This window comes from Callospermophilus lateralis, chromosome 11, assembly GCF_048772815.1.
Source record: "Callospermophilus lateralis isolate mCalLat2 chromosome 11, mCalLat2.hap1, whole genome shotgun sequence".
NCBI classification, from domain to species: domain Eukaryota; kingdom Metazoa; phylum Chordata; class Mammalia; order Rodentia; family Sciuridae; genus Callospermophilus; species Callospermophilus lateralis.
Window position 1 is genome coordinate 6827231 of NC_135315.1, and position 68177 is coordinate 6895407.

The 68177-nt window shown below is 57.9% G+C and overlaps 2 protein-coding genes and 1 long non-coding RNA gene across 6 annotated transcripts; all 3 read right to left on the bottom strand.

Annotated features, from left to right (window-relative positions):
- Positions 1-11704: 11704 nt before the first annotated feature.
- Positions 11705-48133, bottom strand: Ttyh2 (tweety family member 2). Of its 3 annotated transcripts, XM_076870186.2 has the most exons (14): positions 47961-48133; positions 41578-41750; positions 36536-36647; positions 30472-30692; positions 27537-27632; positions 27063-27135; positions 23213-23282; positions 22887-22942; positions 22137-22229; positions 21852-21944; positions 19859-20001; positions 19186-19371; positions 18709-18787; positions 11705-13427 (listed from the first exon to the last, which is right to left on the bottom strand). In XM_076870186.2, the coding sequence occupies exons 1-14, from the start codon at positions 48087-48089 to the stop codon at positions 13347-13349; spliced, it is 1605 nt and encodes a 534-aa protein (XP_076726301.2). In that variant the 5' UTR covers positions 48090-48133; the 3' UTR covers positions 11705-13346. The 3 variants fall into 3 exon arrangements, with proteins under 3 accessions (XP_076726301.2, XP_076726302.2, XP_076726303.1); XM_076870187.2 differs by lacking the exons at positions 36536-36647; positions 41578-41750; positions 47961-48133 and adding an exon at positions 34559-35496; XM_076870188.2 differs by lacking the exons at positions 22887-22942; positions 23213-23282; positions 27063-27135; ... (3 more) ...; positions 41578-41750; positions 47961-48133 and adding an exon at positions 22351-22370.
- A 4011-nt stretch (positions 48134-52144) lies between these two features.
- On the bottom strand, positions 52145-56770 carry Rpl38 (ribosomal protein L38). 2 transcript variants are annotated; one of them, XM_076869721.2, is made up of 5 exons: positions 56699-56770; positions 56464-56500; positions 56240-56300; positions 52580-52702; positions 52145-52215 (listed from the first exon to the last, which is right to left on the bottom strand). In XM_076869721.2, exons 2-5 carry the CDS (start codon positions 56464-56466, stop codon positions 52190-52192), a joined length of 213 nt encoding a protein of 70 aa, XP_076725836.1. In that variant the 5' UTR covers positions 56467-56500; positions 56699-56770; the 3' UTR covers positions 52145-52189. The 2 variants fall into 2 exon arrangements, with proteins under 2 accessions (XP_076725836.1, XP_076725837.1); XM_076869722.2 differs by having other exon boundaries at positions 56669-56733.
- On the bottom strand, positions 53022-56233 carry LOC143642236 (uncharacterized). The gene is made up of 2 exons (XR_013155624.1): positions 55783-56233; positions 53022-55292 (listed from the first exon to the last, which is right to left on the bottom strand). It is a non-coding gene; the product is annotated as an uncharacterized LOC143642236 (long non-coding RNA).
- Positions 56771-68177: the final 11407 nt, after the last annotated feature.

The window sequence follows — 68177 nt, forward strand, 5'->3', positions numbered from 1 at the left end:
GGAGGAAACTCCAGGAAGACACAAATGGACTCTTGAGCCCAGATCAGGTTTTTAACGGCTTCGCTCTCCTTCTTGGTGCTTCCCAAGGCCAAGCCCTGAGCGAAAACAGAGGCATTGTCTTGTGTCTGGAAGGAGACAGAGGGGACATTTAGAGGCTGGCCCAGTGACAGTGACGGACAGCTCATTCAAGGACTCAGCAGCCCAGGCTCTTTTCTCCCCAGCAAGCAGGGCACAGAGATGAACAGCAGGGCCAGCCCAGGGGGTCTCCGCAGTCCCCCTCCCTTGGGAGACAAGTGCTACAGGGGGCTTCCCCAAGTAGGGCTGAGCAGGGCTGTCTCCAAGAGGGCCCAGAAGGGGCAGGAGAGTCGCTGCCGCCTGGACCTTGGGGGGAGATTGCCCTCCCCTCCCCCGTGGGAACTAAGAGACTCAGAAGCTTGCGGGACACCACTCCGGGGCCACCCAGACACAGGACGCACAGACCTGGATGCTTGGGTTGGACCAGAAGTGCAAGTTCCCATGTCCTGGAGGAAGGAGTCGGACTGGAACCTTCACAGACCATGCAAACAAAACTCCCCTGAGCAGGGAGAATGAGCAAAGCCATTCCTGAAGAGAACCTGCCTCCGCTGAAGAGAAAGCGCTACCCAAGCCGGCCGGGGACCAAGAAGTGGGAAGGAGGGGTGGCGGGTGCAACAAGGGCATGAAAACAGCTTCCTCTTCCTGTTCCCTGAGACTGCGGGTCCCTGCATGGCAGAGGGATGCAGGAGGGGGGCTTCTCACGTCCTTGTGCAACTTCTGTAGTTCTGGGATCCTAAGGGTTTTGCTGGACCTTCCGAAGGGCAGAGCTTGGCCAGGCACGGTGGCGCAGGCCTGTAATCCCAGTGGCTCAAAAGGCTGAGGCGGGAGGATTGCAAGTTCAAAGCCAGCCTCAGCAACTGAGAGAGTCCCTGAGCAACTCAGAGAGACCCTGTCTCTAAATAAGATTAAAAATAAAAAAGGCTGGGAATGGAGTTCAGTGGTTAAGTGCAACACCCACTCTGTCACCTGCTGAGTGTGTGACTGTGACACCAACCCTCCATCAGGGCCCTTTATAGAGCTCTGCCCCCAACTCCTCCTCTTCTAATCAACATAGGGAGACCCTGTCTCAAAATAAATAAATAAATAGGGCTGGGGATGTGGTTCAGTGGTTTAGTGTCCCAGGTTTACTGTCTCTGGGTTCAATCCTCAGTATAAAAACTAAATAAATACAAAAGAAATAAAGGATTTGCAAGGGGGAAATTCAGGGTCTGAAAGCCAGGAGAAGAGGGGCTTGGGATTAAAGTTCAGTGGCAGGGGGCTTGCCCAGTGTGTATGAGGTCCCGGGTTCCATCCCGGGTGTGTGTACAAGAGAACTTGAACTTGTTGCAAAGACAAACTGCCCAGCATTTGGAAAAAGTAACCAACAGTGTGACACTTATCGTGACACATAATGGGCATATAATGCCATCTCCTGGGCTGAGGGTCAGATGAAGGGATGCATTTAAAATTCCTCACACCTTGCTGGGTGCAGTGGCACATGCCTGTAATCCCAGTGGCTCAGGAGGCAGAGGCAGGAAGATTGCAAGTTCAAAACCAGTCTCAATAATTTAGCGAGACTCTGTCTCAAAACAAAAAAGATTTAAAAGGTCTTGAGGATGTGGCTCAGTGGCTAAGCACCCAGGGGTTCACTCCCAGCAACAGCAACAACAAAAATCCCGCCAACTAGAAGGTGTGCCATATGATTGACTTCCTTTCCTCTATTGTTACCAGAAAATACTCCTTTCTTTTCTTTTCTTTTTTTTTTTTTTTTTTAATTATACAGAGGATGGAACCCAGAGTGCTCTACCACTGAGCTACATCCCCAGATCTTTTTATTTAATTTTAGATTTTGAGACAGGGTCTCCCTACCTTGCCCAAGCTGGGCCTGAGTTGGGAAGCTCCTGCCTCAGCCTCCAGAGTAGCTGGGATTACAGGCGGCTCCACTGGCCAGGCCAGAAAGGTCCCCTCCTAACGTCCACCCTCCCAGGTTGTCTTTCCCACTGTCACCTGTAAACCCTTTAGTGGCCTCCCACCCCCTCCAGGGCAGACTGCCTTCAGGACCAGGTGGCGCAGGGGTGCAGGATGCAAGGTGTTCCTAAGTTACAGGATCCTGTGGCCTGGGGGCTACCCCGGGGGGAGGGCTATTGTGGCGGAGGACACTAGGGCACTGGTCCTGGGTCCACCGCGGGCAGGGCAGTCCCAGGAGCGCCCCGGAGGGACTCCTCGCATTCTGGGGGATCTTTACCCTCGGGGGCGCTTTCCTTCACCCTCCACGCTCCTCTCTGGCCACAGCCCTTATCCTGGGTGGGCTCCTCCTGCCGCCGGGTTCCGCCAACTGGGAAGCGCCGGGTCCAGCGGCTCAAACGGCCCCTCCGCCGCAGCCGAGTTTACCGGTTGCCTAGCAACCCCAGCCGGGCGGGGACGCGGGCGGCGCGGGAAGCGACTCGGAGCACGTGACTCCCGCCCGCCACGTCGGAAGCACAGCCTGACCCTCCTCTTCTGGAGGCTTGTGGCGGGTGACCCAAGGTGGCCAAGAGAGTGAGCCGTCGGTAGTGGTGATTCTCGCGTCCGCCCGGGCTTCGCGGTGGCGCTGGTCGACGTCCCTCTGCGAGGTCCCGAGAAAATCAAGAACAGTAGTGCCGGGGAAGCCCTGAGCCCTATGAGTGATGGTGGCCTGGTGATCTGCTCCTGATCCTGGCAGGCCCTGGTGCTACTCCTTCCTGTGATTCCCTCCTCCGGCCCCCACCATCTCCCCTGCACGCGGTGTGCTAAACACGCGGGACCACCCTGGCCCCGAGGAAGCTCCTTGCCAGTGGGGCCGAGGACTTCCACGACTTGGCTGCACGGTGGGCGCGTGGGAAACACCTAGTAAGTGCTCGTTGGGTGAATGAGCTAATGGATGGTTCTCAGAGGATGAAGGCAATAAAAGTGAGATAATGAACCTAGGAGGGGATTGGGGGATAGAAACCCCACCTAGATAGCTTCCCGCAGGAAGCCCCCAGTGCACTTTGGAGCCCTGAGTCCCAGCGTGGCCATCTGCTGCTTGTGTGTCCCTGGGGCAAGTTACTTTCCTTTTCTAAGCCTCAGCTTTCCTCATCGGCAAAGTGGGGGACAGCAGCCCCCTTTAGAGGATAATCAGGAGGATTAAATAAGGTGAGGAAGAGGCGTGTCCAGCCCTGTGCTGAAGGTAGAGCTGGTGGGGCCTGTTCACCCCCTCTTTATTTACCACCAGCGGGAATGAGGTTAACCTGGGTTCAGGGATGGATACTGGAGATCTGGACAGACAGGAAATGAGTCATCCAAGAAGTGGGATTTGGGGTTGGAACTGAGCCTTGGAAAACCGTTCAGAGTTGCAGGGGGAAGGGCTGGGGAGAGCATTCCAGCCTGGGAGTGGAGGGTGACGTGAGCGGGGGCGGGGTGGTCTTCTAGGAAGAAAGGCGTTGGGGAGGTGGGGGAGTTGTGGATCGCTCTGGCTGGAGTTGACCGTCCCAGCAGGGGAGAAATAAGGAACTGGCAAAGGTCACTTGCAGCCAGTTTGTGAGGGGCCCAGAGGCGGGGGATTCCCAGCTTTCATGTGGGAAGCCCTGAGTGGGGTTTGGAGCTGTTTAAGTGACAGAAGAAGCGCCCGTTCGCCCCTGCTTCCCGACCTCTCCACAAGCGTGCATTTGACACCACCCTCCAACCTTGAACCCAGAAGATACAAGGAAATCCCCAATCATGGCATTTGCAGGTAGATGGATGAAGTCAGAGAAGATAATGCTAAGTGAAGTTAGCCAATCCCAAAAAACCAAATGCCAAATGTTTTCTGTGATGTAAGGAGGGTGACTCGTAGTGGGATAGGGAGGGGGAGCATGGGAGGAATAGATGAAATCTAGATAGGGCAGAGGGGTGGGAGGGGAAGGGAGGGGATGGTGGAATGTGATGGACATCATTATCCAAAATACAGGTATGAAGACAGGAATTAGTGTGAACACACTCTGTTTACAACCAGAGATATGAAAAAATTGTGCTCTATTTGTGTAATAAGAATTGTAATGCGTCCCGCTGTCACATATAAATAAATTTAAAAAAAGAAATTCCCAAGGAGGGGTGGGCACCCTGCAGGGCCACCTACCCCTCCCACTTGGCTCCTGCTCCTACCAGCTTCTCTGGCAAAACTCCTGGGGTGGGGTGGTGAGGGGGTGTGAAACCCCACTGAAAGGGTTCCGTGGGAGCCAGACAACCGCCCAGGGGTAGGAAATGAACAGGCTGGCCCGACCAATAATGGCTGGCTGGGGCTGCAGTCCCCCACCCACCCCCAGCTGGGGAGGCTTGTGGGGGGGTGTCTGATGATGTGGGTGGAGAATGGGGGGTGGTAGATAAGAAAAGAGGAATAGGAAGAGTCCAAAGGACACTTTCTGTTGTTCAACGGTTTATTTTGGGCTTCCCACCCCCACCCAGGATCAGGAGGTCCCAGTGCTGCCAACTACCGCCGGAAACTGTTCTCTGGTAACCTCTTGGCAGGCCCATCTCAGCCACCCTGGGAAGGCAGCATGAGGTCATAGAATTGGGGACATTCATGAGGAGCTAGTTTTTTAAGATATTGCACTATCTCCCAGATCTCCGCCCCGTCACAGTGTCACTGGCAACAGAAATTCTTTCCTGAGAGCAGCCCCTGGCCCTGGACATCCCCCAGGCCAGCCCTCCATCCACTGACAGCCCCCACCCCTTTTCTTTTCCAATTTTTTTCTTGGGATAAAATTTACAGAACATAAAATTTGCCATCTTGAGTGTTTGTTAGTGTACAGTTCAAAGGCATCACGCACACTTGTATCATATGCAACCACGCCCACCGTCCATCTCTAGCCTCTTCAAGCTTCCAAATAGAAACTGTACCCATGAAACAACAGGTCCCCCTCCCCAATGCATGGGCTCATTCCGCAGGGCAGAGAAGGAGAATGTGTCTGGGCTGGGTGAACTGAGCAAATTTTTTTTTTTTTTTTTTTTTTATTAGTGACTGGACCCAGGGGTGCTTAACCACTGAGCCACATCCCCAGCCCATTTTATTTTTTATTTTGAGACAGGGTTTTGCTAAGTTGCTTAGGGCCTCACTAAATTGCTGAGGCTGGCCTTGAACTTGAAAATCTCCTGCCTAGCCTCACAGAGTTGCTGAGATTACAGGCATGTACCACAGGGCCCGGCTCTAATTTTCCTAAAGTCCAGTTTGTCTACTTTTTCTTTTTTCTTTTTTCTTTTTTTTTGCCTTTGTCTTTGATGTCATGTCTAAGAAATTGCTAAGTTCAATGTTGCAAAAAATTTCCCTGCTATGCTTTCTTTTAAGAGTTTTGTAGTTTTAGGTCTTACATTTAAGTGATCACCACTGTTTAAAAAAGACTGTCTTTCTGGGGCTGGGAGTATAGCCCAAGTGGTAGAGTACTTGCTTGGCATGTTCAAGGCCATGGGTTTATTTGGTTGTCTTTATGCCTGTGCCACGCTCTTCATTTCTATAGCTTTGTTCTGTTTGGAAATCAGGAAGTGTGTGAGTCTTCCAATTTTGTTCTTTTTTTTTTTTTCAAAATTATTTTGGCTCTTTGGAGTCCCGTGAGACCTCACGTAAGTTCAAGGATGGATTTTTCTTTTTCTTATTGTTTGGATGTACTGGGATCAAACACAGGGCCTGGCCCAGGCTAGGCAAGTGCTCTTCCACTGAGCTATACCGCCAGCCAGGGTGATTGATTGGTTGATTAGTGCTGGGTATTGAACCCAGGGCCTGTGCATGAGGAGCAAGCACTCTATCAACTGAGCTATATTCCCAGCCCAAGGATGATTTATTCTTATTTCTGCAAAGAGCATCATTGGGCCGGGCCCAGTGGCACATACCTGTAATCCCAGCAGCTTGGGAGGCTGAGGCAGGAGGATCACGGGTTCAAAGCCAGCCTCAGCAAAAGTGAGGCACTAAGCAACTTAGTGAGATCCTGTCTCTAAATAAAATTCAAAATAGGGCTGGGGATGTGGCTCTGGGCTCCAGTGCCCCTGAGTTCAATCCCTGGTAACCACCCCCCCCCAAAAAAAAAAAATCATTGGGATTCTGATAGAAATTTCATTGAATCTGTAGATCATTTGGGGTGGTGTAGATATCTTAATATTCAGTGTTTCAGTCTGTGAATATGGATGACTTTCCATTTATTCACATTTTTAATTTATTTCAGTGTTTGTTAGTTTTCATTGTACTAGGCTTTTGTCTCCTTGATTAAGTTGATTTTGAGGTGTTTTATTATTTTTGATGCTATTACAGATGAAAAATTTTGTAGTGCAAATTTGAAATAGATTTCTTTTCTCTGATAGTTCATTATTATTGTACAGAAATATAACTGATTTTTTGTGTTGATTTTGTATCTAATTACTTTGCTGAATTTATTAGTTATGACAACTATTCTGAATCCTTAGTCTTCCTCATGTAAGGTCACATCATCTGTGAACAGAGGAGTTTGACCTCTTCCCTTCCAAGTTGAATGCTTTTTGTTAGTTTTGCCTTGTTTAAGGTTTTGGACAGAACTTTCAGCACCATGTTGAATAGAAGTGACCAAAGTGGGCATCCTTGCTGTCCCTCCTCTTTAAAAATAACCCTTTTGTTTTAGAACAGTCTTGGATTTACAGAAAAGTTGCAAAGATGGTACGAGAATCCCCAAGGTGCCCCATCTCTGGTCCTCTATCATTACCATCTTACATTAGTTCTGGAAAATCTTTAAAAGGTGTGAGTGAATATGGGTAATGCTATCATCAACTAAATAAAGTCCATACTTTTGAAAAACATCATTAGTTTCTCACTGTTATGGTCTGACTCTGAAATGTCCCTAAGGTCCCGGGTGTTGAAGGCCTGGTCTCTGATGTGGCCGTGTTGCGGTGGGGGTCTTGGGAAGTGAGCAGAAGGCTCTGACCCCATCAGTGGGTTAATCTCTCGATGGGCTCATAGCAGATGGCATTGTTGAAAGGTGGGAGAGGGGCTGGGATTGTGGCTCAGAGGCAGAGCGCTCGCCTAGCACCGGCGGGACCCAGGTTCTATCCTCAGCACCACATAAAAATAAAGGCATTGTGTTGTGTCCATCTACACCTAAAAAATAAATACTTAAAAAAAAAAGAAAGGTGGGAGAGCCTTGTTGGAGAAGTGGGTCTCTGGGGGCAGGACCTGGAAGGGTATTTCCTGCTGCCCCATCCTGCAGACCCTTGCTCTTTCTGCTCTTGGTCATCAGGGGGTGTATAGCTTTGCTCTAGAACCCCCTCCCCACCGTGATGTTCTGCCTCGCCACAGGCCTAGAATCAGCAGAGTCAAGTGACTGTGGACTGAAGCTTCTGACACTGTGAGCCACAGTAAACCTTTCCTCCTCCTAGTTTATTTTCTCAAGTATTTTGTCATAGCAATGAGAAGCTGACTAACACACCCCCAGCATCTTTTTTTTTTCTGTTCTAGGATCTCATATTACGTTTCATTATCATGTCTTTTTAGATTCCTCCTGACTGACAAGGTTTCTCAGACTTTCCTGGTTTTTAATAACCTTGACCATTTTGAGGAGAACTAGTCAGATATTTGTAGAATGTCCCTCCATTGGTATATGCTTAATATTTTTTTTTTTTCATGATTAGACTGGCAGTCATAGGTTTTGGGAAGGAAGACCACAGAGGTAAAGTAACCATGTCATTTTATCTGTTGTACCCTGTGGATCCTATGGGGTCCATCTTTTTTTCTGGGGCGGGGGTGGTGGGGATTAAATCCAGGGGTGCTCTACCACTAAGTTACATCCACAGCCCTTTTATTTTTTAAGACAGGGTCTTGTTTAAGACAGGGTCTTGTTAAGTTACTGAGACTGGCCTCAAACTTGAGATCCTCCTGCCTCAGCCTCTTAAGTGGTTGACAGAGAAGGTTTAATTATGTTGTTTTCCTCTAGCTCCACCTGAGACCTGGGAGAGTGGAGTAGAGTGTGGGGCTTAGGTCACCCCAGAGCACCTGGAGTTTGGAGGAATAGGGTGTGCTGGGATGTCAGCTGTGCACTTCAAAGGGGGCTGAGGAGCTGGTTTGCCTCTGCACTTTCTTTTGTGACCTGTCTCCACCTGCTCCTTCAGCGCTGGGGTCTATTAGACCCCCCAGTCCTCCTGCTCGGCCCCACCCTTCTCCAGGACGTCAGTGCGTCAGTGACCACATGCATGTGCTGTCTCCCCTGTCCAGGTCTCCGGGCCTCTTTATCAGTTCTGCTCCAGACTTGGCCTTGGCTGCTCAAGGTGGCCCCTCGACCCCACCTGTCGGGACTGAGATCCTCATCCCCCCGTGTGCCCCCTCCCAGTACCCAGCCTACGGTTATCCACGGTTTTTTTTAGTATTTATTTTTCAGTTGGACACGATATCTTCATTTTACTTATTCATCTTTATGCGGTGCTGAGAATCGAACCCAGGGCCTCGCACGTGCTAGGTGAGCGCTCTACCACTGAGCCACAACCCCAGCCCTGATTATCCGCTGTTTTAATCAGCTTCGCGTAACTGTGACCTATGTACCCAACAAGGACAACTTAGAGGAGGAAGAATTTATTCTCGCTCAGAGTTGCAGAGGTTCAGTCCGCAGGAGGCCGGCTCCCTAACTCTGGGCCTTAGGTGAGGTAGGAGTGACAGGTGACCTACTTCCTCCATTAACACCTCCATGCCTACAGCGACCGCCCAGTGAGTCCACCCAGGTGTACTAATCTACTGACACGGCTGCAGCTCTCACGATCTGATCATTTCACCTCTGAACATGCTTTCATTGTCTCATACGTGAGCTTTCAGCGACGCCTCATATCCCAACCACAACATCCACCCATCAGCTGGAATGTAACGGATGACCCTTGACCCATCTCTGTGAAGCAGGGTGACAGGTGTGGAAGACTCGATGAACTCGGCCACGGCTGTCACTCACGTGCTCATATGTTGAGCGCTGCTTGCTCTGTGTGTGAACCTCAGGGTGGCTTTTGTGTTGTGCTTGCCAAAGGCCCTGTCAAATTGACAAATCACCTGCGAGGCAGGAGGACAGCGCTCCCTGGGGAATTCTCAGCGATGAGAAGATACAGCATTAGGTAGGAAAAGCAATTGCAGAACTCTGTGTGGAGTGTGGTTATATCTCTATAAATATCTTAGAATAAATCTTGGGAGAATTTCCACCAAACTGTTCATGTAATCATGCTCTGGACTGAGGATTAGGGAGGATTTTCACTTTTGCACACATTTTTGTGAAGTTTGGGATGTTTGCAGCACACATGTTTTTATAATCAGAAAAAAAAAATAGCGGTCAGATTAAGCAGAGAGTGGGCTGGGGATGCAGCTTGGAGGCAGAGCGCTTCCCAGCACACATGAGGCCCTGGGTCCAACCCCCAGCACTGCAAAATTAGATATCAAAAAAAGTCAGATAAGCCAAAGCTGGAAGCACAGGACTCCAGGGGTCTCGAACCCATGATCCTGAATTTGCATCTGGGCTCATGTGTCGGGTGGTGCTTGCTCATTTGTGATCACCTTGAAGTCCAGGCCCTGACTGCCTTAGGTACTTCTGAATTTTCAGAATTTAGAGAAAGTGAGGTGTCAGCAAACTGGAAACTGCTGTAAAAGATGGCAGATATTTTAGGCTTTGCAGGCCAAGAGAGAAAAAGGAAATCATGTAGGTCCTACTTATTTATTTCTGTGGCATTGGGTATTGAGCCCAGGTACTGTACTACTAGGTCCCATCCCTACCCCTTTTTGTTTTGAGACAGGGTCTCACTAAGTTGCTGAGGCTGGCCTTGAACTTGCAATCCTCCTACCTCAGCCTCCCCAATCATGTTAAGTACTTTGGACAAAAGAGAAAACTGATCTCCACCCACGGAACTGATGAAATTAAAGACATGATGATGATTGAGCGCACTTCTTTTGTAACATAGGTCCACACAACAATGAGAAGAATGGAATTCCTCGGGGGAGAGAAAACATTTTGTTTAATTGGAGTTTGAAGTTAGTGTTCTCTGCCACCCAAATCAGTTGCATATGTCTGAATTTTTCTTTTTTAAACCATTTAAAATGTAAAAGCCGACTGGGTGTGGGGCACGTGTCTGTTAGTCTCAGCATTGGGGAGGCTGAGGATTGGGGAGGCTGAGGCAGGGGATCCCTGAAGCCCAGCCAGGAGTCTGAAGCCTGGGCAACGTAGCAAGGCCCCTCTCTGAGTCAGTCAGTCAGGAAAAACCTCTGTAGGCAGGCCGTGCAGGCAGCAGGTGGGGCGGGCTCAGGGCTGCCCTTGTGATGAGCAATCAATACAATCTCGGTTTAATAAGTGACGGGAAGAAAGGAAGTGTCCACATTTGACTATATTGGCCTCTTGGTCTGCAGTGTTCGGAGTTGGAGGCGTTGATAACCTACCTGCAGGCCTACACAGAAGACCCCCAGGTTGGGGGTGTCCGTCGCATGCTGGGGGTGAAGGGCTTTGGAGGAACCGCACAGCCCACAGTGCGCCTGCGCCTGGCGGAGCTCTGCCTGAGGGGCCCGATGGTCCCTGCTCTTCCTCTGGGAGCAGGTTAAATGTCCCCCTTCCTGCAGTCAGTTTGTTGTCAGAGGATGGTAAGGGAGAGGCTGGGGGAGGACTGACCCAGTGACCACTCTCCCCACCCCTCTGTCCCCTGGCTGAGACACTGCTGCACACCATGGTACTGGTCAAGCCTCCCTTGGGCCTGAGCATTCCCATGCCTCCTCTCTGCTTCACGCTGGGCCTGTCTGCAACTCCCGTCTCCACTGATCTCAGTGCCCAGAGACCAGGGGGTGGGCTGGGGAAGTCTGCCATTCTAGTGAGGCGGTTCTGGTGCCCAGTTCTGAGCTGGCGAGGGGGGCTGCACTGGGCTTTCTGCACCTCATCCCAAGCAGCTCACTACAGGGGCTCCTGGGAACGCTGTGGGTTCTGGGAGTGCAGCTGCCACAGAGAAGCACAGTGTCTTAGGGCCGCGGGAGAGGTGGGGCCAGTGCTGGGGAGCCACCCGGCTGGCTAGGTGCGTCCCCAGAGACACCGTAAGGAGGCTGGAGGGCGCTGGGTCTCAGGTGTGCCTGCCCTAGAGGCTCCTGTGGAGGTGAGTGTTTAGGCACAGATACAGCAAGGCCCCCTGGTGACACCCATGAGGGAGAGCAGCCTCAGGAGGCTCACCTGGGAGGCCGCCCACTGTGTGGCCACCTCCCAATCCCAGTGAGTCCAGGGCACCCAGCACCATCGGGATCCAGGGCTTGGGCAGGTCTCCCAGCTCTGCACTCGCACCAACCAGATCCTCACCCTCAATGCACCTGTTGACCGATCTGCAAAGCTAAAGCCCTCCAGGAATTATTGTGAAGATCAATGAAAAACTAACATAAATGCCCGGGAGATTCCCTGGCACCTTGAGTCATCGATAAATACTGCTTACGGCTGATAGGAATGAGCTTTAGGGGAACTTTGGAGAAAGACTGGGGCAGAAAACAAGGGCTGTCCTTGGTCCTGTAGGAGCAGCTAGAGACCTTGAGGGGCCCATGACCTTCAGAGCCACCTTTCAAATCTCTGGAAGCCACCTGGAAGCCCCCGCCACGTGGGGGAGCCTGTGGGAGGGGCTGCTCCATGCTCCCCCCGTCCCACAGGGAGGAAATCAGAGGCAGCACAGGTTAGTACAGTGGTTTATTCCTCTCCAGGTGAGGGTCTGCCCACCTGGCTCCCATGGCAATCCCCAGGAATTTTAGTTTAGTTTTCATGCATTAAAAACAACCCTCAGGTTACCAAGAAGGAGTTAGAAGCAACACCTCGAGATCGGTGCGCCTAGCTGCACGCGATGTGGGCATCCGATGGCGTCCGAGGTATGCAGAGGTTAACGCAGGTGAGTCACAGTGGCCGGCTGCCCGGGGGCTGAGGAGCACTCGGTTGTCGGTTTGTGATGCCAAAGTGGCTCTTCCCAAATGGCAGCAGAGCCCTCGTCCTGAGCTGTTAGCTGTGGTCCCACTTTGGTGTGGAGGCCCTGGGACCCCAGTGCTGGGCACGCTGGGCTGGCAGGACGTTGGGAGCACCAAAGACCCCACCCTGGTCCCTGGGCGGGCAGGATGGGGGTCATCCTTCCCTCCTGGCCAACGCCATTTCCTTCCTTCACAACGGGCAGGTCAGGGGTCTCAGACACTGGGGTGGGGACAGGGAGGTGGGAACAGCCTGCGGTCACATGAAGCCAGGACAGTAGCACTTTGCCTGATGACAAACCTGCTCCAGGACCAAAAGGAAGTGACAGCTGTCTTGGGTGCCAGGTGTTCCCCAGAACAGGGGACCCCACTGCTTTTCCTGTTGGCTCTCCCCTCTCCAGATGCCCTCCGACAGCAGCTCAGGACAGGAAGTCTCACTGACCTTTCTTTTATTGAAAAGCCCGCCCTCTCCTGCCCTCCAGATCTTAAAGCACCGGCCAGTGCCAGGGATACCTGCACATGTCTGGCACAGAATCTGTAAGGAGCGCGCCCTGAACCTAGCCTAGGAACTGGAAGTGCTCTGTGTCGCGATTCTTTGGATCATCAACATGTTTAAAACACTGGACAAGAGAGTGAAGATGCTTTCAAAGTGTCTGCGCACCCTGGTCCTTGTCTGCAGCATCCACTCCTGGACAGAGGTGGGCAACGGAGGCCAGACACCGCAGCGCACGACAGCTTTCTCTCCTGTGTGCACCCACGGCCGCCAGGCCCTGCTGCCACCAGCCTCCCCCTCCACTCTAACACAGTGCCTCCGGGCTCAGGAAGTCTGTGGCCCTGGGAACGTGGACAGTGTTCTGGTCTCAGGGACACCACTGCCCCTAAGCACATCTCTTGATCCGGCCCTCCCACTGGCCCCTGCTGGGAAACAAGAACAAAGGACAAGAGTGTAGCTGCCTGGGCTTCTGGCCTTGCCAACAAGAGACTGAGTCTGGTGGGGGGGGGGCAGGGGGACAAGAGGACACAGTTCAGGGGCCAGCGTAGACGGAGGTGACCCCCTTCTTACCGCAGCTCCCCCAGCCTGGCTAGAGGGACGTCAGGATGGGCTGAACCAGGCTTGGGGCTCAGGAATGATGGCCAGGCCCTGGGGTGTTCTGGGGTGCACAGCAAGGCAGGAGAGAGGCTGGCCCAGTCGGGGGCCTTCTGTCCACCCAGGGCTTTGGTCAGGAGTCTCAGCCTCGCCTCTGCTGCCACAGGAGGCTGCCGAGCCTCCAGGTGCCTTTGGTTTCCATAGAAGGAACTCGCTGGTATTCGCGCTTGTTAAAACCCAGCTGGGAGGAGGAGGCAGCTGCCGGAGGGAAGTCCACGTCCACCGCTAGGCTGGAAACTCACTTGCGTAGTGCCTCAGCTGCTCATCCGCCACGGACATGTAGGTGGCTCTCATGCTGGGAGAGTACTGGGAGAGAGAGAGGGGCGGGCAGGGCTCAGCTTGCCACCAGTGAACGGGGCACAGTAGAGCCCACCGCCACCCACCCCGTCCCCGTATCCTGTGGCCCCACAGATTCCACCCACCTCAGACAAGGTATTTTTTTAAAAAACGTCTGCACTGAACTCGGTCAGACCTTTACTTGTTATTTCCTAAACCATACAGGACACCAGCTATTTACGCAGCATTTGCATTGTATGGGGAATTAAGAGTGATCAGGAGATGGGTTGACTGATCCAGGAGGATTGTGTGGGCTGCGGGCAAATGCCACATCATTTTACATCAGGGACTTGAGCATCCTCATATTTGGGTGTCCTCAGGGTCCTAGAACCAACCCCCATGGAGACCCAGGGGCCAGGTGCTTGCAGAGGGGGAAAGCCAGGCCAGCCAGGCAGGGAGTTTCAATCACAAGGCATCGAAGGGCTGGGGGAGCTGACAGTGGCTAGGGCAGGCTTTGTGCCTGGTGAGGCCTTCTGTCCCTTGTTCCTCAGGGTGTATTGCTCCAGCCTCAAACACACCGTGCACACACAGGGCACCCATGCTCTGACAGAGAGAGGATGAAATGGCACCAGGCAAGACCCTGCACACGGTTGCTTTTAAAGTGACATCAGTTGGCTGGGGGTGTAGCTTAGCGGTGGAGCGCTTGCCTAGCACGCGTGACGACCTGGGTTAGATCCCCAGCACTGCAAAAAAACAAACAGACGAAAGCACACCACCCGCGACGCGCAAAGTGCTCTTCTGGCAATTCCAACACGGAGAAGTAGTGACCCTGGTACAGGGTGAGCTCGGCAGCACCTAGTCGCTCCTCAGGCAGCAGAGACAGGGCTTCTTACACCACGCCCTGAGCCCAGAGCACCTGGGGACCTTGTCCACGAGACTTGAGGTCCCACATTTCTAAGGAGCTTATGGATGCTGCTGCTCTGCTGCCCTGAGCAAGGGCCGCGTGCTCTGTCTCCTGGCCTAGGGAAGCTTTGGAGGTGCGGGTCATTCACCCCAGAGGGGACTGAATACTTCTACCACTTGGGCTGGTGTCCGGGAGGAGAGTCTCCATGACAGGTGGCTTTGCCTCCCAGGGCTTCTGACAATGTCTGGGGAGGTTCTGATTGTCACAGCTGGGGGCTGGGGTGCTAGTGGCACCCAGCGGATAGAGGCCAGGGATGCTGCTACACAGCCTGCAATGCACAGGACAGCCCACCACAAAGGATGACCCTGCCCCTCCACAGTGCCGAGGCAGCAAGGCCCAGAGCCCGGGTCCTCCACCGCGGTCTCCAGGCCAGCCCATCAGCTCTGCCTGGGAGCCTGGGCCCGCCCCAGATTTCCTGGATCAGAGGCAGTGTGGGCCCACGGTCTGTTTCAACCAGTCCCCTTGGGTGACTCTGATGCTCCTTTGTAGGACGATCCCCTTAAAGCAGTATTTTGCTTTGGACGGAACTTCTACGAGGGTCCCCCTGAGACGCAGCTACAAATCCAAACTGAGTCACTTGACCTAGAGTCTCAATCCACCAAACCAAAGCTAAGCTGTTTATCTGATCTCCAGAGATATCGGGAGAATAAGAAAGACCGAGTGTCCTCCTAAGCAGGTCAGTTTCCACCAGCATGATCATTAAGTTCCCTCCCCTTTAATCTTTAGAAAAAGTGACCTGGGGGCTGGGCCTGTGGTTGCCTAGCCTGCACAAGGCCAGCACTGTGACCTGGCATTAACCAATCAGTGATCTCTACTGTTCTCACTCCATTCTGGTCTTAAGGGAAGATAACTTTGAAATGGCCAATCCACTTTTTTTTTTGGGGGGAGGTGGTGGTACGGGAGCTTGAACTCAGGGACATTCAACCACTTAGCCACACCCCCAGTCCTATTTTGTATTTTATTTAGACACAGGGTCTCACTGAGTTGCTTAGCACCTTGCTGAGTTGCTGAGCTGGCTTTGAACCCACAATCCTCCTGTCTCAGCCTCCTGAGCTGCTGGGTTTACAGGAGTGCACCACTGTGCCCGGTGACCAATCCACTTTTTGCTCCTTGTTCTGCTTTCTTTAGTCTTTCATTGTCTATGAAATCAGCCTCCTGGGGCTGGGGAGCAGCTCAGAGGTAAAGCATGTGGTTTAGCTTGGGCGAGGCCCTGGGTTTATCCCCAGCATCACCAAAACAATAAACAAACAAACAAGAAGCCCCTCCTCCGCTGGGCTCAGTGGAACACTCCTTCTATTTACGGAATGCAGTGTTGTCCAATTCTAGAACCACAAACAGAGCCACGGATCTTTAACTCAGTTTGTTGTAGCACTGTTCTTTGGATGGACTGTCCGGGGCCATTTTTGTCCATGAGGTCCAGGAAGCAGTCTGGGAGGAGGGGTTCCCTGAAGGCAGAGCTGGGGGAAGACATGTTTCCAGTGGAGGAACAGGCTGTACCTTCCAGATGGCCTTGCTGGGTGTCGGCCAGCCAGGGAAACCCTCTGGCTGTCTCAGATAGGGAGCTCAGCCCTGGGGGTGGGGGTGTGTCCGATTCTACCACTGAGCCACACCCCCCACCCAGTTGTGCCACGTTGGGTAAACCCTCCATGCTGGGGCCAGCGGGGTCCTTAGCAATGTCCTCTGCCCCTTGCAGGGCTGAGCTTGGTGGTGCCGCACAGCCAACTATGCCAAAGCACTGAGGGTCCAGGCTTGGTCCAGGGGGAGGCTTATTCTGTCCTTGAGTCTCGAATTAAGGCCAGTTCTTATCTGCCTCTGCTGGGGGCAGGGGGAGGGGCCTGGTCTTTAACCTGAGAAACTTTTCAATTCCTTTTCCCTGGCAGCAGATTTCCCCGAATTATGTTTTGCTTAGATTAATATTAAAGTCAATCTGAATCCCTGGGGCCCAGCCGCTGGTGGGAGAAGGGATCCCGCAGGCTTCTGATTAGGAGAGAAGCCAGGTGCTGACTCTGGGCGGTCGGAGGTGGAGCGCAATGGTAGAGGGCTTGCCTGGCATGCGCGAGGCCCTGGGTTCCACCCCAGCACAGGAAGTAATAAATAAAAATTCTAAAAAATTAAAAATTTTAAATTAAAAAAAAAAAGGTGCTTACTCTAAATACAGGCTTCAACTAGTTCACTCCCCTGAGCCCCGGGGAGAAAACAAAGTGAGGCAGGGTCTGGTGCCGTTGGAAAGCTGCTTAAAAAGGACAGCAGATGAGCCAGGGACCATGGTGCCCGCCTGTAATCCCAGTGATTCAGGAGGCTGAGGCAGGAGGGCCGTAAGTTCAAGGCCAGCTTCCTCAACTCAGTGGGGCCCTAAGCAACTTAAGGAGACCTCCGTCTCAAAAAACAAACAACAACAACAACAAAAAAAAAACAGTAAAGTGACCCTGGGCTCAATCCCCAGTTAAAAAAAAAAAAAAAAAGCAAAAACAAGAACAAAAACCAAGCAGACAGCTGGTGGTGCTCTGGGCAGACAGCAGGGTGGGGGAGGCTGTGTGGAGGGCAGAGGCAGGGCACCCACACCTCGCCGACCTGCTTCCTGGCTCTCCCTCCCTGGCCCAGGTACCTGGTCCCCAGTGCCTACTGCACCAGTTTCTGATCCCCTTCCAGACTCCCTGGGTGGGGCAGGCAGGACGCCTCCCTGGTCAAGTGAAGGCAGACCCTGCCCCAAGACTCTCTGCCCCCCCCCCATCCGACCTGGGCCTTTCTCATAAGGCCACACCTCTGTGGAGAGGAGGGCGGGGAGGAAGTGCTGTTGATGGAAGGAGCAAGCGGGGGCCGGCCAGTCTTAGGGGTCACTGGAGAACGCTAAGACGGGGTCCTCCCAGGTTCAGAGCACCCTCGCAGGGGTCTGTGACCACCGTCTCCTACACACGGAGAAACTGAGGCACCGGAAGGCACTGTCCTGGCCCAAGGTCACAGAGGCCACAAGCAAAAGCTAGGATTCCAAGGCAGGCCCTTGGCCCGGGAGCCTATGCTGTGCCTGCAGCTCCCTGTGCCCAGGGCAGTGGCCCTGTGACCTGCAGATGCTCCGTGAGAAGTGGCAGAGCGCTCCCTTCTCAGCTGCCCACCCTGCACACCTGGGGCTCCTGCCTGGCACTGCTCCTGCTGGCTGCACGGGTGGGCACAGTGCTGACGGAGTGAAGAGGCTGCCTGGCATCGGCCTCCCACACATGGCACCACCACAGACCCACCCTCCCGCCCAGGGCCAGCCAGAGGCCAGGGCCGAGGAGAAACTGATGTAAAAAAGGAAACCTCCTGTATCTTTCCCTGCTACAAAAGGAAGAGAAGGTCCTCTCAGACTCATTTCCTCCTCCTCCTTCTTTTCTTCTTGTGTGTGTGATACTGGGGAGGATGTTACTACTGAGCTACGTCCCCAGCCCTTTATTTATTTTTGGGTACCAGGGATTGAACTCAGGGGCACTCAACCACTGAGCCACTTTGCTTAGGGCCTCGATTTTGCTGAGGCTGGTTTGAACTCATGATCCTCCTGCCTCAGCCTCCTGAGCTGCTGGGATCACAGATATGTGCCACAGCGCCCGACCAACCCTTTCTTTTTGAGACAGGGTCTCACTAAGCTGCTTATGCTGGCCTTGGACCAGGATCCTCCTGCCTCAGCCTCACGAGTGGCTCCGTTTCCAGACGTCTGCCACCGCACGTGGCTCTTCTTGGAGTATTTTCTTTGGAAAACTTACTGTAAATCATTTCTCTGCTGGAGATGGAACCCAGGGCCTCAGGCATGCTAGGCCAGCCCTCTGATTTCAAAAGGACAACAAGACTCTGGCCAGTCTTACTGTGCAGGAGTGGAGGGACGGCTCCTTGAGGGCCTGAGAGCCACCCGTGGGGAAGGTCACACAGCGAAGGCGGTGTCTCTGCTCCTCAGAGCTTGACCGAGGCACCTACCTCCCAGCTGGTATTCCGTGACTGTCATGAAGGTATGAGGAATGTAATTCTTCCTGTGATGAAGGCCATCATCTAACATCCACCCAACCACCAGAGGGATTTGGGAGGGGCCAGAGGGACGGGTGGTGCTGTGTGACCTCTTGCTCAAGGACAGGTACCATTTATCCAGAGGACAGGGGTGCAACAGGCTGCGCCAGGCCAGCCACAGGAAAGGGTCCGACTTCCCTTGCTGCAGTCTCTGGGGCAGCCTGTCTGCGCACCGGGGGCTGGTCCAATGGTCATTCCACAACAAGATGGTTTCCTCCTTCTCTGCCTCTGTGGGGAGCACTCGCTGGGTCTCCAGGGCATTTTGTCATTATGTCCCCAACAAGGGCAGACAGTGACTGTGCCGCTGAGGGCACTTACCGTGGGCGGAGGGGAGCCTCTCCCGATCAGCGGCACGTTCTCGTAGCGTGGGTTCCCACCAAAGAGCATGGCCTGGTTCCTGGGGGATAAGAAGGGGCTGAGCAGGGTCTGCGTGGGTGGAGGGCGTGCGGGTTTCTAGGAGGGTCCCCTGGGTGTGCAGAAATGGACACAGTGGCGGGAGCGTGGGTGGGCAAATAAGGAGCCAGCCCTCCGGGGCACGAGGCCATGCGCAGACAGGACAGGGCCAGGAGCAGTGGGGTCCAGAGCGGGCAGCATCCCGCCTGGGACCTGCCAAGGGGCCGCAGCTGGACATTTGTCAGGGCTCCCCCAGGACACACAGGCAGCTAGATGCTTGTCACGGGGTGTTCCGTGGCTGCAGCCGGGGGACCACAGCTGGCCTTTGATGACCACCCCCCACACCCCCCGTAGACCCAGCTGCCCTCCAGGGATGGGAAGGGCTGGGCCCGAGCTGCCTACATGTACTCGGAGACGGGCGCGTTGGACACGGCCTGGGCGGGGGGCTGCAGGCTGCTCTGGCTGCCCAGGCCGCTGCTGTAGCTGCAGAAGCTGTGCAGCTGCCCCCTCGGCGGGTTGTGGGCCGCGATACGCCGTGCTTGGGGGTTAAAGGGGTCGTCGTCATCGATGTCGTTGTAGTCTCTGTCCCTAGAACAACACGTGGAATTCAGCCAGCGGGGCTGAGGGAGGCCGGAGGCCTGTTGTGCTCTTCCTACCCAGGATGTTCCCCCACTCCTATCCCGGGGCAGACGTCTCCTCCAGATTCCTCAAAAGCGTGATCCTCAGCCCCGCCTCACGCAGATCACTCCGCGCTCCCAACTCCAGGTCCTCCTCCCCCAGGCAGCCCCCCATGCTGCCTGCAGGTCCTCCCCGGCAGTGACATAATGCCTCTCTGCACACCCACTTTGCAGAGTCCTGCTGAAGAAGAGGGGAAGCAAGGGGTGCCAGGCTGCCCTGGGCCCGTGAGCCTTCTTTTGGGGATTGTCTGGACTCTTGGGAAGGGCCCTACAGGAATCCAGTCAGTGTGCTGGGGCTCGTGCTGGCCCTCGCAGCCTTGCTGGTCAGGTGATCAGCTCTCCTCTGCGCCCCCAGGGGCCCCCGGTCAGCAGGAAGCCCCCCTTTCCTGGCAGCCCACCTGGAGGAGAGGTGCTTCCAGGCCCGGGGTCCCGCACAGATGAGGGTGGAGAAGGTCAGGGTGCCCAGGAGGGAGAAGAGGCCGAGGTACAGCAAGCCCTCGATGCCGTCATAGCAGATGCCGGTGAGGGCGTCCAGGTAGTCCTGGGGAGGGGCAGGTGGGCAAGAGGTTGGAGAGGGAACGAGCCAGCAGGACCTGCGGCCCACGCCCTTCTTTGGAAGCCCTTTCTCAGCCTGGACTCTAGGGTTCTGGCCGAAGGCATCTCTTACTGTCATTAAAGGCTCCCTGGTTTGGAGCCAGCACAAGGCAGCTTCCTGGATTCACCCTGCAAGTGTCTCCTGGGCACCTACCGCCTGCCGGGCACCAGAGAGCTGGCTCTGAACCACACCGGGGGTTGTGGGGTGTGGGGAGCAGAGTGGGAGGCATAACTGGGGCCAGGAGGGCAGGAGGAGCGCGTCTTAGGAGACAAGGCCGAGGCACAGGCTGGCCAGCGGGAGAGGAGGCTGGGTCTTACCCTGAGGCAAGTGGAGGTCACTGCAGGGTTTGGGGGTGGATGGGGGTGGATGGAGCGAATGGACTCATTTTCTAGAGGACCTCTGGCTGCTAGTGTGGAAGGTCTGGGTGGTAAGAGGCCAGAGGAAGCTGAGGGGTGCTCTGCCTTCCTGGGGAACAGGTCGGACATGACCGTCACCCTGGGGACCAGGACCGCCTGCACCGTGGGGAAGCTGTGAAGACAGAAGTGGGCAGATCCAGGGTTCGCCTGAGCGTGTCCTCGCTGGGCCTTGCTGAGGTGCTGGATGTCAGGGGAGGGAGAGCGGGCACAGGGTGACTCCCATGCTCTTAGCTCCAAAGTCACATGGCCAGGGTCCCAAAGCCAAATCCCTGACGTGCCAGCTAGGTATCTTCAAGAAGCTACTTCAGCATGTGTCATCCCTCTGTCACCCGAGGCCAGGATGGCAAGCTCCTCTCCGGACCCACCCTCCTCCTCCCTTCCACCCCCAGGCAGAGTCTAGACTCCGAATCTAGAACGTGTCCTGGGGAGGTAACTGTGGAAGACTGCCGTGACGATAAATGACATATGGCTACACAGTGCACGGGACAGGGCTGAGTACTTAATCAATGGCAGCTGTGACAGTTATTCTGATTACCGCCTCTAAATCCACAGAAGAGGATCACACGCATTGGCTCAATGCTTGCGGGTGGGGGGTGGGGGGCACTGGCATGTTTCCAGTGTGTTCCCTGCAATTATTAGTTTTGTTTTTATTTTCGATTTGGGGTTGAACCCAGGAGTGCTTTACCACTGTGCTGATCCCCGACCTTTTTATTGTTAGATGGGGCCTCGCTAAGTTGCTGAGGCTGGCCTTGAACATGCTATCCTCTTGCCCCAGTCTCTGGAGTGGCTGGGATGACAGGGGGGTGCCACAGTGCCCGGCTACCCGCTCCACCGACATTCCAACTTCTTAGAAAGAGGACGCTGGCCGTGAGATTAGGACATGCACTTGCAACCCAGGAAGATGGGTTCCCAGACGGCCGGGAGTCAGGATAAGGGAGAACGGTCTTCTTCAGTGGCCAGGGCCCCAGAGTTCTAAGCTGGGCGACCCTCCTACTCCTGTCCCCACCACCTTTCTTTTGAGTACAGACAGGAGTTCGTTGGAAAAGCGAGAAATGAGGGTAAGGTACGGGCCGGCCCTGTGTGTTCTGTCTCCAGGGGAGCAGCGTGGCTCCTACAGAGTCTGGGGTTTTAAGGATCTGAGGTCCCTTTGTTCTTGTCCCAGTACCCCCCACCCCTGACACCCCGCCCCCAGTACCCCCCACTGAGCCACCCTGACTCAGCCACTGGACAGAACAAAGGAGGTGGCACCTCTTCCCCTCCCACTGCCTAGCTGAGGGCGTCCAGTGAATCTCTCTCCTGGGCCTCCACTGGCTTCTCTGGGAGGCCAGGTTGGCGGGAGCGGCCCCTACCCTCCATGTACCCCCGAGGTCACCCGAGCACCTTGTGCAACCCTCGGCAATCCAACATGGCGGTCAGCTGGTGAAGGCTGGTCTCCGACATGTTCAGCAGGAGCTGGATCCCGAGGAGATCTTTCTGAAGCAGGCGGGGGAAAGAGGCAGGGAAGGGCGTGGGCTCTCAGACCCAGACACAAGGCCCCCGAGCTGCTGGGGGGAGGCAGAACGGGGCACACTCAGAGCCGGCCTGGGGCTCGGGGGGAGTGTGGCGGGGAAGGGGCCACCCGGCTCCCCTCTTCCAGCACGGATGCTGTGGGTGGCGCAGCCTTACCTCCGCCGTGGGGAAGAGGGGCACGGCAAACTGCAGCAGCCCCACCACCTGGATCTGCATGGTGGTCAGCGAGCGCTGGAAGGTGGTCAACGCCTGGGTGGACAGAGCACAGCCCCCATGAGGCGCCATTTCCCAGAAGCCTCCACAGCCCCTGTAGCCCCCCACCGCCCACTAGACCCTCCTGCCAATGCACAGGTTTCCAGGTGGGCCGTGTCTGCTGGAAGGGGCTGCTTACACTCAAAATGCAGGGGCTAGGGATAAGAGGTGGGACCGGGAAGGCTGTAGAATGTTGGGGACCCTGGTCCATTTGGGGGTGGCAGTTCCCCAGGGTTCCCACTCCCAGCCATCTGGTCAACTGTTCCCTGTGGTCATCACTACAGGCCCTCCGGCTTGCAGGAATCCCCCCCACCCCATTCCTCTGGCCTCTTGAGACCTACACAGACCTACTTCCTGCTTCTCAGATGCGGTCCTCAGACCAGCACATGGGCCTAGCCTGGGAGCGTATGAGGAATTCTAACCCTGACCAGCACTGCGGGGTAGCAGCACCCCAGAGGAGGTGAACGTATGAGCCACACAGATCTGAACACAGAGACCAAGAGCCCCCTCGGGCAGCTACACAAGGACCAGAGTGAGGCCCGGCCCAGCCTCCCAGCCTCCCAGCCTCCTAGCCAGTGGTGGGGCTTGGGTTCTAGAGGGAGGGAGGGGACGGAGGGGCTGTGGTAGGGTGAGGGTGTGTCTGGATGGCCGCACCTGCTGGAAGGGGCTGCTTACACTCTGACCGCAGTACAGGTAGTAGCGGGTCACCTCTGCAAGGCAATGACACTGGTGTCAGGCAGCTCGCAAAAGACCAACCCCTCGACCGTCCTCAGTGGGTGAGCTGGGCCTCCCTCCCCACCCGTGCTCCCAGTTTCTAGAAAAAGGCCCTGAGGTCCAAGTGGACCTGAAGTCTGGGGCAGGAGAGGTTGGGTGGTGACAGGGCTGAAAGAAGTTCAGCAGACACACGGCGTGGCTGGCCACATGGACCTGGCCTGAGTGTCCAGAGAGGCCCCGACAGCAGAGGTCCAGGCGCGCGTTACCTGTGCTGATGTGGCCCTGCGTGTTGTTCAGGATGAAGGTGTCAGGAGCCACACAGAAGTCACTGGTGCCCTGGGTCAGGGAGAGATGGGAGGGAGTGGAGGAAGGCCAGTCACTGACCCTCCGGCCATACCCAGGGAGAGCAGAACAGTGGAAGCAGGTTCCGGGGTTCCAGTCCCGGCTCCACCCTTCCCTGGCCGTTTCCTGGACGGGTTACTTATTCCTCCCGTGCCGTGGCTGTATCATCTGTCACCTGGGGACGGTAACTGCACCTTACGAGTGTGTACAGGAGGTTCTGGAAAGTGACCTGGCACAGGACTGCTCATGCCTCTTTTGACGCTCAGGGGGTCATGTTCCCCTGGGCCGGGGGGCAGCTGCAGGGCGTGGGGGAGTTCCCTGTACCCCGGCCTTATTTGCTCATCTCAGTTTATCTTTATTACTATCGTAAGCCCTGCAAGCTCTGTGAAGGTTCCCTAAGGAGTGAGGTAACAGATCAATCCATCCTAGAGCCTTCAGGAACAGGTCCTCACTGATGAGACAGGGCACAGGAAGGACTAGGGGCTGGGATCAGGACAAGCTGGGGAACCTGGTCCTGCAGCACGGCCCAGCTAGGTGGCCACAGACCTGTGTGGCTGTGTGGCGCAGGCACAGGCCCTAGGAGAGGTGGTGGCATGGATGCCATCCTCTGAGCCAAGCCCCTCAGATCCAGCCGGGGTGCCGCGGACTTTGGGGGAAGGGAGCCCCCACTTTCAGAGCAGCCAGGGTAAGTTCCAGTCCTGTAGCCCCCTCTGAGGCGCCAAGCCCTGGCCTGGTGCATGCTCCTGAGCAGGGACCCCTGCGGACGGCCCGTAGTGCCAGGCACTCTGTTGTTCTTTGGGGGCCACTGCCTTGAGGTGCCACACGGCAGCATCCTCACTCGCTGAGTCAGAGATGGCGAGTACCTACTAGGAACCAGCAGAACCGGCACCGGAAGCTGTACCGGGAGGCCTACAGGTCAGGGGATCCGGGGATCCCAGGGGAGGGAGGGAGGGACAGGAGGACCCCAACGGAGGCTCCAGCAGGGACGTGGCTCCGTCCCTCTGGGCCAGGGCTGCTGTTGTGTTGGGTAGGAGATGTCCCCCCAAGCCCCTGTGCTAACTCAGGACTATTCAGGGGTGAGATGAGTAGATTCGGAGTCGTGACCTAATTGGTCAACTGAGCCATTTGATGATCTGAAAGGACTTCTGTCCTGGGGGGCAGGCAGCTGGGCGTGGCTGGAGGTGGGTGGCTGGGGCGTGCCTTTGGGGGTTATAAGCTGTCCCCAGGTTCCTCCCCCTCTTTCCCTGCTTTCTAGCCACCTCCAAGGAAGCAGCTTTCCTCTGCTCCGATGCTCAGCCTCACCCTGAGCCAGAGATGGGGCTGGTCAGCCTCAGACGGAGACCTCCGAAGCCACCAGCCCAGATCACCTTGCTCTCGCGAGGTGCTCCCGCCAGGCATTTTGGTCACAGTGATGAAAAGCTGACACACCTGGGCTTTAGACCCTTGGCTACTCCAGTCCTGCTCCAGTGGGCCAGCTTAGCCAGGGTGGTGTGCCGAGTGTGGCTGTGAGGAGCCTCATCTCCTATCACGGAAGTGCCTACGCGTGTGTGCGCACGTGTGAGTGTGTATGTGTGCACAGGTGGGTGTGCTCTTGTGTGAGTGTGCACAGCACTCCCACAGTGGGGAAGGAGGAGGAGGAAGGGCAGGGGAGAGGGAGGGGCGCCTGGCACAGATGGGGTGGCAGGACCTGGGAACACTAAGAACCCCCTGGATTTACCCCTCATCTTTGCCTCCCCCGCCCTCTCAGGTGGGTTCTGGAACCCTCTCCATGTTATTCCTGGGGAAACTGAGGCATGCAGAGACTTTCCTGAGGTTCCACTGCTGGAAGGGGTGAAGGGGGACATGGCACAGGCTGGGGGGCTCCAGCAGCCACATGCCTCTGACTACAGAGCCCCGTCCACACTGCTCTGTGGACCCCACCCCTTCCTTCTTCCGGGGGTTTCCTCTCTGTCTGGACGGCCCTGCACCTCCTAACGCCCTCTGGCCAGGGGGGTCGGGGGTGAGGCTGGGTCACAGGCCTGGAGGCTCAGCTCAGCCCCAGCTCCCACTACCCTCCTCTCTCGGCATCTGAGGGCATCTGTTTTTTGTCTTCTCCTTTTTCCTCTTTGGTACCAGGGACTGAACCCAGGGGTGCTTAACCACTGGGCCACATTCCAGCCCTTGTATCTTTCATCTTCAAACAGGGTCCTGCTAAGTTGCCGAGGCTGGCTTTGAGCTTGGGATCCTCCTGCCTCAGCCTCCCGAGCTGCTGGGAGTACAGGCCTGCGCCACTGTGCCCAGCCGAGAGCGTCATTCTGGCCCAGCTTCTCGGGGCCTGTGGAGGGCCTGTCCTATGAGGGTCTTTCTGGGGAAGGTGGGGGGAAGGGTGGCAGTATTAGTCCTCTGGCCCAGAGACTCTCAAAAACGGGCCTCAGAGAGCAGGGTGGCAGCAGAGGCCACACCAAGCTCAGCACAATGACCCCTTGACAGCCGGCGGCCCCCTGCTCCTCCTTGCTCCTCTTCCTATTAAAATGCGGCAGCATCCCAGGCCATCAAAGGCCCTTTCAGCAGGGCCTCAGCCCCCCTCCCCCTCCCCCCTGGCACAAGGGCCTGACTAATGGAATTAGGGACATGGCAGTGCTCCCAGTCCCTGGCATTCCAGGGCACCCGGCTGTGAGCTGAAATCAATCCCTGTGGGTCCCCTGCCCAGGGAGCTGGGTGAGAGAAGCCCCTTGGGAGGGGGCCGGCTCCTAAGGGGCAGCTGGTGGTGGCAAGCTGGAAGTCCCCGGTGCTTCCAGAGGCAGACGCAGCCCCGGATGGGGGGCCGGACCCAGGAGGCCTGCCCGGGAGGCCTCCCTGTGCTTGCTCTCAGACGCTGCCAGGCAGCTGTGCCGGTCACTCTGGCCCGGGGGCTCCCTCGGCTCTGTTTACAGCCCTCTCAGCTCCAGAGGCCACAGGGGAGCTTTGAGACAACACTGGCCTTTTCTGCCCCAGTCCTGGGGATGTGGCCATGGCACAGAGGAGGGGGAGACAGGAGGTGCCCACTTCCTTTCAACAAGACGCAGAGTCAAGTGGCACCAGGGGCCATTGATTGGGTGGGCCTCACGGAGGCCAAGTGCCCACGGCCAGAGCTACTGGGCAGTCCCTGAGACTCTGAACCTGGTGACGGGTGCTGAGCGTGGGCTGGGAGGTGTCCATCACAACCCAGGGCAGGATGCCAAGGTCTCAGGGCCTTCATCTGAGGGCCTCGACTCAGGGAGGGGTCCCGTGAAATCCTGTGGTACATGGCACCCCTCCAGCACCTGTGTGTTCACACAGGCACCCATGCACGCACGCACACACGCACACACAGGAGCGTGCACACAGCTGTCAGGTCCATTAGAGTCCAGACGTACCTTCATAGGAGCCCCTGCTTTTAATGACATCTTGAGGGACCAGGAAATATTCACGTTTTCGAGCCACAGCCCCACATTCCCGAGGCCCAGGGAAGCGGGCCCCCTCCAGCCTGAGCTAAGATCCCCGACCCGGTCAGCTCCTCACACCCACACAGAAGCGACCGGCCAGCACGAGCCTCACAAGCACTGGCGTCCGTCCTGTCCTGGCTCTGTCCCTCAGTACCCACCCTTCCCTCCTGTTTCCCCCACCTGGAAGGAGAGGGGCTGGTTAAAGACACCAAGTCCTCTAGTCCTGAGATTCTGGGATGCTAGGTGAGGGGCCAGGGCAGGAAGCTGGCCTGGCCTGGGGGTTCTCAACAGGACCCCAGCACCAGACAGACCCCCCCACTGCCCCACTCACCACTGCGGCGGCCGAGTCAGCGGCCAGGGAGGCCCAACTGAGGAGCAGCGCCAGCACCCCGCAGCACAGCGTCCTAGAGAGAGGCAGGGGCATGGGTCCTGCAGGGTGGCAGGTGGGGTCCCCTGTGACAGCGTGCACCCTATTTCCAGCACCCTTCTTTCTAGCTGCTACCCCACGCAGTCACAGCCCTGCGAGTGCTGGACAGCGTTATGGGGCCCAAGGCCTAGAGCAGAGGTCCTGGGCTAAGGGACCCAGCAGAGAAGGCAGTTAGGAGGGGACACCGGACAGAGAGGACAGGTGCTGGGCTTGGACCTGCGCTCTTCCAGCTGCCCCACAAGGGAGGGGACCCACGGGAGCCCCTGCGGACTATCCCCACCCCCTGCCCCCGGCTGGGCCCAGCCAGGCCCTGGCCTCTCTCTGCTAGCGGCACCTGGCCCCGTTATTTGTCCCAGGCCCATGGACAGGGCTACTCACGAAGCCAGGAGACACTTGGAGTGCTTGGCCAGTCCCAGGCAGGCGATGAAGCAGATGACCAGGTCCAGGATGAAGAGCAGGAGGTAGGAGAGCCACCTGGGAGGACAAAGAGGGACGGTCAGGCCAGCAAGGCAGAACCCACCCTGGAGTCCCTGTTGCTGGACCTTTCCTTGAGACAAGCTTCCTGGAGCCTGTAGGGGCTGGAGGCTCTTGAGGGGCCCTGGCTGCACCCCGATCCCGCCTCCCTGCCCTGGCCTCACTCCCCGGCCAAGTCTCATCCAGCATGTGCCCTAGAATTGAGCACCATGCGGACGCTCTACAGCGGTTCTGCCCAGTCCACCTGCCACTCCCACAGGTGGCCACCAAGAACCCGAGACGTGGCCTGTGCAGGCGAGGAAATGAATTTTTACCTTTACCTAACTTCAGTTAACTTAAACTGTCCACGTGGCTCCTGGTCACCACACAGGACAGCACAGCTCTGAAGAGTCTCTGGAGCCCATCTGCAGGCCTCTCCCGAGATCCTGTTTCCCTTTGCTTCTTGGACTCTCTGACAGCAGCAGGCCAAGCCTGACATCACAGCCTCTGACCTGGAGGCCCCTGAGTGCCCACTACTTCTTCTTTTTCCTTTATTTGCTTAAATGTTGGTGACTGACCCCAGGACCCTGGGCATACTGGGCAAACACTGCACCACACACTTTATTTTTGACACAAGGTCTCACTAAGTTGTCGAGGCTGGCCTTGAATTGCTATTCTCCTGCCTCAGCCTCCCAAGCTGCTGGAATTACAGAAATGTGCCTCACCTAGCAATACCCACTTCTTCAAAGAATGCTCAGTCTAGCCCCCCACCCCGACCCCCAGGCCTCCATCTTGCCCCGATCTGTGTGGGATCCACGATGTAGGCTGTTTAGGTTCATTTCAACCCACGTTTGTGCCAGGCACTGAGCTTGGCACCAGGGATGTCCACACAAGAGGAGGGCTTGTTCTTGACCACTGGGGAACAAGGCACCCACAGACCTCCAGGCCGCCCAGCCCTGGGTTCCTCGGGCCTTTCTACCCCTCAGGCTGAGCTAACGAGGAAAGACTGTCACATACCCCTGGGAGACAGTGACAAGTCACTCTGCCCTTTGAACCTGCTTCTATATCTGTAAGGGAGTCAGAACTCTTGTCTCACAGGGCGAGGGCGGAGGCTCGCTAGATGCAGAGGGGCACAAGGAAGGCAGCAGGGACAGAGGTAGGGGATGGGAGAGGGAAGCCCTTGGTCATTACTTGTTTTGATGCAAAGGCCGACTGAATTCATTGACCCCTCCCTCCAGCACTGGATTCCTGCTCTCCAACAGCATAAGAGAGGGGGAGGGTTGCGTGGGGACCCAGGTAGGGCTGGCAGGGAGGGACAGAGGTTCCACCCGGAACCTCTGTCCAGGGCTGCAGGCCCTGGGAGCCAAGAGAAGGGAGGCTAAGTGCCCAGAGCTGGGGCCCAGTCCCAGTCCGTGATTCCCACACAGGGCAGGGGGCAGCACACAGCAGGTCTCGGGTTCCCAGAATTGGAGACGCGGCTTGGGGGGAGGGCAGAGTGCACCCCCCACTTGCTGGGGGGGACGAAGGAACCGGCTTCCTTAGCCTCAGAGCTGGGAGGAACCTTGGAACCCCTGGCCCTAGGACCCCATCCTTGATTGAGGACTCCAAGGCGCCAGCCAGTTCCAGATGCTGCACAGGACGCCACACTCCCCTTTTCCAAGGGGCACAGCCGGCCACGGGCCCCTTGCAAACTGTGGGTTCCACGCTCCCAAACCAGGCTCTTGCCTGGAAGCTGCTCGGGTGACCCCGACCCCCAGCCACCCTTTATCTCCGTCAGACCCTTGCCAGGCCTCCTGTTGTCTCGGAAGCATGTATTTTGCTGGGTGGCCACACGGAGAAGCCACCAGGAAGGCAAATGTGAGAGGCCCCTGCTGCCAAGCTCCCTGAACAGGCCTGTGAGCCACAGCGGCTCTGCGGGGGCCGTGACAAGAGGCCACAGTCCATTTCAAGTCACAGCCTCATCATGAAGTTGGAAATGGGGCACAGAGGGGACCTGCACTTCGGTTGTCACTTTGCCCCTATTTAAAACAAATTCATAAACAGTAAGCTCCTTTCAATATGTGAATTGTCGGGCTCGGGGGTCCCCAAGTCCTCAGGGCTCAGGTGCTCCTTAGGGCCAGGGGAGGTCTCAGACCACCTTCAGAGCTGGCAGTTTCTCTCTGTCCTGGGGGGCAGGGGGAGTCACTTTGCCCATCAGCATCTGTCTGGTGGGGAGCTGGACCAAGGTCCCTCTCAATCTAGAACGTCCATCACATGGTGGAAATGCAGGAGCTGGACAGGCTGGGGGCCGAGGGCCGGGAGCACCGTCTGCGGCAGGGACTTCACAGCTCCCTTCCTCCTCCTCATGGGAAGGGGAGCCCCAGGGGGAGTCTCTGGAGCATCCTCTCTGGATTCAGCCCAGCAGTGACCTCCTGGGGTGGGGCTTTAGGGCAAATCCTGAAAACCAGAGTGCACTGTGCAAGTCGGTGAAAAGGCTTGACCTTCATCAACGGCCTCACAGGAGCCAGCACACGGCGGGGGGGGGCGGGGGGGGGACTCAAAGGCTGACATTCGCTCTCCACAGCTCATAGCCACTCCACCCCCTCTGTGCGGACACCAGGCCCCGGGAGCATCAGAGACACACACTCTGCGAGTCATTTGGCCGGGGGTCACCCTCCGACCCAGACTGCTGCTTCCTTCCTGGACTCTTGCTAGAGAAACGCTCCCTAGATCCTGCCCCCAGCCAGCCACAGTCTCTGACCTGTGCCCAGGGACTTCCCCTGGGATGGGGAGTCAGGAGAGATGTAAACGGACCCCCAAAGCTGGAGGATGGAGGGCGGGTCTGCGTGCCTCACGGGGCGGGGGCCTCCCAGCGCCTCACCTGTAGTACTCCACGTAGCCGGTCTGGTCGGACAGCTCGGTCAGCTGTGTGGTGACCTCCCTCCACACGGGCAGTCCTGAGAGCTGGACGACGATGCTGCCTGCCATCTGCTGCATGAACTTCAGGGTCTGGATGTAGTCACCGCGGGCCGCAAAGAGCTCGTTGAGCCGGGCCAGGTGCTGCTCCAGGTCCACCTGCAGCTTCTGGGCATTTTCGGACACCTAGGGAGGGGCGGGGCTCAGGGCTGGCCTTGGGTGGTGGGCAGGAGGAGGTCTCTGCCAGCACAGCAGACGGCCACCAGGGCTTAAAAAGGGACACATTCTGCGGAGCCAGCCCTGAGGAATCCATGAGGCTGCTCCCCCGGAGGAGGGACCGGACACAGAGGCCCCGTGACCACGGATATGGTGGGAGCCTACAATGTCCCCCAGTGGCCCAGGTGCAAGGCTTGGTTCCCAGTTTGGTGATCCTGCGGGGTGGGGGTGGGAGGTCTTGGGGTCACTGGATGCATGCCCTTAAAGAGGACAGCAGGACCACGGTCTCTTTCTCCTTTTTGCTTCCCAGCCAGGAGGGGAGCGGCTGGGTCCCACCATGTGCTTCCCAACACACTACCTCGCCACGGGCACAAAATCCAAGTGGGCCAGGCAGGACCGAAGCCTCCCACACCGAGCCCCCAGCCCCTGTCTCTTTATGAGCTGACCATCTCAGGTGTCTCATGTATGCAAAGGTGCTTTCAAGCAGCCAGGCCCGGGGCCACAGCCTGGTGGCTTGAGCTCCTGACAGTAAGCTGGCAATACACCACCCAGCTCCTCGGACCAGGCGGCAGGCCCTGCTCTGACCCTACCAGGGCTGGACTCCAAGATCCAGTGCCTTCATTCAGGTGGACCGTCCCTAATCTGAAAGTCCTAAATTTCTTAAAGCTCGAGCAGCCGAGTCTATGCACATATCTCAAAATATGGGGAGAAAAAAAACAACCCAAATCCCAAACACTTCTGGTCCTAAACCTTGTGGATGAGGGATACTCCATCTGTGTCAAGAAGACTCCAAAGGAGAGTCAATGATCCATTTTTCTTCCTTGAAGACTCTCTTAGAACACTTGGGATTAGGAATTCTCTTTTACAGAAACAGAAAGTTTAAACTGGAGCACTTTATGTTGCCACCTTGACCTTCTCCCCACAGGAGGATTCTAACTGCCCTGCAAGAGGGGGGCTCTGTTGTGGAGCAGGCCCCGCAGGCTCAGCTCCCGGCAAAGGCAGAACAATGGGACTTTGAAAGGACAAAGACATGCCGTCCTCCTCTGAAGAGCTGGACAGGAGGCGGCAGGAGGAAATCGGCGCCTTCTCTGGGTGCTTATTCCTTCCTGGACAGACGTCCTGCCAGGTGTGTGGACAGGCTCCAGCCCTAGGCAGGGGTGGGGGGTGCTGGAACTGTGGTTCTCAAAGTGTGGTCCCTGGCCAGTAAGGCCCTAAGGGCTTGCAGATGAGTGAACCCCAAGGAAGCATCTGTTTATGCAGAGGTAGTCATGGGAGGAGATGGCGGTGACTGTCCTCGCTGTGACTGTCCTTCAAATAAGGGGCACAGGGCTGGGGATGTGGCTCAAGCGGTAGCGCGCTTGCCTGGCATGCGTGCGGCCCGGGTTCGATCCTCTACAAACAAAGATGTTGTGTCCGCCAAATACTAAAAGATAAATATTAAAGTTCTCTCTAAAAAAACAAAAACAAATAAGGGGCACAGCTGGGCTGTATGCAAAGGTGCTTTCAAGCAGCCCAGGCCCAGGGCCACAGTCTGGTGGCTTTGAGTGCGTGCCTGTGGCGCCTGCTCTGGGCCATGTGTCAGTCAGCAGCTGGGCTGGAAGGGCTTTGTTGTTCTGAAGAGCCCCAGATGCACAGTCTCGGGCAGCAGTGGGCAGCTGTGCTAATCCTCAACCTGCAGCCCGCGGCTCCCAGAGGCCTGGGAGATAAAAATGAGGCCGAGGAGGGGCGGAAGCTTCCCCAGGGAAAGTGTGGCCACGAGCGTCCACGTTACTGGCCTTGTGGCTTTTTGCATCTGCCCCGAACTGTGACTTCCGGGTTCCAGAAGAGAATGGCCCTCTTTGTTTCATTTTGTTCTATTTTCTCAATGTCAGTGGCCTGTTCGTTAGTTTTCTGGCTTGTGCCTGATTCTAGGAGCTGGTGAAAGGACTAGGGGACACCAAGACAGAACTGGGCACTGGAGAGACCCTGCAGCTTGCAGCTTCACACAGGAGGAAGCCCCAAACCCTATCAAAGCAAGTTCAGTAACCCAGCACCAACCTGCTGAGCTCCCGTCCAATTTCACAAGACAAAGGGACAGAGGCTTTGGACCACGATACGAATGACACTATCTATCATTAAATGGTAAATTATGAGCAAACCCAGTCCTAGGAATTATATCAAACCTGAGAGCAAAGGGCTATTGTTAAAAATCATCTGAAAACTTTCCCCCAAGTCCACTTTTTTTTAATACTTATTTTTTTAGTTTTAGGTGGATATGATATCTTTATTTTATTTTTATGTGATGCTGAGGATGGAACCCAGGGCCTCACATGTGCGAGGCGAGCTCTGCCACTGAGCCCCAGCCCCAGCCCCCACGTCCACTTTTTTCCTTCTTCCCAGCCCTGAATTTCTAACTCCTCTGCCTCTTAAACCCCTCTTTGAAAATAAAACACACAAGGCAGTGAACAGCTGTCAGGCCTGTCCTTCCTCTTGCTGTTTTCCCCGTAGGAAACAAAACAAAATTAAAAATAAAATCAAAATCACAGCCCTGCCCTACTTACGGGTCTGCCTTCCTCCCACTGAGCCCAGTTCCTGCACCCCCTTCCCAGGGAAGCCGAGGTGAGTCGCCTCAGAGAGGGAGAGGGGCAGCTCACACCCCTGCTGGGCAGGCTGGGGACCAGGACATCACCCGGGAGCTCGTAAGCCTCAGCCTGCCTCAGGCTCACAGAACCGGAAATGCAGGGCTGGGCTCCAGCCTGGTAAGCCTCCTCGGGATTCTGAGGCAAGCTCAAGTTTGAGAACCTCTCGGAGGGAAAAGCTCCTCCACTTGGCGAGGTCACCTGGGAGTGGTCGGCCAGGGTAGAAGAGGCTCAAGGGACCGATCTCAGATCATGAAGACCAGAGGCCCGCGAGAACAGGGCCAAGAGGAGCCTGGGAAGACCTGGCCGGGAAGGGACCCGCTTTCAGCCTCCAGAGCGTCCACCTCCCAGCGTGTCCCCTAAGGGCTGCCCACGGTCTGCCTCAGGGTCATTGGAGGAAGCCACACTGGCCACCGGAACAGGGCTCAGAAACCTTCTGCAGTGGTGCACTCCTGTAGGCCCAGCAACTCAGGAGGCCGAGGCAGGGGGATTGCAAATTTGAAGCCAGCCTCAACTACTTAGCAAGACCCTGTCTCAAAATTAAAAAAAAATAATAATAAAAAAAAAAAATAAGAAGAACTGGGGATGGAACTCAGGGGTAATGCGCCCCGGGGTTCCATCCCCAGGACAAAATGAACCGACCAGCGCGAGCACAAGTCAGCGAGGGCATGGGCTGCAGGGCCAGCTTCACCCTAGAGCCCACTAAACCCCAAGGGTGAGGGCCTGGGCCTGGGCCCTGGGGGAGGTCTGGGAATCCATTCCCCCCACCAGGTGGCCGGATGCAGGGACTGGGTCCACGTCCCTTGGCTTCTGCCCACCCAGCTTTCCCACCCTTTCTGAGCCTCCCATCAGGGCGTGCAGCTGGCCTGGGCCCCTGCTAGGCCTGCCCGAGCCCTGAGGTGCCAAGCCCTGCCCCTTGCCACTTCCCAGCCGTGGAAGGACAGGGTGGGGTTCCAGCAGAGGACCTCCTGGGCTGTTGGGGGGCAGTCCCACAAGGCCTCTTGATCACCTGATGGCCTGAGTTGGGCTCCAGCAAGGCCCAGGCCCAAGTTGCCCAACCTGCCCACAAGCTCCCTGCCCTGACGCTGCCACCCCCAGCCTCCCCCACCCGCTTTCTACTCCAGGGTGCTTACGGCCATTATTATAATGACCCTCCTTATCTTAGCGATCCTGTTGGAGGGCACTTTCGAGTTTACACTCTCACCAACTTTAATTCACCTGACATCACTTATCTGATTCCTGGGTTCCAAGATCTGCGGTCTCCCCCAGGCCCCGGGCCGTCTGGGACCCCCCAGAGGAGCAGGGGAAGCCAGTCAGAAGCAGCGCCCGCTGGCACGTGTCCCAGTCTTCAGGAACGGCGGGGAGGGCAAGAGGCGGAACTTGAGGGCACAGGGGATTTGAGAACGGGACCTGCAGCCAAAGCCCAGACCTGGCCACACAGGACTCAGGCCCCAGGTCATGCCCAGATATCCCCCGAGCGTCCCCTTCCCTCCCGGAGGACTCGGTTTTCCTCTCAGGGAGGTCCAGCCGGTGAAGGTCAAGGCCACGGGGCGTTCCTGGGCCAGGGCTCTCGTTTCCGGGCTGGGTTCCTCTTCCAGGGGTGCTGGCGCTGAGGGGTGGGGAAGGGGACGGAGCAGGATACCAAGGAAGGGAAGCTGGGCAGAGGGCAGCCACCATGAGACCTCCTTCCCACCACGCCTCTCGGTGCTGACCAGGCGGCGCGCTGTCCCAAGCAGCTGACCCTCAGCTCCTCCACCCCAGCCGCAGCCCAGCACCCACACACAAGGGTATCAGCTGTCTCCCAGAAACCAGCCCAGGGGACACGAGGGGAGGACGGGGCGCCTGGGAAGGGTCCTCCTGGAGGCCAGAGGCTGCCCCACCCCCTGTCATGGGCATGAGCAGTGGCTGCTGTCTCTTTAAGGTGAGCCTGGCCCCGGGATGGTGGGGATTATGGCCTTAGAGGAGCTTAAGGGAGCAGGCCGAGGGGTAACGAGGTCAGCCCTCTTCCCCGGATGCTGGGCAGTGACCGATTCTCCAGTTAGCGCTGGGCTTTGTGGTCGAGGCTGCTTGACACGGATGGGCACTTTGCGGCTGTCACCCCTTTGCTGGGGACCTGACCCAGACAGGATCAGGAACGGGCCGATGCTCGCGGGCTGGTTTCCCGGAAGGCTTCCCTCTGCCTTCCTACCAGCGCCTGGTTCTCGGCCAGCACCCGGGCTGCCCCACGACGGGCCGAACACCAGCAGAGAAGACCCGGCACGCACAGGGAAAGGGACAGGCTCACAGGGTCAAGGTGGAGGTGGAGGACCGCGGTCCCTCACCCTCAGTGTCTGGGGCTCAGCGAGAAGCCCTTTCCTTCCCCCAAAATCCAGCTTCTCTGGCCAGCCCAGCAAGTCCTTCAGACGGGGAGCCCCTAGCCGGGGTCACAGGGGACGCCAGAGCCCTGAGGACGTGCCACTGGGTTTTAGGTGGAATCTCCCCCGCTCCCTCCCTGGGGTACTGGGGATGGAACCCCGGGCCTCACACCTGCAGAGAGGTGCTCTGCCCCTGAACTATACCCCCCGCCCTCCCTCCCTCCCTCCCGCCCTCCCTTCCTCCCTCCCTCCCTCCCTTCCTCCCTCCCTCCCTTCCTTCAATTTATTTATTTATTTATTTGGTACCAGGGATTGAACCCAGGGACATTCCACCACTGAACCACATCCCCAGTCCTTTTAATTTTTCATTTTGAGACAGGGTCTCGACAGGTTGCCTAGAGCCTCACTGAGTTGCTGAGGCTGGCTTTGAACCCACGATCCTCCTGCCTCGGCCTCCTGAGCTGCTGGGATGACAGGCTCTTCTTTGTGTCTAGGTTTTCCCCTTGACATCTCCGGGACCCCACAAGACACTGTGTGCATCCCTTAAAGACGACATTAAAAACACAGGGGGCTGACTTTCCAAGTCCAAGGGGGAAAGGTGACCAGCAAATGGGAAAGTGTCCAGCTCCTGAAAATGAACGGGATCTGACCCCCAGTGGCCCCAAACTCCCACTGGTCTGGGAAACAGTTGCCCATTCGCCGCCGGCCAGGCCCAGAGGTGAGGCCTGCCCTGGGGCCTTGCCCAGGCCCACAGTGTGCAGTGGGGCTGCCCAGCACGCCTGTCCTGGCCACACTGACCTATCGGCGTGTCCGTGGGGGGACCACTGCCCGCGGGCCTTACCAGTTCGTCGATCCCAGAGAAGGTGTGGTTGGCGTTTTCCAAGGAGTAGATGAGCTGGTGCGCCCCGTCGTGGGTCTCGCTGTTCCCATAGAATCCAGCGCCCACCGCAGCACTGCCAACGAGACCCAAGGTTAGAGGTGACACCAGAGGGGACGTCTGGATTCACCTTAAACCAAACCAACACGAGTTTTAGAGGATTTTTAGGTTCACGGCCAAGCAGAATGGCAAGCAGCGTGCCACAGGCCTGTCCCTCTGTGTGGCCGCCTTGGACACGGACACCCAACACCAACCTGCGCGTTCCTACGGCTGCGGAGCAGGGTGCAGCTGGGCCACCAGAGCCCACAGGGAGGGGGACTAACTCGGGGTCTTGCCAGTTCTGCAGGTTTGGGCAAAAGTCAGCCAGGCGTATCTACCAGACACGTATCTGCTGTCACCCTGTCCTGCAGGCGAGTTCCAGGGCCCTAACGCCCCTGAGCCCTGCTGTCCAATCCACTGTCCCCTCCCCGATCTGTCTTCACGGCTGAGCCTTTTCCAGAGTATCCCACAGTGGGAATCCCACGGTACCCAGCCTTTGCAGACGGGCTTCTCGCCCTCAGTAAGGGCCCTGGGAGGCTCCTCCGTGTCCTCTGCGACCTGAGCTGAATAATATTCCACCACCCAGACCAGTCCCCCCGCCATCTGCTCAGCTACTGCAGGGCGTCTGGGCTGGGCACGGAACTGAGGACCGTGGAACTGACGACCCCAGGGTGAGGAGCTCCTTCCTGGGGGCTGGAGTGTGGGACGACGTCTGGGGGTGAAGGTTAAGGTCCCCCCAAGCCACAGAGCAGGACCCAGCCGGCTCCATAGCACATTCTGTTTGACCCTGGGAGGTGGGAGACCAGGGGCCAGCCTGGGGACCCCACTGCAGCGGGGCTGGGCTGGGCGTGGGCACCCGCAGCTTCACATCTCCCCAGGGGACTCTGCCCAGCTGGCCTGCCCAGCTCCAGCTCGGGGGCTAATGCTCTGGGCTCCCTCCCCCACTGACCCTGAGGTCTAGCGCAGAGCCTGCGTCTCTTGGCAGAGCTGCCGTTAAGCCCGGTCTCTCCTCCCTCCAAAGTGCTGGGTGGATTTTTATTGAGTCTTAACCAAAAGCAGACCCTGAATCCCTCCGTGAAATCTCATCTGGCTGGTGTTGGTCCAGGGCTCCGGCCTGCGCACACCATTTCAGATCTGACTCTGCACCGATCACGTTCCATCTGGTCCACGCCTCCTGGGGTTGCAGTGAGACTGACCAGCGGTTTCCCGCGTCCAGCTAGAACACTCATTTGTGGGGAGAGGCCAAAGGCCCACAGGCCCACCCAGGAGGGAACCCAGGATGGAATCCCCTGAGGGACCGTTGGGGGACCTCCTGCCAGGGCACCCTCATCCCTGGTTCATGGCTCTTCAGGATGTGGCCATGGGCACAGGTACGGACCACCTGGAAGGCTTTCAAGGTGCGGACAAGCAGCCCCCACTGATCTGTTGGCCTAGGGACCACGTTTTAGGAGGAGGGTCCTGCGTTCACCTGTCCTCTCCCCGTCTCTCTCCCTCCCCCTCCCTCTCTCCCTCCGTCTCTCACGCACACACACAGTCCGTGGTCCACAGTGTAAATCCCACCGTGTAACAAGGCGCGAGTCCACTTGCACCCGGTGCCCTCCATTTTCTCCTCAGCGTCAAGGAACTGAACTATGCAGACGTTAAATGCGTGGCCCTGCCACCGTCTTCCACTGGTGACCTGCTCTTGGTTTTGTGGGCTGGGGGTTTGGGCTCTCTAAGGCGGCCTCCACCCCAGCCCCGAAGCGAGCAAGGTGCTCAAGAACCGCTCCTTCTCTGGGGACGGTCCTCTCCCCCAGTCTCAGCCACAGCCTGGTGTTTTCTGAGGACCCTGAGCCGACGCTCGTCCCCCCGCTCCCCCCTGTTTGGGCATGGTGGCACCCGGCGGTCTGCTCTTCTCCTAGTCTGTGGCTTTGTCACAGGTGGCCCAGGCCTGGCTGGGAGCTGCCTCGTGGACAGGGGAGCCCTGGCGTTTTGGGCATCCTGGGGATGGAAGCCGGCTCACCCTCCCTGACCCCCCACCTCGCCTCCCCAGCCTGCCCTAAGGAGGTCCCTGGTCCCTTGTGGTGTCACAGGTCCTGCCTGTGCTGTGGGAAGCCAACTGCTTAAGGAAGAGACAGAATAAAGGGTTTGCCGGCCCTGCCTTCCCGGGTGCCACGCCACCCCTTCCCAGATCCCAAGTCCCCGCCCGCCCCGCCCTGCGCTTTCCAGGACCCTGGCACGTGCCCCTCTAGGGACGGCACCCCTCTCCCTGGGTCCACCCCCCTCCCTGGGTCGCGTGGGGTGGGGGGCAGAGTTGGGCGTGTCCCCTGACACCCCTGCTCCCTCGGCACCCCTCACCTGCTGGCCGCTCCCTGCAGTGAAGGTGACTGATGTCCCCCACCCACGACCCAAGGGCACCTTCCGACCCCAGCCCCTCCGGATACGCGTGGCCAGCGGCCTCTGCCCGTGGCCTTTGCCCTTCCTGGCCAGCCTTCCTGTCTCCTTGGCCAGCTGCTCTCTGCCCCCAGGCTGTCCCCAGAGCGTCCTCCTTCTCCAGGCCTGGCCCCAGTCCTCTTCCAGTCTCTGCCAGGCTCCTTGTCCCATGTGCCAGGCCATGGCATGGGCCTCCCTGGTGACCCTCGAGTCTTCCTCCTACGCTGTGCCCCACCAGCGTCCTCAGCGCTGCCTCCTGGACGCTTCACAGGATCCTGGCAGCGAGCCCCTCCCTCCTCTGGGACCAGGTGCTTGCGCCAGAGCCCGGGGCCACCGCCAGCAGCTCCTTCCAGCTCACCTCCCACCCACCCACCCAAGGACTGTCCCCTCTCCCGGTGCCCCAGGTGGCCCATCGGCCACGCTGCCCACCACCGCCTGCACCCACACTTCTTCACACTCGAGCCTCTGTGTTCTAAATGCTCCAGGGGGTCTGGCTTCTGCTTAAACCCGGCTTATGGGGTCACACTACGTCTTTGTGAACCCCACTCTTTTAAAAATAAAAGACACAAATCCCTAATGCAGCCTGCAAGCTGCTGTGTGGCTCGGGTCCTGTCTGGCCTGGTGTCTTCTCCCATCACCACACTGTGCCTGCCGCCCCCCATGGCTGCTTCCTGCTCACCCCTCAGCGGCACCCTCAGGCCTCACCTGCTCTCTGCTCCAGCCACAGTGGCTCTCTCAGCCTCTGCCCCCCGGCCACAGGGCCTTTGCATGTGTTCCACTCTCTTCTGCTTGGAAGCATCTGCTCCTCCTGGCCCACCTTTGCCTAGTTAGTGCCTCCTCATCCTGCCTCGGTGCCCACGTTACCCGGGGCCACCCAGCTCCTTTCCTTCAGAGGGCTCTCTCTAGTTGTCATTATTCACATCAGACAAGTGCTTGACTCTGTGTCCCCTGAATAGACCCAGAGCCACAGGATCAGAAGGCAGACCTGTGCCTGGCTTTGTGTCCCGGGTCCCCTCCTACCTGGGACGAATGTGAAGAGGGCTGTGAACGAATCCCGCCACAGACTCGCCTTCTGCTTTGGGTTTTCCTTCAACCACAGGCAGTTACTGCTTATTGGACGTGGCCGTCCCCGGAGCCACCTGGACTGTTCTAAAGTCCACCGTCCCCTACTGCAGACTTTTCACCCGCTGACCCGAAGGCCTACCCACACGGCCCCTTGGTCACCTCCAGGCTTTGTGTCAGGGGACTCTGCCCGCGAGGGGCGAATGCGCGTGTCCGAGCCTGGTCCAGGTGGGCCGTCTTCAGTGACGAAGACATTCCAACTTACAACGGGTTTACAGACATACCCCGTCAGAACTCTGGAAGTGCCTGTGCTCTGTAGGACATGGCCTGTGTAGAGAGCACTGCTGGTGTCCTGCCCCGGGGTCCCAGCTCCCCTGGCCACCCCTGCATGCTCTCAGCAGGGGGATCTGAAATTCCAGTCACCTCTCAGGAGCGCTCCCTCCTGACTGGGGTGTGGGGGGGGTGATATTGGTCCTTGAACTCCCAACCTGGGCTGGAACACTTCAAGCTTCATTTAAGCTGGGAACCTCGGTGCACACCTGTAATCCCAGCAACTTGGGAGGCTGAGGCAGGAGGATCACAAGTTCAAGGCCAGCCTCAGCAACTTAGCGAGGCCCTAAACAACTTAACCAGACCCCGTCTCCAGATAAAAAATAAGAAGGCTTGAGGGTGTCTCAGTGCCCCTGGGTTAAACTCCCAGTACAAAAAGAAAAGAAAAAAAAATTGACACTTAAGCCCCAGCTGCAGGGTCCCTTCCACACGCTCCCGCCCCGGGGCTACCTCTCTGGGCTCTGGGGTAAGAATGTGTTCCTACTCAACCTGGACATTGGAACCCAGGTGTCCCCGCTCCCAGGCGCCAGCCCTGCCATGGAGCCACGAGGGACCCCATCCCAGAGGGTCCCCACCCTCCACAAGCACCTGGGGCTGGGGGACACCAGGCCTTTGGAAAAGCCACTGTGGATACAAAAACAAGAAGAGCCCACTCCTCCCGGAATGCCAGTGTGTGGACACTGCCCGGGCGGCCCAGAGCGCCCCCCCACCCCCAGGGCCCAAGGCACTAAAAGGTATCGATCCTGGGGCTGGAGCCAGACTCTCCTGACCTCAGAGCCAGCGGCAGGTGGGAGGGGACAGGGGTGCAGAGAGCAGAGGCCCCCGTCTGGGAGTGCCACCTGGTTGACTTAGGGGGCAGTCTGCGTGGCCACCAGGCCAGCCCTGCGCTGGGGCAGGAGAACTGGGGCCCCATTGCCACCCCGGGCATCTGATGCCCAATGCTTGGCCAGAAAAGGGACGGTGTTCATTTAGGGACAAGCTTGTTCCCTCAGGGAGCGGGAGCTTGGTCAGGAGAAGGTGGCCGGACAGCTGAGGGTCACTCGGGCTTGCAGGTGGGGGAGGAAGGGGTGCCCCGGCCACGGGTCAGCTGTGGGTAAAGCCCAGGTGGCTGGGGCCCAGGCAGACGGAGTGGCGCACCCCGGCGGGGGCAAGGGGACACTCACCAGCACACGAGGCCGGCTACCACTGCCGTCCAGGTGACGCAGCAGGAGCTGCGCTGCTTGGTCTGCACCACGGGGTCCGGCCGGCAGCAGCAGGCGCACACCAGGTAGGCCGCCAGGAAGGCAAGGTTCAGGCCCAGGCAGATGGCGGCCAGCAGCCCGAGAAACAGCAGCGACTGGAAGGGGAGGGAGGGGTCAGCTGTGTCCTGCCCTCGCCCTGAATGCCCAGCGGGGAGCAGGGGTGCAGCTGAGCGTCTGTCCCCCACCCTGCTCTCCGCTTAGAGCCCCTCCTCTGTAGGCAGAGAGCCCGGCACTAGGCCCAGGTGGAGGCCGGGGAGAAGGAGCTGGGGGGCTCAGTGAGCCTGCAAGGGAGCGGAGCCCAGGTGCCTGGCTGTGGGCCGCGAGCCGGCCGCCAAGGGAGGCTGACCAGGGCAGGGTGTCCTGCGGACCAAAGCTCCCACAGGCCTCTGGGAGGGGACAGCTTGGGCAGGATGCCTGGGGACCAAGTGGGACCTGAGGAGGGGCCTGGAAGGGACGTTGGCACATCTGCTGCCTGCAAAGGGCCCATTGTGCCGGCCACACTCCACGCAGAGCCCAGTGCGCCCATTCCAGGTGCTGCCCATCCAGAGCCACGAGGAGACGGCTCGGTGCTGGGTGTGGGGACAGGACACCCTCCCCGCCCCGTGGTGCCCCCTTCACTGCATCCCACAGGGGACAGCTGAACAGGGGCCAGCAGAAGCAGCAGGAGTAGGTGGGGTCCCTTCCCAGGCCACCTAGCGCCGCAGGGTCCTGCAGAGGGAGCCCGTCTGTCAGGATGCCCGGGAGCCCCCCGCCACATCCTCCAATCTCTTGATTCAGCCAGATGGACACCAGATGGCCCGGGATTGGTGGCCGCCATCCAGCGCTGGACCTGGCTCTAAGTCCACTCCTGAGCTGACAGCCTGTCCCACTTCCCAGGTGCCCCTGGGCGCTGTCCCCGTCCAGATTCCCGGGTGTCCAGCGTGCCTGTCAGGGAGAGCCTGAGCCAGGGCCCCCGGGTGTGGTGGTGGCGATCAGCAGGGGAGACCACAGGAGCTGGGGGTCTGGGGGCCAAGCCGGGCACTGGGGCACACACAGGCTGAGTCCTGACGCACAGAGCGGCTCTAGCGGCTGCAGTCGGAGGCTTGTGGCCATTTCCAGTATGGGCAGAGCACAGCAGTAGAGGCCCCTCAGTAGCCACCGGCCCTTCCCTGGGCCTGCCCAGCTGCTCCGCCCTGCAGGACTCAGCTCCCTGGAGGGACAGGCTTCTGGGTCCCAGGGACAAGGGGAGCACCGGGGACTCTCTGGCTTTCCTCCTGCGGGCAGCTGGGAGGCCAGGACCAGTGGCTGGAGCACATCAGCCCCCACCCCATCCCATGATCCTCGGGTGAGAAAGTGGGGGGGGCCACTCATTAGCACAACTGTCCCCAGCGGTGACCCCAAGAGGTTCCTCCCAGAGAGTGGGAAGTCACCTGTTTTCCAGTGTCCAGTCCACCCCCTCGTGGAAAGCCCTGGAGCCCCAGGCCAAGGCGATTCTACTTCACAGAAGGGAGGGCTCATGCCCACCACAAGATCCACACACCAAAGTTCACAGAAGCTTAATACAGAGAAACCACCTAGATGTCTACCAGTAAGATAGTGCCCATGTGCTACAGCCACAGGATGGACTAGTACGCAGCCATGAAAAGGAAATAGGATCTGCACACAAGGTGGATGGATGCCACAGAGGAATGTATGGGAGGGCTACAAACCAGCATAGGCTGTATGTTCAGTTTATATGAAGTACAAGATCAGAGATGCTCACTGGCAGCAGCAGAGGTGTGAACAGTAGCGACTGTAGGAGGGTCAAGAGCACACTCTGACCAGGATGCTATCGCACAAAACTAATAAATCCACTGAACTGCACATTTAAAATTGTTCATATTCCCATAAGTTATTTCTTTTTATTTTCTTTTCTTGACACCAGAGATTGAACTCAGGGGCGCCGAGCCACTGAGCCACATCTCCAGCCCTTTTTATCTTTTATTTGGAGACAGGGTCTTGCTCAGTTGCTTAGGGCCTCACTAAGTTGCTGAGGCTGACCTTGAACTTGTGATCCTTCTGCCTCAGCCTCCCAAGCTGCTGGGATTACAGGCGTGTGCACCACGCCTGGCTTCCTAATTATTCCTAATAATTAAAAAAAAAAAAAAAAAAAGTCACCAGCCCCCAGGCAGGCCTCCCAAGCAGCCAGCTAATGCGCCCCACTGCCCGCTGCCTCCTGAACAGTCCCACTGCTGAGCTGACCACTGTGCAAGGAAGCACCCCCTCCATGAAGCCGTGGAGATGACGTATGGGTTGGTGCTGCTTCAATTCCTCCAAACCCACCGGCAGAGCCCCCGCGCCTGGCTGGCCTGTTCAGCCTCCCGCAAGCCTCCCTGGCCTGAGCCCCTGGGAGCCCAGACCTCCGGCAGCCCCCGGGGCTGCAGCCTGGGCCTCTCCAGCCAGCAGCTGGCCTCAGTTAGGGTCCTGACAATGCGTCCAGCCAGGGAAGGGCGGGAAGCCTGGGAACGCTCTCCAGGCTCCTGTAGGCGGTGCATCCGCAGCACCCCAGGGTGCTGGAGGCCAAGACCTGGAGCAGGAAGCTGGGGGTCAGTGGGCGGGGCACAGGCAGGGAGGGAGCAATACGTGGAAGGGCAAGAGGAGGGAGAAGGTGGCAGGGAGGAGGTGTGAGCCTGTTGGTGTCACCTGCTGCTCTAATAGGCAATTATTTCTCTGCTCCTAATTAACACTCCAGTCCCCAAGTGCACAGGGTGGGGGGAGGGGCAGGGGAGGGGGTGGAGGAGCCCTGTGGCTGGCCCAGGCCCTCCTGCTCTGAGGGACAGGGCTAAGGAGCACAGTCCCCACACCACCCGTGCCTCCCCCGTGCCCCCCAGCGCCAGGCCCACGGCCCCCACATAGCGCTCAGGCCTCTCCCACATCAAAGGCACTTCAATTATTTCTGGTTTGTCCCTCTGTCATGAGAAAACCAGAGTGGGGAGCGCAGGGCGGGGCCCAAGCTGGGTGGCAGTGACACTTTGGGGCTTTGGCTTGGGTGGGGGAGGGGCCAGAGCCGGGCCCCCAGGAGACAGCTGGGGAGGTGACCCGCCTGGGGTGAGGCCAGGGGAGTCAGCAGCACCGGGAGGGAGCCCCAGGCCCACGGGAAGGCCACCCCTCAGGGCTCGCGGGCGTGACTGTCTGATGACGGTGACTCAGGGCTCAGGATGAAGGGGCCTTCCTCATTCCCACCTCAGCTCTCCGCTGGGCAGTGGCCGCCCTCCCTCCTGGAGTTCTCCAGACAGCCCCGCCCTGACCCTGCTCTGGCCTAGGGACCTGGACTGGCACTTGGGACTCAGTGGGGAGAAGGCGGAGGTCAGGGCGCCTCCGCCTGCCCTGCGCTGCACCTGGGGCGGGGACACCAGCCTGAGTTCTGTCCCCCAGTGGGGCGCTGGGTGGATGGTGACCGGGACACTGACGTGGCTCACTCATTGAGACACAGCTGGGGTTAGTGCCCGGTGCCCTTCCTGTGGTCCCCAACACTGCCCCAGAGGCACTGGGCCAGGGGGTCTCCTTCCCGAGCAGGGTTCTGGACACGTGCTGACTCTTGGGCTCTCACGGGCTCTCCGTCAGACCTTCTCACCTGTCAAAGGTTCCGTCTGGGCTGGCCCCAGGGCGAGGAGGGCTCTCCCCACAGTTGCTGGGCAACCTTCCCATGGTGGACGCAGCCGCCTTCCCTTCCCCAAGACCCAGATTCAAGTTCACCCAGGCGAGGGGGGAGGGGCAGCCACCTGGGGAACTGGGGTTCTTGCCACTCCCCCAAAACCGAACGGGAGCCCCTCCTTCCTCAGAGCCTGGTGCACGAGCTTGCTCAGGGTCTTCCAAGGGACCTGCTCTTCTAAGGCCCCTGGGCCTGAGAGTCCTCCCTGGAGACCCACACTGCCCACGCCCACCTTGGCCTAGTTCTTAAGGCAGCCACAGGGACCCTCAGGCTTGGACACCTGCGGCAGGAGCTAAAGCCTGTGCATTTTGTTTTCAGGAGATGTAGGGTCCCTCGTTTCTCTCTCCTGTAGGTGCTGTGGCTGGACAGCTGCGACACCGAGGCCCATCATCTGGTGACGTCTACCTCTGGGTCCTGTTACGTGCCAGGGACCGTCCATCCTATTACATGATCATTACTTTCCATGAGCACTTGTAGAGGAGGGAGGCAAGTCTCAGAGAGGGTAAGAAACCTGCCCAGGGTCACACAGTGAGAGAAGTGGAGTCCAACACCCCCAGAGGGAGGGCCAAACTACTTGGCTGCTGCCCCAGAGAGCCCTCAGCAACTGCTCCAGAGTTACTCTGGCCGCCTTGCTTATCACAGTCACCCAGGCTTGGCAGAGCAGGTGGCCCAGTCAAGTTTGTTGAGGACTGAGATGACCTACCGCAGAAGCCGCCCGATTCATGCTGTGAACTGACCGGCTGCCTCTGGTGCTCAGGAGAAAAGGAAAGACCAGTGGTCAGAAAACAGGGGAACTTACAAAATAGGAGGAGCAGTGGCCACGGAAGGGATGCCTCTGGAGCCCAGCACCAAGGGTGTCTGGGGCAGGACGCTGGGTGTAGAGAGGGGCAGGGACCATAAATGGTCCCTCCAGCTCAGCTACCCACGTCCATGGGACGGAGGGCGGGTGGGGCAGGCACAGGCCCCCCGGCCCAGCTGCTGGCAAGACAGGTGCTGCTGTCGGGGAGCGGCCAGAGGGGGCCTTACCACCCCTCCTCCACCCAGGGGTCTTCTTGATCCAGCTGGGGGTTTAGATTTCCTCCAATGGACAGAAAAACATGATGGGGACCCGGAAACAGGATCTGGGGCGCCCCCCTCACAACACAGCTGTTCCTGAAATCATATCCGCTTCCTGACGCCCTGGTGGGAGTGGGGGAGCCCCGAGCTAGTCCAGGCAAGGCTCCAGGCCCTTCCCCTGGCAGGGCTCCGGGAGAGGCAGGGGCAGGCACAGAAGAGGACAGAGCCAGGCACGCCCCCTGAACTGCCTCCTGCGTCCCCCCATGGCAGGAAGGTGGATTCTCCCCTCCTCCAGAAGGACTGGCAACAACCGCCTGGGCCTGAAGGCAGTGAGGCCACTAGGGGTTATTATTAGACTCCTGGTCACTGTCCTTTCTAGGCTTCAGGATCCCCTGGGCCCTAAGGAGGCAGCCCTGGAAGGGGAGAAGCAGGCTGGGCCCTCGGGGGACAGCCTCCAGAAAGGCCCCACACAGAGTGGGGGGAGGGGCTGGGGAATCACCCATGACACCCAGGCGGAGGCCCAGGGGTCAGAGTCCTCCCACCTGCCAGAGCACTGGGCAAACGCCTCTTCCGCACTCACTGCCCAGCCCCGGAATCTCTAGCCAACCAAGGAACTGAGTCAGCAGGGCCACAGGGCAGGGCTGGACGTGAGCACACCTGAGACGTCGGGGGCTGCAGTTCCTTCTGGACAAGGGTCCAGGCAGCCCGGGCTCTGTCTGTGGGGTGCAGAAAGGGCAGAGGGAAGGGTGGGCAGAGCAGGAAAAGGGAGAAGTGCCAGGACAGGGGAGTGGCGGGCCAGGAGCAGGAGACCCCAGAATTTCAGAGCCTGGAAGGCATGCGGGTGGAGGGGACCAGCCAGGGATGGGGCAGCGCAGGCCAGGACAAAGGGAGGGGGTTGGCTGTCAACACAAGGGGGACTGATCAGGGGCGACCTTCCTCCCTGAAACAAACACAAGCGGCCGTGGGCTCCTGCGCGCGAGGGAGGTCACCACGCCGCGTCCCCCAGCCCTGCAGCCTTGCAGAAGGGGCCCAGGCAGAGGTCCCGGCAGCGGCTCCCACCCCGCAGGCAGGGGCTGGGGAGGAGGGGCGCTGCGGACTCCCGAGCCTCAACTCAGTTTCGGCCCAAACTTCCCCCAGGCTATCCTGGGGAAGGCAGCGTCCGGTCTTGGAACCTCACAAGGGGAACTTCGGGGCGCCGCGCGACATCCCCGCCCCTCCCGAGCCAGAGCTGCCCGGTCACGAACGCCCCAGCCCCCACCCGAGCTGCCCGGCCCCTCGGCGCCCAGCGCCCGCCTCCCGCAGGCAGTCTCCGCGCCCGTCCTCCCCTCCCCGCTCCGGCTTAACTCCGATCTCGCCGCTTTCCCTGAACCCCGAGGGTCCCAGCCAGAGGAGGCCGCAGGGCCAAGGGTCCTGGAGGACAAGGGGAGCGAGGGGAGAAGGAAGGGGCTGCGGCGGAGGAAGGCGTCCGGGAGGCGGTGGAGAGCGCGGGCTGCGGAGAGGAGCAGGGTGGTGCGGGGACTTAAGCGCGCGCGGGCCGGCTCCGGGGGTCCGCGGTGGCTCCGGTCTGGCGCGCGCTTACCTCCTGGTAACTCTCATCGCGCGGGCTGAAGGTGCTGTCCACCGGCTGCAGGCGCAGACCGAAGCGCGGGACGCTGTGCAGCCACACGACCCACCAGGGCGCGATGTACTCCACGCGCGCCGCCGGCATGGCTCGGCCCGAGTGCAGCCGGCGCGCAGCAGCCGCCTCGGCCTCCGCCACCCGGCCCGGGACGCGCGTCGACCCCGCCCCGCCGCGGCCTAGGCCCCGCCCCGGACCCGCCCAGACCCCGCCCCGGCCTGAACCCAATCTCGGCTCGATCCTGGGGAGCCCAAAAGCCTGCTGTGCCCTTCTGGACGGGCATCGTCTTGCTCCGACGGTGCAAGAGGTGGAAGAAGTGCGTTTCAGTCTCGGTCTCCGCGTCTCTTACTAGTGACTTAACATCGAATCAGTGTGAGCTGTGCAGTGCAGCTTGAAGTCACGGCCCGAGAGCTGGCTGGCGGTTCTAAGGGCTTATCCGGGGTGGGTAAACTGCTATTGGGGGCAAAAGGCCCCCAATAGCAGGGTCACTCGTTTTAAACTCACTCTCAATCATATATTGGCCCATCTGTAGTGTAAACCATGTCCACTCGGAGAAATGACTCGGTCCCTGCCCTCCAGCTCCGCACAGCCTGCCCGAGCAGCAGGCCCTGAGTGAGGTAGAGGTGCCTGGCGGACTGAGGAGTTTTGATTCCTCCTAGCAGGAGGGTCAGGCCGGCTTCCCAGAGCAGGGGAACGTTGGGCTGTCTAGAGGGAAGGGAAGGGGCCATGGTAGCCCAGGGAGGGATGAAGCGCATTCTGCAGCACTTACCAGGTGCCAGGCATGGCTCCATCAGTGAGCAAAGCAGCGGGAAGCCATTGCCGTGTGTCCTTCTGTGTGGACCACTGTATGCACAGGAAGACATGTGTCTTAAAAGGTGCTTTTCCACTTGGGGGAAAAGTGGAACAGGGTGGGGCAGCCACCCTCAGCAAAGCCCTGTGGGCCCTTGGTCCTCACGCCTTTGCACACTTAAAGAGCACCCAGCCTGCGACTACAAACAGCTTGGTGAGCAAGTCTGGGGGCAGTGGAGTGAGGGAGGCCTTACCACCCCTCCTCCACCTAGGGGTCTTCTTGATCCAGCGGGGGGGTTTAGGTTTCCTCCAGTAGACAGAGAAATATGGTTGAGCTCGGGCTGGAGGCAGGTGAAGGGCAGGGAAGGGCTTGAGGAGGTCGTGGGTGGTGAAAAGGGTTGTGCTGGGTTGGGGCTTAGTGGGAGGGAGCTCTGGGCAGCCAGCCTGAGGGTGGTTAGCCGCATGGGTGAGAAAGGGGACTCAAGGGAACTTGAGGGACTCCCAGGTTTCCATCTTGGGGCCTGCATGACTGCTAGTGGGGCCAGTATACAGCCACTGCCTGTCCTATCAAAGATCCTGGGGCCAAAAGAGCAAGCCCTGTCCTGCCCTGCCCCTGGGGCCTCTCCTCTGGGCCAGCTGGAGCCTGGCGGCTGCCATCTTGCCTACACATGCCCACAGCTGAGGCCAGAGGGGAGCAGGAGGCTGGGGAACACTTTGTTCTCTCCTAGGGGTTTCTTTCATGAATGCTGCATGTCTTACAGGACACCTCTCTTGTTCTAGGGGTTCTAGTGATTAATAAAACACATACATCCGGTCTACATGGTGTTTAATCTAGAGAGGGCGGCGAGGCGGGTTTGAAGAGCCCTGTGTTGGGATGAGGAGGCAGGACGGAGTTGCTGCTGGGAGGTTTCTTGCAGAGCCAGAGTGGGAGGAGTTGGTGTATGAGTTAACTGGGGTGTCCTTGGGAGGCTTCTGAGTGGCAAGAATGGGACCCTGAGGTCAGGGACCAGGATAGGTGGGGCTTAAGAGGGGACATCAGGCAAGTGAAACCCACAGTGGATGCTGGGGACTGCAAGGACAGGGCTCTGATCACACCTGTGGCTGCTTGCCAGGGCCTGAGGACTTCCAGGGTGATAAACCATAAAGGTTTATCAAAATTCATGGAACTGGACACAAAAGGATGAATCTCACTGTGTGTAAATTATGCCTGAAAATCAAAAAACCAAAAATCCCACCAGAAAATAAGTACTTATATTTAATATAAGATAAAAGGATAAGAAGCTGGCAGCAAGGGCCAGGTCACACACAGCCCCGCAGCTGCGGCTGGTTGCTGAGAAAGATGGACACAAGCAAGTTACCAGGGGCATTTTATAGCTCACGCCCTCTGTGGGAACTCCCTGAATGTGGACGTGATTATGCAGCCACAGCCCATGTCCCCTGCAATCTGGGAGAGTCACTGCTGGGTGCCTGGTATACCTTCCTACCTGTCCTCCTTCTCCAGTCCAATGGCACCCAAGGCTAAAGCTGCTCAGCACCCTGAATGTCAAAAGATGTTTTCTTTTTGGAAAAAATAAAGTCCCAGCTGTGATCACTAGTGCCTTAGGGAAGGAGAACAAATCATGGGATGACAAACAGGAGGCGTCTATCTTCCACTCACGTCCTGGTGTTCACCTGAAGACCCGACTTTGGACCTGGTGCAGGGGACCCCCAGAGTAGGGCCCGGGTCAAGAGGAAGCTGGTAGAGGACGGGTAGGTGAGCTGCAGGCTCTCCCTGGGAGATGGCCACAGCCAGTGCTGCTTGGAATACCAACGCCCAGATTGGATCTTCAGCCAGTAAGACAGCGAGCCTTCCAGCTGCTTCCCCCAAGGCCCACTGACCTAGAGGGGAGGCCAGGAAGCAGATGCCCAACAGGAACAAACCTCCCAGGGTTCCAGAAAGAATAGCTCCCAATGCCACCTGAACCAGCAGCCTCCAGGTACTCTCTACAGCCGAGTTAGCCGCAGCCTCACAAAGCAGTGGCAACCCTGGCTGGAGTTAGCCCTGGTCACTTGGGTGAAGCACCCCAAGTGACCATAGCACAAGCCAGGGTAGGAAGTGCCTCATGAAAGGATGCCTTCTCTGGACCAGGCGGCCAGACAAATCCCTGCAGGGTTCGTCTCCTAGGAGCGGGGAAGAGTCTCTGGATAATGTGCTGGGGACAAAGAAAGCCTAAGTGGTAACTCACTCCCCCTTGGGAATCTGAAATGTTTAAAGAACGGGGAAGACCGAAAGCTGCTGACAGAGCCACCTCTGGGTCTGTCAACAACCCAGGGCCTCTGTGCCACCCTCTCCTAAACAAAACTCACACTTTTCAATGAATTCATGAGACCCAAGAGTTCTTACAAAAAGATTGGTGCTCGGTGTCACAACCTGCTTAAGCACTTAAAGCGCAATACCAAATCAAGAAAGGTCTACCAGCTACTGTTCATTTGTGGTGGTATGGCGCCACCTTGTGGCCCACCTCAACATGACCCAATGTTCCTAGTATAAAGTGTGGAAGTTCAAAAACTTGCACACATTAGCCCATTTCAGTGAGTAAGCCAGTGACAAGGAAAGGTATCAATGTGGTTACTTTCATTTCAGGAAACAGTCACTTCTCAAAACCATGCAAGTCAGAAGTGGCAGAACAAAGTTCATTCCAGCCAAGGAATGAGCCTGGCTGGCCCTCGCAGGTCAGATTCACCTCCTTCTAAATTAGTGAAAGCCCATCACTGTCCCCCCTTCTCTCCAAGGCTGGAGGGCCCAGCTCTGCAATGTCACCTGGGCTTGAGATTCGTCTTCATTTCAAGTCCTGCTGCCTCATGCTAGGCTAGCATAATTCTGAGCCCCTATCTCAACTGTCCTTTTCTGCAATCATCTCACTTTCAATCCCACTCTGACACGTAAGTCATGCTGAAAAAAAAATCTTAGGCTACCTTTGTGCTCAGCAACACCTCCCTTTCACTTTAGTCAGAGGGAAACCCATTCTACCTAACCCACTCTAAGTCCCAGAACCGCAGACGGTGACTCACACAGGTGCCCAGCTCTTCTTCCTCTTCCCATGGGGGCTTCCCGATAGCTCTGTCTTGTGGTGCTTGGGATGGGACCCAGGTCCTTGCACACGCTAGGCAGGTGCCCTAACCCCGAGGCAGAGCCTACCTACCTCTACTATGTCTCAAACAGGCTAATTAGAAGTCTGACCTTATTTGTCCACTGAGATCCCAGCCCTAGACTTGGGAGACAAGGAGGTGGCAAGCAGGATCCATCACCCATCCCCAGCAGATGGCACCACCCAGCAGCACCTCTTCCCCAGCTTCAAAGACAAAGGACACGTAAGGCTTTTTAAACACTTTAATGTAGTTCAAATCGGCCTGTCGGTGATTCATTTCAGTTCCTTCACTGCCAAACCTAGAGGGAAAGACAAACCAAAGCAAGTCATTTTTGTGTTACTGCCATGCTGATTTTGCACTCCACCTAGGAGCTCATAAAGGTTTGGGTTAAAATCAAGCTAGTATTTGATAAAAATGTTCCACTCAAGATTTGGTCCACTAGATTTAACTGACTGTTCTTCCTGCAAAGTGGGGTCAGTACAGCAGCCAGTGTGGAGGGCTGTGAGGAGCAAGCCATGCACTTCCTTTACCCAAGGACTCCACTCCAGCACTGGGTCTAACTGCAGATCGCGACTCCTCCCCGCACTACCAGCAGCAAGGACAGACACCCAAACCACACAAGGGAAGCCAGGACCCCCCACACTGTGGGGGGCCAAACTCACCTGGGGGCAGGGACTGCTTCAGCTTCTCTGCCTTCTCCTTGTCTGTGATGACCAAGGTGTAAAGGTACCTGCTGCATCGAACTTTAAACTTCACATTATCCTTGTTTTTCTTGATCTTGACAGCTACCAAGCAAAGCAGAATTTGTCGTTAAATCATGTCACAGAAAACAGATGCCTCACCGTTTGTGCAAAAGGCACTAGGGACTGCAACTGGCCAGTCAGCGCCACTGCGAGGGCCAAGTATGCGCCCACCCCCTGTACTGTCCCTTTGTCTTCAAGATCAAAATATGGTGTCGGAAACCTACATTTCCCCCTATTAATACTTACGAGCCTGGGCCTCTCTCAATTTCAACTCATTGGTTTATATTTAATACAGGTTTTTTGGTACAGTGAACACAACATTGTAGAACATTCTATACTGACCTAATTCATCATAACTTGGAAAAAAAACAAAAAAAAAAAAACAACTCTCTGCAGGAATTAACATGCAGCTTCTCCTTCAGGACATCCCAGCCCACTCATCTCCTAAAATGTACGTGGTCCCTGCTTTCTGCGTTCTTTGTTGCTTCTAAATTCTATCTTGGGGATCACAGATTAAACAAGAGCCTCAACTGCACCTCAAATTCAAAGGGGCAGAGTCTGGTTAGGTCAACACATTTCCATCCATCTGGCTGCTGGAAGAGAACAGCTTCCCAGGAGGAAGTTAGTCATTTCATGCACTTGTCAAATCCCCTGTTCCAGCTTCCTTAAAAACCACTCACACACTTCCAACAACAGTTACAAAAGCAGTGAAGTGCCCATTGCTTCAACCCAAGTACCTCACCAGACAAAAGCATACAGCACTTGGCCTCACAGAAGTAGCACAAGATTAACTTGCACTCCTACTCCTACGACTCCATTCCTGCCAATAATTGCTAAAGGGGCCCCTCAAGGAAGCAGAAGCATCATGGCTCAGAGCCTGCCTGAGGCACTGGTTGGTTGCCTTGGCTCATCCTTGTAATAAAGCCAGATGCCTAGATGCTCATCCAAGTGCCCGATCCTATTTCAGCATGCCCACATGAAGTACCCTGCACTGCCCTGCAGTGGCTTCACTCCTGAAACCCATGTGGAACACCATTTCTTTTTACTTATTATTTTAGCATTACCACACTAAACAACTGATGCAGCAATTCCACTTCTGGGTACATATCCAAAAGATATAAAAACAGAAGAAATATTTGCACACATGTTCACAGCAGCATTGTTCACTACAGCCAAAATGTGCCAGCAAAGCAAAGCCCATCAACAGATGAGCAGGGATGAAGACGTGATGTGTGCATAGTAGGAAATTTAGCCTTGAAACAGGACAATCTGACATACAGAAACACAGATGAATCATAAAGACACTATGCTCAGTTAAATAAGCCAATCAAAAACCAAAAGGTTCCACTAATACAAGACAGCAAGAGTAGCCAAAACCAGGGACAGAAAAGAATGGTGGTGGCCAAGGGCCTGAAGGCAGGAGGAGAAGGTATCAGATGAAGAGAGCTCTGGATGCTGTGCTTATGCCAATACACTGCATACAATCTAAAAATAATGAAGAGCACAAACTTTATGTGTACTTTACCATAATTTAAAAAACTGGTTTATTCATTATGACCCCCATCTAAGTTCAGGTTCCCAAACACATCCCCAAATAAATCCAATGTATTTGAGTCCCTGTTAAGGAACTTAATGGGCCATCCAATTTGGATCCATGCACCAATCTTGAGAGACAGAAACTCAAGAGACCTACTGCCACCTACTTTAAAGAGAAGGTGGCCTTGTGTTAAACTTGTCAGAACAGTGACAAACTGCATGGTTAGATCTAAAACTGACCAGATAATTGCATGACCGTGTGCACAACAAGCACTCCATCACCTGCTGTCCCCATCAGGGACAGGGAGGCATCCTTCCCACAAGATACTTGCTCCCACAGGTGTCACCAGCTCACAGTATCAGAGGATGAAAGGTGACAGGCTGTTTTGGGTAATGGATACACAAGCATGTCGGTGTCCCTCCCCATCTCCCAGCCACCATCTTGGTCCCACCACTGACAGCCTTACAGATGCCTGTGCTCAGTTCACCTTAACACACCGGCCCAACCCTGTTCTACTGCCACATGTGTCTGGCTCTTCCTAAGACAAATCTGAGAGAGGAAAAGGAAGTTTTGTCTTTTTGTCTTCTGGGGTTTTTCATGTGGCAGGGGGAAAAAAAAAAAAAAAAAAGACCCCAGGTTAAATTTGTAATTTTTACCTTACAAAAGGTAAAAATTCAAGATCTGTCTTGGGTTAGACACATATCCCCAAATGACCTTGAACTATTAAGAGATACCTAAGTGCCCCACCCCCAAGTACAGCACAAACAGAGAAGGCAGCAGGAGCTCCTGCAGCTGAAATCCTGCACCACTCCCCTTTGGTACCAGGAATTGAACCCAGGGTCATGTAACCACTGAGCAACATCCCCAGCCCTTTTTTGTATTTTATGTAGAGACAGGGTCCCACTAAGTTGCTCAGGGTCAAGCTAAGTTGCTGAGGCTGGTTTTGAACTTGCACCTTCCTGCCTCAGCCCCCTGAGTTGCTGGGATCCCAGGCATGTGCCAGGGTGCCTGATGAATGTGCTTTTTAATGGTTTTGACCCATCCCTTCTTTCCCTTTACTTACAAGCTGTAGAAGGGACACCGATAGATGTCTGCCTACTGCTGGGAGCCATCAGCCAAGTAGGTATGACAAATTCCTTGCCAGCTTACTCCCATGCTGTCTAGTGGAAGGACTTCTGAAAGGTGACCTTGCTCAAGGACCAGGGCAGGATCCGTGTTTAGGGTGTTCCCCCTTTAGAATAGGGCAGTTTAGCATAATAGGAGAGTAGGGTGTTTCCCCTTTAGAATAGGGCGGTTTAGTAATAGGAGATTAGGGTGTTCCTCTTTTGGAATAGGGCGTATCCTGCTGCTGAGTTCCTCTTGAGTGCTTAGGGTCAGACAGTATATTTTTGGGAGACAGAAGCCCATGCAGAGTGGATTTAGGCAGGAGTGGATTTGGGCGGATTGGATTTGGGCAGAGAACCTGGATTCCCCCAGAACGTGTTTGTAGACGGCCGGTGTGAGTTCGGGAATAAAGAATTGCTGTTTGAATCTACAAGCTGTGTGGAGACTCGTGATTTGTGCCCAGCCGAGAGACTGCGGCAGCCTACTTAACAGTAAAGTTCACCGACTGGAAGTGTGTGTGGCCCACAGTAGGACCCCAACAGGATACCTAATACTGAACTCAGTGTTTGTAGAAGCCCAGAGTTTCCTGGGGTAAGGATTCTACTCAGAAATCCTCCTCCACACACAACAAAACAAGTGGGGATCGAACCCGGGGATTCTCTACCCGCGAGCTGCATCCCCAGACTTTACTTTTCTTCTGAGCCAGGGTCTGGCTGAGTTGCTGAGGCTGGCCTCGAACCTGCCCTGCCCCTGGGGTTTCAGCGTGCATCGCCACTCCCGGCCCAATACAGCTTTCACGACGGCCACCGTCGGAGCCGGCCCCGGAGCCCCCTTCGCCCTGGTTGGTCTTAGGAGATGCTCGACAGCCAGGCCCCGCTCTAAGGTCCCACCCGGGGCGCGCTCGCGGGGCCCAACGCCCGGCCGTTCGCCGCACTTACACTTGGCGTCCTTTCTCCTGGCGGTGAGCAGGAAGTCTTTGATTTCCTCAATTTTCCGGGGCTGCAATACACGGGGACGGAGCATCAGCGGCAGCGACACCCTCTCCGGGGACGGTCAAGCCCACCAGCCCTCGGCCTCCGAGACCCTCGGAAAGACCCTCTCACCCCCGCCCCGGGTCCCCGCGCGCCTTCCCGGGAAGGTGCCCGGCAGGGGTCGTACTCACCATGGCGACGAGGCACGCAGACGGCGAGGAGCGGCACCTGCCAGGGACAGTGCTCGGCGTTAACGGGGCGCGGGTTGCGACCCCCGCTTCCACTCCCAACCTGAAATACCAGCTCCACCACACTCCCGCCTTCCCCTCCCGCACCCTGGGCGCAAGCCTGGAGTCCCCACAGTCCACCCGGCTGCGGATTGCCCCGGATTATCACCTCTCCCCGCGGACAGCCGGAGACACTTACAACTAACGCCGAGACCCGAAGGGAACGGAAAAGAGCGAGCGTTCCGTTTCCGGGCAGTTAAACCCTCCCAACGCAGGAAACTTCCTACGGTGTCTGCAAAGGATCAAGAATTATGCGTGCGCCCTTTCAATTTTAGCAGCCGTGCCCCCTTCTGGCTTAGGTTAGTAGTGCAACTCCCTAAAGTAACGGACCGCCCTGGCTGCCGACCAGTCCTCCTGCCTTCCTCCTCCTCTATCCTCCACGTTCGTTCCCTCCTCACACTTCACCTTCCACTCCACCTTCTTACCCCAAAGTCTCCCACACCCCAGTTTGGCTTTCCTAGGTTTTATTTGAGAGTCATTAGACCTGTGCATTGGCCATACATGCAGAGAAGTCTTTCCTCATTTATTCTGTGTACCTTGAGGGCCTCTTGTTGGGGATTCTCACATTTCCATCATGTCTCTTTGGGGGACACCTGTTGTCCTCCAGCCAGTGGTGCCTTCCCATTCACTGGTTCCCATTCCTTTATGAATTGGTGTACACAAAAAAGAAGTTACTACTTTCAGTAGTTGAAGTTATTACACCCCCACCACACACACACTGCAGTGTGACAGGTGGCCTCGTGTTTACCTGAGGCTTCCTGGCCAGATTCCCCAGCCCAGTTCCCATCCCCACCACCACCTCTTCAGAAGGCTCCGGAACATGCAGATCTCCCCACCCCCATCCCGTCAGCACAGTCACCCTCAGCTCTTACGTAACTTTTAAGATAGGCTCTGGGAAACCCGTGGTTATTGGTTTTATTTTTATGTTCTTCTTTTACTTTATTTTCAACCTCTCTGCAAATGTCCACATTTTATTATGTTTTGTTTCCCCCCAATTTAATAACCACTCAGCAGAACATAATGGCCTTGTGCTTATTACCGCAGAGTAGCCCTCTCCGGGAGAAACCGCCCTTTGCCGGGAACTTGATCGGACCGCAACTTCTCCCCTCTCGCCTCCCACCCTCCCTTCTGATGAGCAGGCCCAGGGTGAGCCCTGCCGAGGGGTGCTGGCCACTGGTCCTTGTTGCAGAGAGACGGCCAACTATTCTGCTTGCACTAGGCAGCCTTTCAAAGGACCCAGACGCAGAGTGCGTCTGGGATTAACCTGGGGAAAAGGTTGATGGGCACTTGGTCTCAATGTTCGGAGGCCCAGATGGGATCAGAACCGTGGGTCCTTCAGCCCTGACCCAAGGACGGCCACGCTCCTGGTCCTGGTAGATGCCACTCTCTTCTCTTCTACCACCCGCCCCTCCCCAAGCAGCTGCCCTTTCAGCCAAACCAAGGGCCTCTCCTTGCCGGGCCCTTTCTGACCCGCAGGCATCGATGTGCGCCCTGTCCTGCTCTGATCCTACCCATTTCGTGTCTGCGGCCCCTCTCCGCCTCTCGGCCCTCCTCAGAGCCCTTCACTTCTGACCGCTGTCACTGTCACCTGTCACTCATTGCGGCTGGCGATTGATGGACCGCGCGTTGAACTTGTCACACATTTGCACTGGTGTTTCTTTGAGGGCGAGGGCAGGGGTGGACATTCTGTCTAAAGCAGCACTCATGCATGTAGCGGACGCCGAATGCTGAGCTGGAGGACTCTCAGGCTGGACTCTGAGAGCGCGTACTCTATGACAGACTGTGGGCGGGTGGGGGGGGGAGGCGTGGAGAGAGGGACTGATATTCTCAAAGCAGGGCCTGGCACATAGTAGGTGCTCAAACATGTTGTTGAGCGAGTGACCGGGGTTTCTCCCGTCTGTGCAGGACCAACGGGGAGAGAGAGGGGGACAGGAGGAGGGGCTGCTTCTCCTTTTTGGCAGCGATCCCAGAGAGACAGCTGTTCACCCACTCGAGCTGTGCCATTTAAGAGAACACGGATGTGTAGCAACAAACACAAAGACGGATTTGTTCAAGTGCCCAGGTCTCCTCTGGCTCCTCAGGGAGACACCATAAACGGCCGCGGAGGAGAGCTGAAGCAGGCGCCCCGGGGAGCGCTTCCGGGCTCCAGGGTGGAGGAGCCGAGTGTCGGGACACAACCTGGAGCTGGGAAACCACCAACACCCCCCCCCCCCCCCGCGCCTCTGTGAATGGGGCCCTGGCGCTGCCCTGAGCTTCCCTGAATCCCACACACGGGGAGCTACAGGGCTCCAGGTGGGCCCTGCAGATGAGAGCCTCGGGCTTGAGAGAGGGCCAGTCCACTCTGCTGGACTGCTCACCCTCAGAGTGACCAACCCAGGGACCAGAGTGTCTCCCACATTTGAGGGACAAGAAAAGAGAGTCTCAACCAGGGCTGTGGACGCAGGGCTGGAGACCGGAGCTGCCTGGCGGCCTGGGTTGGCGGGTGCGCTCCGTCCTGGCCACCTTCTTCCCTTCTGTTGGTCTGCTGGGCTCAGGGGCTGCCCTGGAGGGGTGTGCGGGGGACAGAGCAGGGTCCAGGGGGACACACCCCTCCCTTGCCCTCCAGCAGGCACCACCCTGCCACCCTAGAAGGCCAATTGGCTTAGATTTCTCTCTCCAGTTTCGAAGGCACCAGAATTGGTCAAAAAGCGAGTGCCCACTCGCAGGTGGGCAGAGAGGTAGCTGCAGACATGGCGTGAGCAGAGCGGGCTGTGACGTCCTCCTGGCTTCTGGGCTTTCCTCTAATTCTGTTGGTCCCACTACTGTGGCTCCCGTTAACGAGTCCCGCTCTGTGCCGGGCACCGGGGCCCAGGAAGAAGCAGGAGGAGGCTCTGAACGTGCACAGGTGGCTGTGACCCCCCCAGCAAGCTGGACACATTGCCCAGAGGCCAGCCGGGCCCCTGCCTCCTGGAGACCTCCTGGAAGGCTGCATGGAGGCGGTGACATGGAGCTGGCCTCTGTGGGGGGAACAGGAATTTGCCAGAAGTAGGTGGTGGAGGGCTTACAGGTGGAAGGACAGAGGGACCCGACACTCACCGGGCCAGCCAAGCGCAGGTGCATCTGGAACAGGGGGAAGTTCCGCCTGGTGGGAGCAGAGGCAGGAGTCTGAGGGCGGGCAGGGGGAGCAGAGGCCAGGGGCATGGGCTGAAGTTCCCCCTCCAGGGACAGTGAAGCCTTGTCAGCATCTGGGGTCCAGCTCCACGCCTTCTCCCACTAGAGGTGAGCTCCTCAGCCCCGCTTCCTGGTTCTGAAGGTGTGTGTGTGTGTGCGCGTGCGTATGTGCGTGAGTGTGTACTGCCTCTCTGTTCTTCCTCACAGGACTGCTATGAGGCTCAAGTTGGCACATCAGAGAAAAGCCAAGGTCACCAGTCACAGCGGCACATGCCTGTAATCCCAGTAGCTTGGGAGGCTGCGGCAGGAGGATTGCAAGTTTGAGGCCGGCCTCAGGAACTTAGAGTTTGTTTTAAAATAAAAAGGACTGCCGATGTAGCTCAGTGGGAGAGCGTCCTGGATTCAGTCCCAGTGCACAGAGAGACGTGGGGGTGCTTTCATATCTACCACCTCATTTAATCTCCAGGAAGCCCCAGGTGGCCCCAGGAGGCCGGGCCTCTGGCTCTCAGCAGGGCTGGCTCTAACCCACTCTGAAGGGAGCTGCACATCAACCTGGGGGCTCTGTGGTGGGGGAGGCAAGGGTTCCCCGCTCACTGAACTTGGCTACCAAGAAGAGCAGGGTACAGGTGACTGGGCTGGTGCTTTTTTTGGAACCCAAGATGGTGAGACTAATAGGGTGCTGGGTGCACCCCCTCCACCAGCCCCCAGAGCTTGAGGCCCTTAGGTGGCCCTGTGGGGCAGACAGGCTGACCTTCTCGAAGCTGCTGGGTAGAAAGCCGCAGGGCGTGGCTGGACAGACGCAGCAGGGTGCCCCACTCTTAGCCCCATGGGTCCTGGCCACTCTGTTCGGAAGCTGGCGTGGGCTGTGATGAACAGGTAGGATCGGGTGGCATCCTGGGCCTCTATCTGGTGGGTACCAGCCACTCACGATTTTTTAAAACGTTATTTTATTTTTACTTTTTATAAGTTTTGAGACAGGGTCTCACTTAGTCGCTCAGGGCCTTGTCAGGACCCTCACAATTGTGACAGACAAGTGTCTCTAGACACTGTCAAATGTCCTCGGGGGGGTGGTGGTGGGGCAGATGGCTTCTGATTGAAAACCACTGGGCTAGGAGGAAAAACCAAGAGAATATTCTTTATCATGCAGACTGTCTCTCTTCTGAACTTGCTTTTTAATGAGGCTGAGGCTGGAACCCAGGGCCCTGACCATGGGAGGCAAGGGCTCTGCCACCGAGACGGTCCCTGGTCAGCTGACTGTGTGGTGCCTGGGACCAGCCCCAGGCCCAGGCCCAATCCTGCTCCTAGGGTTTGTGTTCGTCAGCCTCGTCACTGTGACCAAAATACCTGGCAAGAGCGACATAGAGGACGAAAGGTTTGGGCTCACGATTTCAGAGACTCAGTCCCCGTCGGCCGACTCCGTCACCCCAGGCAGGAGGGAGGCCCGACATCATGGAGGAAGGTCATGGTGGGAGGAAGCTGCTCACCTGAGGCAGCCGCGAAGCCGAGAGGGGGAGGGAGGGACCAGGGGACAATGTGTAACCCCGGTGACCTAGCTTTCTCCAGCCATGCCCCACCTGCCACAGGTGTCACCCAGTGAATCCATTATGCACCCGACAAGTGGCTCGATCCACGGACTGGGCTTCAGGTCTCCGGATCTCACGATTCTGCCCCTGAGCTTCCGACACCAGCACAGGTGGTGGGGGACACTCCCACCCAAACCAGAGCAGAGTTAGCGCCTCTCTCTGGTGCTCACCCATGACCCTGCTCCCTCTGCTGGGGCTGGGGCGCGAGTGTCCAGAGGCCAGGGGCCTCACCCCCACCCTGGAGGCTTCTGTCCTCAGGCGGAGCCTGGCTGGGACCTTCCCGGTGGGAAGGCTGGTGTCCAGGTGGGGACAGTGGGGTGGGAGGAGGGAGGGGAGGCTCTGAGCCCATTGCCCAGTGCTGGTGCCCCTGGGAGAGCAGCCCCCACCCCAGCTCAGAGACCCAGTAGGTGGGCGGTGGGGCCTGCTCTCCTGCTCCCCTGCTGGCCAGGGCCCAGGCTGGGCACCTTCTCAGCCACAGCTGCGTCCATTCTGGACATCTTGGTGGGGCACCAGTCAGAGCGTGCAAACAAGAAGTTCCGGGGCGATAAGAGTCGGGAGCCTTCAGAGGAGCTGGCTCCAGTCCAGGTGGTCTTCCTGGAGGAGCTGGTGTGGCCCAGGGGGTCCAGCACCGGGTGGGGGACAGTCTTGGGTTCACGTTCAATGTCCAGCTGGGGATCCTGAAGCTCCTCTGGTCTCTGGCCTTTGTTCCGGTCAAGGAGGGGGATTCATTCGTCCCCAGACCAGCCCATGTCCCCATCGTATGTGGCCTCCACACCTGTCTCAGCTGCCCTGCCTCTGAGAACCAGAGGAAGTGAGGGACAGAGGACCGTGAGCCTGGCAGCAGCTCTGTGGCTCTGCGGGGGGGGGGGCGGGGGGGGCGGGGGGGGGTAACAGGATGTGAGGCCAAGGCCAGGGCTGGAGGAGGGGCAGGCTGCGGTGGCTAGCACCCACCCCTGCCCGGCCGTGGCCCGGGGGACAGAGTGGGTCTTGATGGATGACACCTCTCTAGCCGCCTGCCTCCCCGCACGGCCCCTCTCACTCCACCAGCCGCTTCCCCGTGTCCAACCTGCTCCCGTAAAAAGGATAGATTAGACCTCGTCCCCCGTGGCGAGGAGAGTAACACGGGGCCGAGGAGAATCTATCTTCAGCGTAAGGGACAGGCTCCCCTCCTATATATCAACATGTGCCAGGGTGAGGGGACGTTAGAGTGAGAAAGAAAAAGGGCACAGTCCCTTCAAAGTAAGGGACAGAGGCCAGCCCACCGGCTGTATATATCTTGCATTATGCAGTGCCGGAGAGAAAATCAATAGAGCTGTCGCGGGTTAATGCATGCGGCTCGGCGGACGTCCCCAGCTCAGGATGCTCCAGACAGATGCTTCAAATTAAAAAAGAGGGAGGGGGAGAGACCGGAGGGGCCCAGAGAAACACCCGACAGGCCAGAGGCAAAGGAGGGCCCGACCAAGGGCGCGGAGATTACAGCCGGGGCCTCCTGGGGCACAGAGAGCACCAGGGCATGAGGACGGGTGGCCCTCAGCATCCCAGCAGGGTCCAGTGGGTTGTGGCCCCTCTGCCAGAGTCCCTGGGGCCCAGAGCTGACCCTGCGGAGCCCTCCAGCTGGTGGTGCTCAGCCAGCCCTGCCACCCCCGCTCCCTCTCCCTGTCTGTCCGTCTGTCTGTCCGTCTGTCCTGCTGTCCTTGCTCTCCCTGCCTGAGTCTGTGGGGCCCGAGGGCCACCCGCTCCTTCCACCCTTGGAGGCTCCTGCCTTCTGCGTCCCCAGCAAGGAGCTCCCTGGGGCGGCTGTCGGCCGGTGACCCCTGTGCAGTCCCCTGGGTGGTCCTGGCCCCCTCTGTGTCCTGCCAGGGCCGGCCTGTCCTGGCCAGGGGAGTGGGAGGCTGGTACAGAGACCCCGGGAGGGACAAGGGTGGGGTGAGGTGCTGGCTCACCCTCCCGTCCTCTCGTCGCCCGCCCCGGGGGCACCAGGGCAGAAAACCAGATCTAGCCACTCCCCGGGGAGGGGGCTGGGGCAGGGTTGGGGTGAAGGACAGAGACTCCCGGTTCCAGGGGCAGATCTGCTGGGTCCCTGTCCCCACCACCCAGGGGCCTTCCAGCCCTGACAGGACACAGAGGCCTGGCCCCACGGGGCAGTCTAAGGGACATTGTCATAAAGGGCTGTTTTTGAAGGTGTGGGCAGGTGTGGGAAGTGAGGAGAGCGTGCGGAGCTCCTGTGGAGGGACAGCAGGGGCCCTGTGGTGACCGCTGGCCTCAGGGGCCTTTGTCACCAGGCCTCAGACAGCCTGGGCTGCCAGGAGAGGGAGGCTGAGGCCTTCCCCAGGGACAGGCTGGGAGAGGACTCCGGCCCACGGTCTGCCCCTCCCTGCTCCCCCTGGGGACTCCGCCCAACAGGCTCATAGAGGCCTTCTTTGGGGACAGGGCAGTGTGTCCCATGTCCCTCAAGGTCCCAAGGCAGAGGAGCCCCAGGGCTTGTCCTTCATCCCAGTGTCTCACCAGCCTTCGGGGGCCCTTTGTCCCACACCCAGCCAGGACTCCAACTCAGGTGCCTGTCCACAGGGGCGAGGCCCGGTGGCTGGTGGCCCCACGCACAGGTGGGTCACACAGGTGACCTGGTCCCACGAAGACCCACAGGTCCCCACGCACCCCGAGAAGGATGGGCCCGAGGTGGCTTCCTCCCATGACATCGCCCGCCCAGGACAAGTTGTACCAATTAAACTGGTGACCGAGTTTCCCAAAGCACGGCCTCCCGGGGTGCGGAGAGCAGAGACGGCTCCGGGCGCAGGCGCGGCTGGCTGGGGTGAGGACCGCCGGCCCGAGGCCGCCCGGGGCAGAGCTGAGCGTGGAGCCAGGCCGAGCGTGGGCAGAGCCAGGGCAGGGGCGCGGGCGCGCTGGTCCTGGCTGCGTCCCTTCTCTCTGTTTTCTTCTCTGGTGGCCACGGGCAGGAGACCTGTGCACATCTGGGCTGGATCCCGGACGGGAGGAGGAGCTGTACCTCTCGAGGGCAAGGAGACCGCTGCCGGGGCCTCCTGTGAGAACTGGCCACTGCCTGCCCCTCCCGGAGGCCCGCCAGCCTCCTGCTGTCCCCACGGGACAGAAACGGCCTGATCTTAGAGGAGAAAGGAGGGAGGCGGGAGTGGCACTAACCAGCCTGGTGCCCACGGAGCCTGGGTCGGGTCCCTTGAGCAATGGCTGTCCCCCGCCGGGCCTGCTCTGAGCAGAAGTCACAGGGGCTGTTCCCTTGGGTCTGCCCTCCACCCCGTCGGTGTGGCCTGGGGCAGGTGGGAGGAGCTCGCTGACCTGGCTGGGTCACACCCTGTCCCTGTCCCCTTCCTTCTCAGCCCCTGTCCTGGACTCTCGCAGCCCTGGCCTGTCAGGCCGGTCTCTGTTCATGGAGCCAGACAGCCGCCGTTGGCTTGTTAATCACAGCAGATGAAATCTGCAGACCCGGCTCCAGAGGAGCGGAGAGGAGCGGCCATACTCTGTGGGCAACGTGGCCTCACCCTTGGACTTAACCCCCAGCGAGAGGGGTCAGGGTAGGGCGGAAGACTGGCTGGAGTCACACCAGACCTGGCCCCCATCAGCCGGCTGGGGGACTATCCTGTGGACTCAGGATAGAATGGAACAAAAGCCACCACGGTGACCACACGTGACATGTGCCCAGATCATCTCCTGTCATACAACAGCTCCAGGTTAGGCCAGTTGGCCCCATTTACCCAGAAGCACAGAGAGCTTAAGTGATTGACCCAAGGTCACACAGCTAGACACTGGAGGACGAAGATGCCTCGTCACCTGTGTGTGGAGCGTTGTCTCTGAATTCCCCGAAGCCTCTGGCCCTTCTCCACAGGTTGCTGAGAGTAGGGCCAAAACCCAGGTGGGGGCTCCTTTATTCCGCAGATGTTTGTCAAGCAACTCCTCTGTGTTGAGACTGGGATCGGAGCCGCGAGCCAACACCTGTCCTCACGGAGCCTGCCCGATGGCCTGGGAGAGGGGCCAGTTCCCGGCTCAGCTGATGCCTGTCTCAGAGCCACCTGTCGGTCCCTGCTGCAGGGAGAGCTGCGTGACCCCGCACCTGCACCGTGGCCTCCTGATTGGACCAGCCTGGGACCCTCCTGATTTTGGAACTGGAACTCAGGGACGCTGGTTTGTGGCCACTTGAACTGGGATTTCATGCCAACTAGAGGGCGAGGGACGCTTCTTGGGGGGAAGCCACGGTGGACAGGTGTAGGCAGGAGCCAGAGCCTGGGTGGCCCCGAGGAAGGGCAGAGCGGCTGACTCCCTGGTCCCTAGGAGGCCCGCTGCACCTTCTGTCCTGGGTGAGTGAGGGCCCCTCCCGGCCCCTCCCACGGGCTCCTCCCTCTTCCTTTGGCTTTTGGCTTTGCTTTCTGCAGAGCAAGGTAAGGTCCTGTAGGAGCCGGGAGGGGAAGGGGCCTGGCTCCTCACTAGGCAGAGGGGACAGGGGCAAAGACGGGAGACACGTGCCTGACACGTGCTGCAGTTGCTTAGAATCCAGTTTCTGACCAAACCAACCAACCAAAGCTCTACCTGCAGCCTGTGCCCGTTCCTGGGGTGTGAGCCCCCACCAGGCGTGCTTCAAGCTGCCACGTGACGTCAATTGTCTTGCCACACTTTCCCAGGGATAGCAAGAGACAGGTCCTCTGTGGCTGCCAGAATGCAGGGGACCTGTGGGGAGGAGGGGAGAGGCCGGAGAGGGGACCCAGAGGTGACCGAGAAGGGATTAAATGTCACACTCTGGAGTTGGAGCTTTAACCTCAAGTGGCAAAAGCCCAGCCGGGTGGCTTTGTGAATGTACTGGCATCGGCAGCCACGTTGCCGTTCGCTGTCCTGGGCCCTGTCTGCCCCTCCGGCTGGCACTGCAGAGAGACCCAGGGCGCCTGGGCCTGGCCACGGACTGGACACCACACGAGGTGCATTATTTTTTATTAAAGGAGAAAAACATAAAGAAGGGGAAGAAGCTGGTTACGCTCCCGCCAGCTGCACGTCGGGGCCATCCCTCATCTTAATGAGCTCATCCGAATCTCGTTTGCTAATGAGGAATTTAATGGTCACAGACTGACAGCGAGACAGAGAGGGGAAACAGGAAGGTCGTTACGAAAAAGGAACAAGCAGCTGAATGTCACTCCACCGCCACCACCTGCCGCCCAGCGCCTGCAGAGCAGGCCGAGGCAGGGTGGGGAGATGATTGACATCTCTCAGAACGGGGCTGGCCGCTGGGCCAGCGGGTCAGCACCACGGACAGGGCACTGCTTTGCTCCTCTGAACCCCCTGGTCGGAAGTGTCCCTTCCTGGTCCTTGGCTCCCAGCCCAACACCACTCAGATGGACATCACCTTGGAAACCTCGCCCACAGCCCCGATGGGGCATCTGCACCCACTCACAGCCCCTGTGAGAGCAGCGTCCATGCCTGTCCACCCCAGATGCTGACCCCGCACCCAGCACCGTGCAAGACATGAAGGAGAACTTCTGAGTAAAGAGAGAAGGCGGAACGAGGTCCGTGAGCAGGCGGAGGCAGGAGGGGGGTGACTGCAGACACCGTGCTCCATGAACTGGTGGCCACAGAATCACGTCCAGGCTGGGCAAAGGGAGGGCCAGCCGTGCACAGGGTGCACCCTGTAATCACCGAGGCTCGGGAGGCTGAGGCAGGAGGATCGTGAGTTGAAAGCCAGCCTCAGCATCAGCGAGGCACTAAGCAACTCAGTGAGACCCTCTCTCTAAATAAAATACAAAATAGGGCTGGGGATGTGACTCAGGGGTCGAGTGCCCCTGAGTTCAATCCCTGGTACAAAAAAAAAAAAAAGAGAGGGCAAGTGTTTGGATACCAAGGAGATACCCCACACCTGAGTTTGCCTACTCAAGACAGAGAAATCAGAGGGGAGAGTGGCAGAATTCCCCATATCCACCCTCTCCTGGGTAGCATATGCAAAGTAAAAGGACACCTTCCAGCATTCTTTGCTGTCATCTGCGGCCACGTGACTAGCTCATAGTTAGGGGTGGAAGGAGGAGGTGTGTGAGCCATGCCTTCTCCTCCCTCCTCCTTCTGTTGGGCCTGCAGGGGTGATGGCTGGGGCTGGAGCAGCCATCTTAGCCTTGGGAGCCAGGCAGCGATCTGACAGGAGAAGGGTGTCATGTGAGGACAGTGCGCTCCCCTCCTCGTCCAGCCTGGAGGAGCTCATGGTGTCTCTCCAGGGATCAGCACCCTGGAAAGAAGGGAGGAAGCTGGCCAAGGCGGCTGGGCCAGGGTAGCCGGAATTCTGGCTGGGGTGTGGGACACAGTGAACATGGGACCAGTGACAGCAAAGTTGGTTGCAGGACACAGCACTGGACGGCGGTCAGGGATCAACCGTGTCCTGGAAGTCTGTCCACCTCTGCCCCACGCGGGCAGGACCTCCGTCCATCTGGCTGCTGGGTTTTTGGTTGGGCTCAGCTGGGGCTGAGAGGCCTGTGGGTGGGGGCCCAGCTTGGGAAGGGACATCGGCCAGAGTGGACGTCTGGGCATCCTGGAGCAGGGTTTGGAGAGAGCGCTGGTGAGAGCCGGGGGACGCTGCCCCATGTAATGTCCCCTCCCTGCTGCGGGGGAGACGTTGCCATGGGTGAAGGTCCCCTCCAAAACTCAGAAGCGCATTCAATCACCAGTGTACCCGGCCTCACGAGGTGGGACCGCTCAGGGGCAATTACGTCACCATAATGCTACTCCTGCTGCCACCATGGGAGTGGGCTTCAGAAAAAAAGACGAGTTTGGCCCCCAGCCCCGCCTCCCTCCATCCAGGGATACTCCTTTGCCCTTCTGTCAGGTTAGGATGCAACACAGGTGCCGACTCCGTGCTCTGGGACTTCCCTAGAATCATGAGTCACATAA

Bases quoted from the DNA above. Each gene is read 5' to 3' on its own strand.
- Rpl38 (XM_076869721.2), bottom strand. The intron at 52,703-56,239 runs GTAAGTGCGGCG...TTTGCTTGGTAG, and splicing joins CAGGAGAAAGGACGCCAAGT to CTGTCAAGATCAAGAAAAAC. The intron at 52,216-52,579 runs GTGAGTTTGGCC...CTTTCCCTCTAG, and splicing joins GAAGCAGTCCCTGCCCCCAG to GTTTGGCAGTGAAGGAACTG.
- Ttyh2 (XM_076870186.2), bottom strand. From the start codon at position 48,089: ATGCCGGCGGCGCGCGTGGAGTACATCGCGCCCTGGTGGGTCGTGTGG. The intron at 18,788-19,185 runs GTAGGCAGCTCG...CTTATCCCCCAG, and splicing joins GCGCCCGTCTCCGAGTACAT to GAACCAGGCCATGCTCTTTG. The intron at 13,428-18,708 runs GTAAGTGCCCTC...TCTCTCTCCCAG, and splicing joins GAGGCTCCCCTCCGCCCACG to TACTCTCCCAGCATGAGAGC.